Consider the following 70,397-nt stretch of genomic DNA (forward strand, 5'->3'; position numbering starts at 1 on the left):
GGACAGGAAAGGGCCCCAGCAGAGAAAGAGCCAAGGGAGGGAACTGATGAAGCCAGGAAGAAAAAAAAAACAAAACCAAAAACCAGAAGTCACCAAACTCCTGTAGTCCAGCAAGGGGTGGGTATGCAGTACATACATACATACATACATACATACATACATACATACATACATACATACAGTTGGGTTCTACTTTGAAAGAGAGATGTTCGGGGGACCACCAAAGCCATAGATGGAGATCTTTGTATTTATGCATTTCCTGTTTGGAAAAACCAAGAATGGCAGCTTGAAAAGCCTCACAGTGGGGCATTTGTACTTTGCAGGTGGTGGTTAGTGGTCCCAGAAAAGAGTTCACAGAGACGGTGTCTGGGCCCGGCACCCTGCGGGATGATGCCACGCAGTTCCAAAGGCGACTCGGGAAACCTCTTGCTCACGAGACAGGGAACACGGTGGGATGGTGTGTAACTGTAGCGCTGCACACCTGAGCCGGCACCACATTGTGCCGTGCAGACAGAAGGACATGGCGAGGTGGGGGGACCCTGTGGGAGAGGATAGGGCTATCGGAGGGACGGTGGCGGACCTCGGGCTCCTGGCTCTTGCCGACCCTTCCCTCTTCTGAAGGCTTCGGGTTAGTTAAGGCCTTCTGTAGTGGGAGAAGGATGGATTTGAGGCCCTCGGTCAGTAATTCCCACTGCCAGAGTGAATCAAGAAGCAGGTCTTAGGGCCGGAGAGACGGTTCAGTGGTTAGTAACACTTGCCGCTCTTCCAGAAGACTGGAATTTGGCTCACAACCACCTGTAACTCCGCTTCCAAGGGATCTGGCTCCCTCTTCTGGCCTCCGCCAGCACTTGCCTGCTTGTGGCGTTCACTCACATGGACACATACACTTGAGTAAAAATAAGAACAACTTTTTTTTTTAAGAAACAGATTTTAACCCATGTTGTAAACTATAGGGCTGATGGTATATAGTAGTAAGTTCAGCACTTGGAAAGGCTGAGGCAGAAAGATATCGAGTGTGAGGCTCTCCCGGGCTAGAGAATAAGGTCCTTATGGTAGTCTGAATAAAAATGGCCCCCACCAGTCCCATAGGGAGTGGCACTATTAGGAGGTGTGGCCTTGTTGGAGTAGGTGTGGCCTTGTTGGAGGAAGTGTGGCACTGTGGAGTGGGCTTTGAAGTCTCAGATCCGCAAGCCAGGCCCAGTATGGCACTCTCTTCCTGCTGTCTGCCAAACCGGATGTAGAACTCCCAACTACCTCTCCAGCACCATGTCTCTCTGTGTGCCACCATGTCCCGCCATGATGATAATGGACTAAACCTCTGAACTGTAAGCCAGCCCCAATTCAATATTTTCCTTTGTAAGAGTTGCCGTGGTCATGGCATCTTTCCACAGCAGGAGAAGACAGCCCTACCTCAAGAAAAAAGGAATACATCTGAATTACCACCCATCCACTCTTTCCTGATCAGCGTGCACCTTCTGCGCACCAGTCCTGAGGTGGACAGAGCTCGGACTTACATCTTCCCGAGTGAAGGCCCTTCCCAACATTCCTAGGGTGGTGGCCCATCACCAGCCCTATTAACAACACTGCTTGTAGCAGGAAAAGCTGCCGCTGGATTTTGAGTCGCAGACGAACGGGGAGCGTTTTTTTCTCAAGACAAAATAAATTGAACCTACAGCGTAGGAGAAAAAAGAGTGCCTGTAAACTTCAGAATGGAGGGAGACCAGGGGGATCAGTGTGCTCTGGTGAGCTTGGAGACTAAGGGGGAAGTCCGGCCTGTCTTGTCATCACGCAGCTAGCAGGGAGAGCTCTGAGCTAGAAGGCAGGAGATGTAGCTGTTGTTCCTGTTTCTAAAACCTAATTGCATAACAAAATCCATCCCTTTGTACACTAAGTTAAAAATGTTAAAGGTGGGGGCGGGGTGGGGTGGGGGGCTGGAGAGAAAACTCAGTTAAGAGCACTGACTGTTCTTCCAGAGAACCGAGGTTTGGTTTCCAGCACCCGTATGGTTCACAGTCATCCGTTAACTCCAGTTCCAAGGGAATCCATCACACTCTTCTGACCTCCATGGGCATCAGGCACACACGTAGTGCACAGGCATGCATGTAGGCAAAACACCCATACATACAAAATAAATAAACAATTTTTTTTATTTAAAAAAAATGTAACTTCTAGCCAGGAGTAGTGGTGCACACCTGTAATCCTAGCACTCTGGAGACAGAGACAGGAGGATCTTGAGTCTAAGGTAACCCTGAAGTACACAACAAGCCTACTTCAAAATAACTAATTAATTATAATAAATAAAACCCAATTGTTCCTGGCCTCTACTGAGTCTATTTTTTTTTAATTTCTGAAATGAGATTCTACATACTTATCTCTTATTAACTGGGCTATTCTCTATTTTTTTAAGGTAGCATCTTGCTATGATGTCCAAGCCAGCCTAGACATCCTCCTGCCTCAGCCCCTAGAATAGCTGAATACAGACACGGACCACCACCATACAGCTCTTACGGATTTATGAGCCATTTAAAGACTAAGGCATCATGATGGGTGTACCTGGCTGGGATATTGTCACTGGCTCCCATCAAAGTTCCTATCAGACCTGGAGACAGCTCAGTGGTAGGATGTGCCGAGCATACTTAGAGCCCTGGGCTCCATCAGAGTAAATTCCCTGTCAGAGAAGACAATATGGATGCTCTAGTAAAAGAAACTCCACGGCCTCACTTCACCAGACAGAGGGAAGGGGTGCCCACGAAAAACTCCTCCCCCCAACACTGACTCCTCCAAGGTGAATTACCATTACTACGATGTTTTCTTTTAAAATGAAATGCTCAGTTATAGTCTGATTCAGGTATTTCAGAAACTGCATGGATGGTTCAGGCAGGGTAGAAATTATTTTAAATAATTTCGAGAATCCCGAGGTTAAACCAAGGTCTGCAAACAGAATTCAGTTTTCCGTAGCCTACAGCCAGTTGCTTTCAGAGAGTGGGACTAGCTTGAGAACTAATGAGAAGCAGATAAACATCAAACCACACTGGAGACCTTTGCTCTGCGTGGGCAGCGGGCATCTCTGCCCAGTTCAGAACCTAACTTGGAGTAGTCTTGGAGCTTAAATCAGAGTCAGATTTGAGACTAGAAACGGCAGTTAGAAAGTGCTATCGCACGTTCCTCCACATCCTGTTTACTCTCCTGGCTGTGCGGATTTGTGAGCATATGTGTGTGCGTGTGTGCTATATGCAAGTGTGTGCTCAGTCCTTACAGGAAACGGCAGGACTCTGGCTTTTCCAGTAACTTTACACATATGGAACTCTAAGTCAGGCGTGTCTGGGGAAATCAGGAAGCACCACTCTGTGTTCGTCATACCATATATATTGAATCATATATATATATATTCAATATAATAAGATGCGCTGAGCGCTTGGTTCCTCCTTTTATGCATGTATCTTGGAGCTGGAACCCAGGGCCTGACATGTACTAAGCAAGTGCTCTACCCCGAGCTATATCCCCAGTCCTAGCTGCTTAATTTTTATGACAAACCACCATTTTCCTTTGGTGACAGGCTGAGATTTAAAGAGGTTAATTACCCAAGATTTCATACTTAAAGGACTGTGGAAAGTTGGGTATAGAATCACTCACCAATAGTACCAAGTACTTAGGATACTGAGGCAGGAAGATGACCATGCCAGATTCAGCAATGTGCTTCCAGCCTAGGTGACGGAACGAGACCCCCATCTCCAACGGAAACAAACAAAAAACCTGTACTCGGGCTCTTACTGTTCTCCTGACTTTAAAACACTCTGCATTTAGCTCCAGACTTTATATCTTGGGCAATCTCCAAGCTTGACGATCTGGACGCTGCTTGTCCTTCAAAAGAGGTTAGGGAGCTGTGTGTGTGCTGCGAAGTGTCTTAGACCACAATGCTGGTCAGGACGGTAGATTCGACTCAGTCCGTAAACGCGCCAAGTGACCACCACATGCCAAGTAGAACCGGCTGGGATCAAACCCAGGGTGCCACACATGCGAAGCAATGTTAAGTGAGCGCTCTACCTCCGAGGCAGACCCCACTCCCAAAATATTTTTTTTAAAAGAACTGCATGGATATTGAGCATAGATAATGACAAGGTTTGCATCTTGTCGTCATTCCTTCAACAATACAGTGTAACAACTACTTACACAGCGTGCATTCTGTTGAGTATTATGAGTAACCTACAGGTGGTGGAAAAGTTAAGGGTACCTAGATAATATGAGAATCCTGTGCCATTTTATATAAGAGACAAGCATCCGTGGATTTGGGCACATGAGGCAGGCCCTCTAACCAATCTACCTTGACACCCAGAGTGTTGGTACTATAATCTGACCTAGGATTCAACAGCTATGGAGGAACTGGCCTTATTTCAAGGAACTCATTGTTGAATGCGGTGTAGAGACACATTCTAGTTAATACACAATAGACTAATGGCTCCATCGATGATGTTTCATAGCCAGCATTAGCTAGATTCTGTGGCGACAGCAAGGTAACACCGGAATCCCAGTGCCTTTACACAGCGAAGACCTTTCTCCCTCCCTCACATTGCATATTCAATATGGACCGACAACCATTCCATCAGCCACACTCTACCCAGAGAGCAGTGGTGAGACACTTCTTCCGAGTTATTGGTCTATGCGACTGTAGTGGCCCGATAAGCCAATCAGAAGTCTGTGGGGCAGAGGGCAGGGAGGGAGGATCACAAACACTCTGGCATGAGCCACGACTTCAGGGAAGGCCTAAAACCTCTCTCAAAGGCCTCACCTGATTAGGCTTGGCTCACCCCCAGACTAGCTCCCTTAAGGTCCACTTCTTAGGAACTCTGATTATAATCTGCAAAACTGTCTCACAGAGGCGCTTAGATTGGGGTTTGATTGACTAACGGGACTGTGGCTCCATCTCATCAAGCCAACATGTCAGAAAGCACCACACTATGCTAACTAATTCATCAGACCCACTGGGACAGTGGACAACAGCAGAGGATCTCAAATGCATTGTTGCACACTTCGAGCCAAAAATGGCCCTGGTTGCCTCTTCTGCCGCTAACTGCAAGGCTAATTATGCAGATTTTCCCAGTGAGCAGAGGGGAGGTCTAGCTGTGCATCCAGTCACATGTTGAACAAGCACGTTCCATCCTGCCGTCCTCAAGCTCGTCGCTCTTAGGGAAAACCAGGCCAGTGAAGAGGTGCAGGGGTCCTGCCGCCACTGAAGGTCATACTATGGATGTAGCAGAAGTTCACCTCAGCTCACCTCCACCTGCTTCCTCAGATCTTACAGCACAAGAGGCTCTCCAAACCCTGAGTCTTGTTTCCCTGGGCAACATTGATGCTGAAGTCACAGGGAACATGAAAATTTGATCGTATGCATCTGTAATCCTAGCACCAAGAGGGTGGAAGCAGAAGAGGGTCATGAGTTTGAGGCCAGCCTGGCCTACATAAAAAGTTCCAAGACATCCCAGAGTGAGAGCCTGTCTCAAAAATAGAAGGGAAGGAGAAGGGAAAGAGGGGGGGGAGAAACTATAGGAAACACAAGCGTACACCCTCCCTCCCAGGGATGTAATGGTCCGGCAGTCTAGTCTGGCATCACTAAAGGCAAAGCAGAAGGTCAGAGCTACCCTGAGATCAAGACCTGCAGCCTCCATAGAGCTGAGGCCTCCACCTTGCAAAGAACCACAGATTGAGCACTTGAGGTGGCATAGAAGCCAGTTCTCTAGCAAAAAGGCTAGGGACCTTCGATGTGTTTAATGATGATAATGGCCTCATGGTGCAATTTACAGGAAGCTAAAGATTGACACAGGGTGACAATGATCACTGGTCACTGGCATCCACGGTCACCAATAGGTGTTGTCAATCGAATGTGCTCCAAGTTCAAGTGAAAAAGTCTGGGCCAAAGGGGCCAGACCTGAGTGAGGCCTTTTCTCCTCTAACATTAACTGAATGCTTACTGTGTATCAGGCACTAAGTTAGCATTCTGCACATGCGCCTTCGTCAACAATTCCCTCCAGTAAATCTTGACGCAGAGTCGCAAGAAGAGACAGAAGCGAGATCCTCTGATGACAGTGGTCGTGTTCCCACCACCAGAGCTACCACATACTGTTGTCAAGGTGGAGCCCCCATCAGCCGAGGCAGCAAGCGGGGCTCCACGGCTCCCATGAAGCCTCTCCTGGGCTGCATCCACAAGGGGAGCCTTGCTCACCTCCGACCCTGCACTCCAGAGACCAAGGTCAAAAAGGAGCCTTCGGGCCCTGGTCATACGTCCCCTCTTGAAGTCTGACACTAGGCATAGATTGTGTCATGCCAATCACCAGCTACAAAAGACGTGTGGAGTCCAGTGTCCAACGCCCCCAATCCCAGTCTTCAGGAAGTTGAGGCGCGAGGATCTCAAGTTCAAGGCCTGCCTGGGCACCTTAGTAAAAGCCTGTTTCAGAAAGCTTTTGGTTTGGTTTTTCCTGGAGAACTCACAGTATGTGTTACATGCTATTGGACACACCCTGCACTCCAGACTACCGATGATCCCACATGAAGAACATCACACACTTACGCTAATCATGCAAATACAATAACGGCAAACAAAAGAGGTAACCCCCCCCCCCAAAAGTGCAAGGCCTTCACAGCACCCTTAGAGTCCCCACCCACCCACCCAAGAAGAGGAAGAAGAGAGCTTGCTGAGAGGACAGCCTGAGCAATACCCAAAGCAGGACTGAGCAGAGGTACTGGGGATGCCCCCCATGCACCTGTTGACCAGCTTGTAGGGGGAACAGAAAGACACCCAAAGCCCGCAGTGGCTTCTGGGCCACCTGCAGGGGTGCAGCCACCCAGCAGGCAGACAAGAGAGGGGCCAGAGGCTCAGCTGTAGGGAAGTGGTATGACCAAGCCGCTTCAGCAGGAGGAAGCGGCAGCTCTTCACTTGGGGGGGTTGGATTTGAAGTGAGGGCTGGGCTTCCTCGGCCAACTTTCAAAGTCCCAGCTGCCCACCCCAGACTCTCATCCTCACAGGGAACCACCTCCCGGGCTCCGGCTCCGTTACAGCATCGGGGTCCAGAGAACAGTGTCTTCTTGGGGAACTTTTTCCATGGCCACACCTGCAAAACGGGACTTTCACCCACATCTCCCGACAGTCACCTGCCTCCTCCCTGTGGGACTCGGCTTCTCCCTCCCCTCCGGACTGTTGGGGATCTCTTAGCATATTGCTTTGCACCCTTGTACCTCCCTGTAACTCTCCCCCTGGCGCCCCTCCCCCCCCAGAGCCATTCCTCCCCCAAGACACACTCACATGCGTGCTCCCTCTCACCCTCACCTCCCTCACCCCCCCCCTTCCCCTCCATTTGTTTCAATGAACAGACTCTTTTATCTATTCTGTAGGTACAAATGAAGCTGTCAAATTTGATCAGGCGCTTGATATGACAGGCTGTGGGAGTCAGGACCCCTTGAACAGAGTGGGCCTTGTCTGTCACAGCCCGCCTGACACTTCCCATAATGCCCAGACTGATGAGATTCTGAGTAGGGCCCAGCACATTTTCAACTCTATTTTGGGTGAAAACCCTTCTTGAAAGGTCTTGAAAGGAGCTGGCAGTCCCGCCGCCCGGATGATTAATGAGGGTTGGCTCCACAGGATGGATTTCTTCTGGTGCCAACAGCCGTCCTCCCAACAGGCCAGAACGTGTTGCCTCTGACTCCCCCAGTGCTTCCTCTCAGGCATCACCCCCCAAAAGTCCCTTCCCATCAGCCTTCAGACTGCCCCCTCCATCCCTCACTTCTTCTACCAGCCACTCTTGCTGCCAATCCTCTTCATTCTCAGCCTCCCCTACACATGGAAAAAGTTAGCCTCACAGCTGAGGGGCCAGCTTGAGGGAGCGGGGCCTCCTGGACATCTTGTGAGGAGCGGGGGTGCTGGGGAGGGACCGCTGGGCAGGGACCGTGGAGGACTGGAACCCGTGGACTCCTTGGGTGTACGCCATGCCCCGTATGGACAGGGTGGGCCTTTCTGCTTTTTCTTTCAGGGATCTCAGGGGACAAAGGCCCCCCGAAAGATGAGACATAAATTCCTTGTTGTTTTTCTTATCTTTGGGGGTTCCTCAAATGCGATAACTACTGCAACTTCCGCCACTCAAGTCAGGAAGGCACCTGTGGAGGGCAGAAGGCTTAATATCTTGGTCATGAGACACTCCTCTAACAGCCACATGGAGATAATTGGAAGTGCCTCCCACAGCTCCAAATGCCCCTGGGGCACTACCCCAAAACCAACAACCACTGCGCTGCAGAAAGCCTTTCTGGCCCGGGTACCGAAAGAGCCAGGCTCAAGGTGCAGCTTCGTGAACTCCTGTACCCTTCAAGCCCCGCCCTCCCCGGCCCACTCTACTGCAAACTGCAGGGGCCTTCTCTCCCTGCCTGCCTTCCTCATCCCTCCCCAGTCTCTCTCTCCCTCCCTTCCCCCATCCTGTAGACCAGAAACCCAGAACCCTTCAGGAACCAGCAGGCTGGGTGGAGGTAGCTGGGATTAGGAATTTGACTTGCGCTTCATGGTTTTTTGTTTTTGTTTTTTGTTTTCCTTCCTTTCTTTCCTTTTGACAAAATATCCCTAGTTAGGCCAGGCTGGCCTCAAACGTGCAATCCCCCTGTTTCCCTGGAGCTACGATGCCCATGGGGCTTCTTTTCCCTCTGAGCCAGATCCTCGCTATGTTGTTCAAGGGTCAGCCTCATGAGTAACTGCACTTACAGGCGTACACCACTATCACCACGTGGGAATTTATTTTGGTTTGAGGTCTGAGCCCCTGTAACCAGAGGGTCCCCTTTTTATCTCTTCCTTTCCTCTGAGAAGAGAGGAAGACGCCGGAATACACCCAGGGTAAGTGCCTAACCAACTTTGAGGTCCCCCTCCACTGACACTTGAACCCGAGACCATCCACGCGCTCCGTCAGCACCGTTCATGCGTTACCAGACACTGAATTGGCTCTGGGCAGACAACAGTCAGTCAAAACGTGCAGCTGACAGGTAAGGAGACGAAGCCCACACATTTCAATACATAATTGTGAGTTGTAGGGTAGCGAGAGAAATGTGGAGCGCTGTATAAGACATACAGGAGGTACAATGAGGAGCCCTCTTTTAGAACAAAGTTCCAAGAAGGCCTCACTGGAGCACCACACTTACACGAAGACCCAGCCAGTGGCTAAATGAGGTTGGCCCGGTGAAAAATGTGCTGGAAAAAGTCACCAGTGACTGTCAGCTCACCTCCTTTGTCATGGGGGTCCTGTGATCTTGAGCTGAGACTTCATGGGAGGACCAAAACTCAGAAACCAACCACACCTCGGCAGAACCACCCAAGCAATGAGCTGGGAGGAAAGGGAAGTCCAGGAAATGCAGAAGGAGGCCACTGACCACAACAGCCTGGGCAAGGCAGGAGGACCTCTGCATCGAAGGCTGGGAGCAAGAGTGTGCAGAATGGATGTCTCTCAACATGTTGTGGGGCCCACAGGGAGGCGCTAGGCAGTCTTCTAGCTCCTGGAACTAACTATACAATAAAAGACACCGAGGGAGATGAAAATCAAGGAATAATCCCTCACATCAACACAGAATAATTACAAGCCCCTTGCCGGAAGTGAACAGCTTGAGGAAAACTTAGTCTTCTTTCTTCCAAAAGATAATTTTTTTGGGGGGTGGGGTGGGGTTTCAAAACAGGGTTTCTCTATGTAGTTTGGTGCCTGTCCTGGATCTCACTCTGTAGACCAGGCTGGCCTCGAACTCACAGAGATCTGTCTGCCTCTGCCTCCCAAGTGCTGGGATTAAAGGCATGCGCCACCACCACCCGGCCCAAAAGATAATTTTTAAAGAAATTATAGAAGAGTCTGTTTCTGACTTTTGGAAAACTCCCAGGCTCTATTTTCAGTTGGCTTTCTTACACACGACAAATGCCTGAGATAATCAACTTTCTTTTAAAGAATGAAAGGTTTGGGGCTGCAGAGGTGGCTCGGGAGTTAAGGAAATCTGCAGTTCTTGCAGAGGACCCAGCTTTTGGTTCCTAGCACTCACATGGTCACTCACAACCGTCTGTAACTCAAGTTCTGGGGAACCCGACACCCTCTTCTGGCCTCCACATGCACCAGGTACACACATGGCACACATTCATTATTACATGTAGGCAAAAGACTCAAACACACAAAATAAAAATAAGTGAAAATTTAAAAAAGCATTTAAACAGGAAGATTAAGCGGGTTGGTGGCTTATACCTGTAATCCAAGTACTCAGGGAGCTGAGGCAGAAGAATCACCGTCAGTTGAGGCCACATAGTGAGTTCTAGAGAGCCTTGGCTACAGAGTGAGGCTTTATCTAAGAAACAAACAAAGACAAAAGGTTCATTTTGGCTCCAAGTTTCGATCTACAGCTTGTGCCCTGTCCCTTTGGAGCCTGTGGCCAAGCAGCGTATCCTGGAGGGACACGCGCTAGAGAAGATCATTCTATTCGTGATCAGGAGACAGAAGGAGGTGGAGATGAAGGAGAGGAGTGAGGGCGGGGGAGGAAATGATGAAGGAGAGAAGGGGGAAAAGAGGGATGGAGCAGAATCCCACAATCTTCCTCCAAGTTACATTTCCAGTGAACTTGAACGCCCCCGTTAAGGTTCCACCAGCTCCCAATAAGGGGACCAAACCTTTAATACATGAGCCATTGAGGGAAGTTCCACCACCAAACTATTGAACAGGACTTCACTGGGCCCTACCATCTAATAAGTCAAACCTTTACTTTATTGTGCAAATCCTCACGTCTCCAGTGTGTCTACATCCCCCACCAGCACCCTTCACAAGAGCAAACAAAGAGCTCGCTGCTACACGTCAAACTCTCTGGAAACTTGGCACCTTCTTCCAAAGATGCCCACGTCCTTCAGGGCTGTCGGTTTTCCTCTGAGCCCTTATGACACCTTTTTCTTTGCTGGAAACCTTCTCAACTCCTCTTTGTCTCCTCTGTAACCCTCATGTATGTCCCCTCATCCTCACGCAATGTACCAGAAACCCCTTAAAGGTAAGAAGGATATTCTATTCATCTTCATGTCCCCTCGGCCTGCGACAGTGCCCAGCACCTGGTAGGTAGTCAATAAGCATTTACTGCGTCCCCTTAGTTGAAATCACTGCAAGGGCAAACATTTGTCAGTGTCTCTGAACTGATGTCATTAGGTGGACAGGGGAGGAGCCCCAGGGACGAAACTCAAAGGAGAGACAAGAGGCGCTATGATGAAACAGGAGAGAAAGAATGTGTGGCAGCCACCAGGGCCCGGTGATCGGTTATTCCAGGATTCCTTTCTCTAATCAGTCTCCCATGTCCTGACCAGGCAGGTGGTCACTCTGAGAGTTCCTGCTTCAGGGGCATGCTTTGGAAGCATGCAGGGGGGGCAAATTAAACAGGATCGCAAAGACCACCTTGCTCTGCCAACGTGCGATAAGGGCTAAAATGTTCCCCTCAAGTCGTTACTGGGAGAAGGAATTGAGTCATAAAGAAGCACCATGGATGCCAGATAGGATGGTACATGTCTGTAATCCCAGCCCTCAGCAGGCTGAGGAAGGATGGCCAGAGCTTCCTGGCCAGCCTGGGATACACAGCAAGTTCAGTGACCACCTGGATTACACAGTGAGACTCGGTCTCTGAAAAATAAACAGACAAATAGAAATGTGCCTGTAGGCGTGGAGAGGAAGAAGAAGGTCCTGCTGATGCACCTGTCCTGCTGATGCGCCCGTGCCCACTAAAGAGGATAAAAATCCCACCTAGGTAAACAGAATCAGGGTCTGAAAGCAAAGGCACACGAGACCATTAAAGGGTGCCAGATCAGAAACACGTTCCCAAGAACAGCAGTTCTGGGATCGATGCCCTGGGGGTGGAGGCCAGGTATTTCCTTTTTGAATTTTTTTAAATTGATTTATTGTGTGTTTATATGTGTGTGTGTGTGTGTGTGTGTGTGTGTGTGTGTGTGTGTGTGCGCGCACGCGCACGTACAAGGGACGGTGCATGTGAGGAGGTCAGAGGACAGTTGGTGGGATTTGGTTCTCTTCACCATGTGAGTCCAGGGTATTAAACTCAGGTCATCCGGCTTGGTGGCAAGCTCCTTTTAACCACTGAACCATCTCAGTGGCCCATAGATGTTTCTTGACTACAAGATGCATTTTAAAAATCCATAAATGAATGAATAAGACTGTGAAAATGTGCTAAAAATAGACCTCAAAAGGAAAACTAGTCTTTGCCCTTTGAATTCTGCAGAGGGACCTGGAGGGCAAGCTGAAATGCGGCCTGACCCACTAGAAGCAATACTTGGAATGAGTGGAGCGCATCTTCCAGCAAACCGGGTCTATCTCTGCAGCTTGGGAAAGATGCACTTCACAAATGTACCCCAATGGTCTCTAGACCGGAACCAAGCTCCCTCCCATCTTTTGGAATCTCTTCAGGGAAAAAAATAATAATAATTTTCCTGCCCATGAGGCCAGAATAGAAAAACAAGGCTTTATAAAACATACCCATGAGGGGAAGAGTTGGCCAAAAACAATATGCTCACCTCTCATGTACCTCAGCTTTCCTCCCAGTGGTGTTGGGGGGAGGGGAGGAGCGAGACCAGCCTAGCGACCCTCTGGCCCTTGCCAGACCAGAGGCCCTCACAGGCATGGAGTCAAAAAAAGAAAAAAAAAAAAAACTTTGCTGAAGCTGATTACCAAGAAGGGAACGAGGTACACGGAGCACATGTGAGCAGCTCCTCGTTCCCAATTCAGGACTGTCAGATGGGTGATTAATGACTAACAGCCACAGAGCAGCCTTGATTGCCAAGTGCCGTATTGTTAAGTCTGACATTTAATGAGGCCGGACACAACTCCAGCACAATTCCACGCCATCATCTGCAAAAAGTGCTCGACGGACTTAATTGGTTAAGTATTTGTGTGTGTGTGTGTGTGTGTGTGTGTGTGTGTGTGTGTGTGTGTGTGTGTCTTGAGCGTACTGCGTGGCGGGGGCAAGCTGTCGTAGTGTGAATTTGCCTTCTGTGGGCAGTGTGTTTCTCTGTGTTTCTGTGCAGGGCTGGGTTGTCACTATAAGGGTTGGTGTTGGATTGGCCTACCGATACACTTTCACCTCTGACCCCAGGTGGGATGAAACCTGCCCACCGTGAGCTGCTCCCCACCACACCACACCGCTCTCCCTGCCGCAGTCTCTGATGGGGGCAGCTGGAAGCTGGCATGTTTGTGAAGTCTAACACATGAAAGGAAATTGAAAGGAGTCGCCCAGAAGCAGGCCAGGATCCAGGGCTCCTGAGGAACCACTTGTCACTGGACTCAGATCAATGGTGCCTTGGCCTCCCTCACTGGGCAGTTCCTCCTTTGCCAGAAGAAAAACTATGTCACCCCCATTCCGGAACTCAGAGCTCTCTTGGGAGACGGGCTGAATCCATCTTATTGTTCTAGAAACAACATCCAGGCGGGGGGGGGGGGGGGGGGGGGGGGGGGGGGGAGACGAGCCTGGCATAGATTCTTGGGGCCAATTGAGCAAGGTGACATGGGGGCTTAGGAGAGAAGATGTTGGCTCCGAAGGGCAGATCAATTCTGGGAACCAACGCCTACAGAGTTCTGGCTCTCCCTCCAGTCTTGTGTCTTACAAGGACAGATGGAAGTGAGTGGCCCACGAGGAACTAGCCATCTTTGGGGGGAGGGATAACAAACAGACATGTGGAACAGTCTAGACAAAGAACACTAAGGAGCACAAAGATGGGTAAGAGCCACAGGGGTGTTCACAGAGGCCAGCTGGTAGGGGCTGAAAAAAAAATCCAGAAGAGCAGAGTGTGTGTAAAGGGATCTGCAGGGTTGGAGCATCAGGAGAGCATTGAGAAGGCCGTCTTCCAGGGGATGACTTGGGGAGCACTAATCCCTATTCATTCACCCCCATTCGCTACCTTCAAGGCTCGTGCGTGCCCCCGATTTTAGAAAATCTGCGGCATCCACACGGCCTGGGAGCTCCTTGCAACACGGACTCCAGGACACTACTCTAGAGCTACAGCTGTAATTTCACTTGAGCCCCTAAGTCGCCATGAGCACATTGTAGATGGGAGATGTTCTCAGAGTGCTGGCCAAGAAGCTGCATTGAAGAGCTCGCCTGGTGCAAGGACATGATACCTGGCAATCCCCTGAGAGGAACTCACTGTTCTTCTACATTGAAAAAAAAACAACAACAACACAAACACCACCTCTGTGGACCAGATGTGGTGGTGCTTGCCTGTAATCCCTGCCTTGGTGGGGCTGAGGCTAGAGGAATGCCAGTTACGGGATAGCCTGAGCTACATGGGAAAGGAAAGTGGGGAGACGAAAGGAGGTGAGTGGAAGGAAGGGAGGGTGGGAGAAAAGAGTTGGAGAGGAGGAGAGAAGACTTGGTCCCGGTCCTCTGGCTACCATGAGAATATACTGAGAAAGTTTGTAAGGCATAGTCACCCTGCACACCGAAGGGCTCAGGTCAGGAGCAGGGGCAGATGACCTTCTCCGGTGGGTGTCCCAGCTCTGGTCTTTGTTCCCGTCCAGTGGTTGGGACCTAAGGACCCCACGCTGAGGAATTCAGCTCATTACTGAGGCCTGGTGTAATTACTGCCAGCTAATGTTCAGCCTGTTAGGCATTCCTGGCCTCCCTGATTGTCCTGCTCCTGCCCTTCCAGCTGTGGGAGGGCTGTGCGCCTCGGAAAACAAGAATTAACAGTTAGCATTTCTCCAGCTGTGACTTGCCTAGGGGTGCCCCTGCGGGGGGGCTCAGCCCCGCCATGCCTTCTCACCTCAGCCTCTGCTCTCGGAAACAACCGCGTGCGCACACACTGTTAGGGCCTCTGCCCACTTGGCACCTGCTTGTCTCCCTGCAATCTAGAATGGTCCTATAACTTCCGTCCTACAGCGTGAAATCAAGAGCCCCGGGTTCTGCTTCTAACTGTGTTCCAGGTGAGCAGGCCCATTACTGGCCTCCCTCTTCCTGTTGTGATTTGATTGAAATGTCCCCCATAGACTCATGGTTCTATTGGCAGGATTTGGGGAGGCTGCCTGCCCCCTTTAGGAAGTAAACCCTAGGAGGTCACACGGTGTAGGTCCCTGAGAGATACAGCCCCGGCGCCTACTTCTGGCCAGTCTCGGTTTCTCGATCAGCTAGTATATGAACAGTTTGGCCACACACTCCTGCTGCAACACTTTCCCTGCCAAATCCTTAGCCAAAATAAGTCTCTCTTCCCTCAAGTGTTTTGGGTCACAGCTATCCAAAAGTAACTAATTGTTATATGTAGAACAAGGGATTGCATGTGATGGTTAATTTCCAACATCCTTTCAACAGTGACACCATTTTTATTAGAGAACAGTTTTCAGGACTACAGAAATGGGAGATGGCAAAATTCACTAACGCGTCTTCTCTTTTTCATGATTTCTTTTTATTTTATAAGGAGTGGTGTTTTGCCTGCATGTGTGTCTATTGGATCCCCTAGAACTGGGGATTGAACCCAGGTCCTCCGGGTGCTCTTAACTGCTGAGCCATCTCTCCAGCCCCCACTAAAGAACTTTTAAAGACTATTAGCACCTGGACCTAAGGAGACGCTGCTGGCTGGAGTCCCCGCCAGCACGTGGCTGGAAGTGTCCTGTTGTTTGTGTGGTCCTATTTTCCTCCCCAGAAGGGAGGGGACATGAGAGGGAAGATGGAAGTTTCCATGTCTTTCTGTCCTTCCAGTGACTGGAACCCAACTGGACCCAAGAGAGTTACAACATGAAAAGGAGGACACCTCCAGGAGCCACCCTCCAGCCTTTTATTCATTTAAATGGAGTTGTTAGAGGCTTAACAGAAAAGTGGTTACAAAGTAAAACCACTGTGTGTGTGTGTGTGTGTGTGTGTGTGTGTGTGTGTGTGTGTGTGTGTGTGTGTGTCGCATCTCTGGAAGAAGACAAAATTAGTTTAGCCCTCAACATTAGCTGGAGTTGAGCCAGGCTGGCGTGTGTGCACACTGGCAATCACACTACTTGGAACTGGTGCTGGAGAAATTCAAGCTCAAAGCCCACAGGAGTACAGAGTGAGAGCCTGTCTTTAAAAGGGGCTGTGTGACGGCTCGGGGCGCTAAAGGTGTTTGTCTGCCGTAAACTGGCAAGCTAAGTCTGATTCCCGCTTAGAAAGGGGGAAGGAGAGGACCACCTCCACAAAGCTGGCCTCTGACCTACACAACACGCACACCCATACACTGGTAATACACTAAAATAAATGCTTTTAGAATTATCTTTCAAACCCATAGACTGGCGATACTCACCCTTGGCCAGAGAGGGCGTCTTTCTGAAGTTGCTGAGAATTTGGTGTTGAGCGCTCAGCTCTAAAGAGGACATGTATATCAACCCCGGAAAGGCTCAGGGGACATCGTAGCAGAATGGAAGTGTGCCATGAAATGCTATCTTCTAGACATCACGTGGCCGACACTGTCATGGACCCACTGCGCTATAGTTACCTGCACGAGGTCAAGCCAGCGAGATCAGTGAACATCCCTGCACACAGAACCAACTGGACCCAAGGGAGTTACAACATGAAAAGGAGGACACCTGAAATGGGGTGAGGGGTGCGTTAGGAGGTTCCTGAAGGGGAGCTGTGAGGGAAGAGTTGGGGGGCAAATATGATCAAAATACATTTTGTGCATGCATGAGACTGTGAAATAATAAATAAAAGATATTAAAAGTATTTTGGCACGCAGAAACAATTTTAAAGCTTTATTTAGACATCCAAATGGAATTTCTAATACTGCCTTGCAAATTAACACCACACTAACATGCCCACAGTTTAATTCCACTCCCCAGGTTCTTATTGAGTGTGCTATGAGCCAAGCTCTGGCTCAGCAGTAAGGGGAACACAGAAGCGACAATGTCACCACGTGACAGTTTGTTTGCGACAAGGTCTCACTCTGAAGTCCAGCCTGGCCTCCAATACACTGTATAGCTGAGGTTGGCCTTGAACTCTCTCCACCCTCCTCCTCCCACCTCCCAAAGGCTGCCATTACAGGTGTGCACAGCAGGGCTTAGATCGAGAAATAAATATGGCCCGTTCCAAACTTTGAAGGCTGGATGTTTATTGCACTGTGCTGCCTTGCTCAAATCCATCTTTAAAAGCCTGTGGCTTTCTGTGTTGACAGCGACAAATCTTTGTGTACTGGTGTAGGTTGGGGGGGTGGGGGTTAGTCAGTTTTCAATCGCTGTGATAAAATACCTGACATAAATTAGCTTATGAAGAAGAAGGATTTGGTTCCTAGTTTCAGAAGCTCTGGTCCATGGTCACTGGGCCCTGTCGCTTGGGCCTGCAGGGCTTGGTGTATCATGGCAGGAATGTACGACAGAGACAGCCTGGTTACTCTGTGGTAGCTGTGAAACAGAGAGAAAGGGGTTAGTTTCTCAGCATCCCCTCAAAGGGCACACCCTCAGGGACCTAAGTTCTTCCTACTAGGTCCCACCTCGGTGTTTCAGCCACCTTCCAGTAGCCCCACAGGCTAAAGACCAAGGCCTCAAGACGTGGGCTTTTAGGGAGCATGTCAGGTCCAAACTATAGCAAATGGGAATAGCTGTTGAAACCAACCCTGGATGTTGAGATTTTCCTAGTCAGGCCCAATATCTAAACAAAGGGACAGAGAGATGGCTCAGTGGTTAAGAGCATCCTGTCAAGCAGCTCACAACTGCCTGTAACTCCAGGTCCAAGGGACCCAACACCCTCTTCTGAGCACCACTGGGTACCTGACTATACAAGGTGCAGATACACTCACAGAGATGTACACACACACACACACACACACACACACACACACACACACACACACACACAAAATAAACCTTTTAAAAAAATCTAAGTGACATGTATCTTATAATGGAGCCCTGATGAACATGTAGTTCATACCTGTAACCCCAATACTGAGGAGGCTGAGGCAGGAGCATTCCCAAGAGTTCTAGGCCAGCCTGTGCTACACAAGGAGCTCTAGGGAAGCATGAGCCACAAAGTAAAAACCACACCTCGAAGAAAGAGAATATGAGTGCTCCAAAAGTCAGATGTCATTGAGTTGCCTAGGTTCTGCATATTTGCAAAAAAAAAAAAAAAGATAGGGACTGGGGTGCAACTCAGCGGTAGAGCACTTGCCTAGCACGTGTGAGTCCCTAGCAACAGTTTCTAGCATGAATATGCATGCATGTACACACACACACACACACACACACACACACACACACACACACACACGCACACAGTCAGCCTCTGTCTTGGTCTTATTCTATACCTCCCAACCCCTTTTCGTCTATCCTCAATTTAATAGCCAAAGAGAGCTTTGAATACCACAAGTTAGATCATGCCACTCTCTGGTTAGAAACCTCAGAGTAAAGGCCAAGGTCCCCATAGCGGCTTCTGAGGCCACGCATGATTCAACACCCAGCCCCTTCTCTAATTTCTCTTACCATGGTCTCCTCCGGTGGCTTGGCTGCCAGCCACATGGTCTCCTTGCTGTTCCTCAAACATGCTAGACACACTCAGACTCGGGGCCTTCTCTTCTCTTCTGAGTATCCACTTGACAACTGCTTTATTTCCTTCAAGTCTTTCTCCTCAGTGAGTCCTAGGCTGACCTCCTATTTATTACCTTGAGGAACGATTGCTTCTACTTCATACATTCCATTAATTACTATGCCGCCACACACGCACGCCCTCACCTACATGCTCACATAATACTATATAATTTGCCTCTGTGTTAGCCATCTTGTGACTGTTGCCCATGTCTCCCTCCCTATAAGAATCTATGCTCAGCTTGGGGAGGCCTGCAGAGGAAGGGGAGGAAGGATCGGAGGAACCAGAGGGGTCAGGGACACCAAGAGAACATGGCCCATGGAATCAATTGACCGGGACTCATGGGGGCCTGAAGAGATCAGGGAGCCTGTAGGGGTCTGACGTGGGTCCTCTGCATGTCTGTTATGACTGCATAGCTTGGTGTGCTTGTAGGATTCCTAACAGAGAGAGCAGGGACAGTCACTGATTCTTTTGCCCATTTATGAGGCCCTTTCCCTCCTACTGAGCTGTCTCATCCAGCCTTGACGTGAGGGTATGCAACTGGTCTTATCGTAGCATATTATGCTGTGTTTGATGGATTCCCTGGGAGGGCTACTCTTTTCTGAGGGAAGATGGAGAGGGCTTGCATCTGGGGGGAGAAAGGAGATGAGGAATAACGAACGTGGAGAGAAGAGAAACTGCAGTTGGGATGTAATATATGACAGAAAAATTTTTAAAAAAGACTTTATGCTCAGAAGGGCCAATATCTTTGTCCATTTAGTGGACTCACAAAAGCCTAGAGCTGGCACACAATGGGCACTTAATAAGTATATGCCAAATTGGACTGGATTGGATTACATCAGATTGATTTGCATCGTATTGAATTGTGCAACACGGTGGATGGCCCCTGCTTTTCCCTTTTTACACAGTTGATTAAGAGACCTAGAGACACCCATTAGTTTCAAGCCCTGAAGGGGCTCCTGGACAGCCTACAGCACTTGCCTAGGGAGATTCACGGTGCCGCTGTGGGTACCTAGGAAGAATCGGTTCAGGATGAAGGAGGACAGAGGACTTAAGCTACCTCTACCTCATCAATCGTACTCCGGTCCCTCGCACATGCCCGAACATTCCGGCTCCTGCTCACTTGCCATTGCCGTTCCGTGGGCTGTGGCACCCTTGCCTCCTTTTGCCCCCTTACCCTGACCCGTCTCACCCACCAGTGCTCAGCCCCAGCTGAGTGTGATATTCCTCAGCGGTTCGCTCGTTCCTTCCTTCCTCTCTCAGCCCTGTAGCGCCTACACAGTTTCAAACCAAGCCTTAAAGTAAAAACACATGAAAAAAAAAGTATATGGGGGCTGGAAGATGGCTCAGAAATTAGGAGCACATACTACTCTTTCAGAGGACCTGAGTTCTAATCCCAGCATGCACACGGGGTGACTCACTACTGCCTGTCACTCTTGCTCCAAAAGGGTTTGGCACCTCGGGCCTCTACAGCCAATGATGCTCATCTACGCAATCCCACACCCAGACCCACATACATATACTTTATTTAAAATAATAAAATAAATCTCTTTAAGGTGTGTATGTGCATTATTTACCCAGCTAGGAATTACACGTTTTGTTGCTTCTTTTCTGTAAATAGACACAAGCATGCTGCGGGCAGTGGCTTTAATGAGTTACCAGGCAAAGAAAAAGAGGAGCTATTCCAGGTGAGGTGATCCCTAGCATGAGAGGACAGAGGGAAGCAGGGAAGGGAAGAGAGAGAAAATTAAAGTATGTATGTATGTATGTATGTATGTATGTATGTATGTATGTATGTAACAGGGAATGGAAATAAGACCCAGACATCAGTATATTTCCCAACTTCCCCAAAGTGGCTTTGATGTGCAGCTGGGGTTAAGAACAACCAAAGGATTAGAAGAAACATGAAAACGTAAGGGGCAAGAGAAATAAGAGTGTGCAAGAAATTGGGAAATGGGCCTGAAGTACTACAGTCCACCTCACCTTCCTCTCCGTTTTATTCTTGGCAGAGGAAACTCTTCGGGTCAACATTGGACAGAAGCCACCATCCTCTTGCTCATGCTCTGAGGAGTAGCAAGAAGTCCGTTCAAAACGGAGCAGACCAACTAACTAACGCACCAGGAACTCCAGGCCACAGGAAGGTGCGGGCAAGTGGAGGGCTATTTCCAGCCACTGGAAACTATGTCGCAATCTCTCTCCTCGGCAGAGGCGTTACCTATCCGCTTACTCTCCAGTGCCTGCCAGCAGAGCCCGAGCGTGGTAGCTACATGAGGCCACTGTTTCAGAACAGCTTGGCTAACCCTCGCACCCCTCTTCCCTCTACCTGCTGTGAAACTGAGCAGAAGTCCAATGTCCTCCTTCCGAGTGGCAACTTGGTCCAAGTGCCCTGAAGCTCCGGCCAGCAACCTTAAGAACCGGGCAGTCTCCTAGATGACCCACAACGAGTCTCTGCACTCCGCTTTCCTCCTCTGGTCCCTTTCTCTGTGCCTATAACCCAGAGGGGACAGAGCATGTCGCCAAGCTGCTTTCCTTGTGAGACTTCAGGGGCTCCTACACACCTCCATCTCCCCGGCTACACACACACACACACACACACACACACACACACACACACACACACACACACACACACACACACTTTCCCTCTCACACACCAGACATCACTTTTCACCATATGCCCCTACCCGGAATGAAGCTGGGAACAACAGGGGCCTCTGGGGATGGAAAAGATGGAGATGAAGGTGTTCTGAGAACAGATTCTGCTTAGTTGGGAGTGGCAGGGCCAGGAAAGGAACATCAAAGAAAGTATGCTGGCATTCAGTGGCCGAAGACCAGGAGAAGGTATGCCAGGGGACCAGGGGGGTATGGAAAGGTGGCCTAGAGAACTGCTGACAATCCTCCAGATCTCATGGCTGCCAAGGGCACAAGTCAGGCTCTGGAGGCCACCTCCTTTCTACTTCCTCATTCCCCTCTGATCCTTGTGTGCAGAGTCACTGTCCGGCTTCCAGACGCTGACCATCCTGTGGCCTCTCAGCGCTGAAAGGGACCCTGGAAAAGCCCCGGGAATAGAGACCAGGGCGTAACAGGGAACGCACATCTACCCGGAGGTAACTCTAAACTCCAGTGGGCCAGAGGAGGGGGGTAAGGGAGAGGGGGTGAAGTTTTTCCACTTCCATTCGCAACTGTCAGGCGGGTGATTAATGACCAACAGGTTTGGAATCGCCTTTATTGCCGGATCAGTATTGTTGCCCGTGACAGCTAATGAGGTTGGACAGGCTTCTCCACACCGAGCTTTATGGAGCCCGCTCCCTCCCCTGCAGAGCTCACGAGCCTTGCCAGCTTTTGTGCGCTGGAATGTTCAAGCCCTACCCCCCCCCCGCCCCCCCCCTTCATTCCTCCAACACCACCTCCCCCTCCCCCAACTCCCCAACCACCATCCAGGACCTCACCCATCTACCAAGGAAGCTGGGTGGTGGGGCGCTGGCTTGTCCTGCTGGAGATACCCATCTGTGACGCCGCCTCAATCCCCAAGGCCTCTCCCCACCCACCCTGCAGCTTGAGCAGAAGGACTAGAAGGAGGGAGAGGAATGGAGACAAGCATCATAGCCTAGGCAGGGGCGGAAAAACAAGGCAAACGATTGTCTGAAGGCTCGCTCTGGACAGCTGCATCCGGGTCCATCACCCTTGACAACCACTCCGGTCAGCTGTAAATCTCAAGACTGATTTTACATACTTACCGTGTCAGTCTGCGATGTGTTACGGGGGAGGGGTGGGGTAGGGGGGGGTGAGGATGGAAGAGCAATCCGAGAAAGAAAGCTTAAAACCATTAATAAAGATTTCTGAAGTAGGGGGCCTGCTTCAGCTAGTACGTTGGGCACTGGCTTAGTAACATGAACAAGTCCTTGGGTACCACCCCAAGAACTGATGGGGGGAAGAAAAGAAAAAAATCAAAAACTATTTTAACCTTCCCCTTATGTAGATCCACAAAGCCAAGCTTAAGTTCAGAAATCAAGATGGCCCTCGTCTGAGGGTTAAGACGTTAAGGAAACACTGGTTTTCTTTTCTTCGCTCTTACAAATAATATTTACCTTTGTGCTAGTCCACATCTTGATATGGTTAAGCACATGCTTGCCTGTGGTTTAATATCTGAAGGAGTTGGAGCAGTGTAATAAGCAAACAGCTTAAGAGGGCCAGAAAGACCCCCTCAGCTTAAAAATCTATTACTTTTCAGTGTGATATAAATGCATTTTGCTTCTGCTTACAGCAATTTCCTAGTTTGCTCTTATTAAACCAGGAGACGGCTTAGCAGAGTTCTTGATTTATGAAACACATACTAGATTCATTAAAACCTTAAAAGATTTAATACATTTTATCAGGACGTTAAATCTGTGCAGGCTTTTTAAATCAAATACCTGCCATATTTCATTCCCCACGCCCTGCACACTTACTTAAGAACACTGAAATGTGGACTGACAAACATTATGAGTATTTCAGGCCTGATTTCCAAGTGCATTAAAGTCTTCCCTCCCAGGATTTACAGCCCAACCTCTCCCCAAGCTTGATCTTCCCAAGGAGCATGTGATTCGTCTCTTTGGAATTTGGTTCAGGAGGATGGGCTGGACGTATGTATTTCCTACGTCACACAAATGTACCATCTCACCCCATCACCAATCGGCAACTAGGGCTTCTCAACCTTCCTAATGCTGTGATCCTTTAATACAGTTCCTCATGTTGTGGTGATCCCCAACCATAAAATCAGTTTTGTTGTTACTTTGTAACTGTAATTTTGCTATTGTTATGAATCATAATATAAATATTTTTGGAGATGGAGGTTTGCCAAAGGGGTCACAACTCACAGATTGAAAACTGCCACCCTAGACAGTGGGTTCTGTTCTCTTGAGTTCTATAGGAACTCACCCTTCCCATCAGCCATCTTCCTCTCGAATTCCTCATGGGCTCTGTGGATTTGGATCTTCCATATGCCCCCAAAGGCAGTCACCAGCTTGGGGCGTGGGGAAACCATTGGGGCACTGGGCCTCATGGAAGTTAGGTCACTAGAGAAGTGCTCTCAGGAGGGTTAATAGAGCCCTGGTCCCTTGCTCTCCTCTCTCCTCTCTGGCTCCTTCCCAGTCAGCACGAGGCACATTAATCTCCCACCACACATCCCTGCCATGACATATTGTACCTACCAGACCAAAAGCAGTGTGGCAGCAATCACAGATGAAACCTCTGTCGCCACAAACCAAAATAAACCTTTGCTCTTTTGAGTTCTTTACCTTAGGTATTTTTTTATCACCGTGGTGGAAAGCTGACACGTTCCTTCCACGAACCCAGGCCCACGTCTCAGCCATTCTCAACTCTTGCGATATAGCCCACGAAAAGCCACAGCAGTACAACATATCATACTTGGGAAGCCTGCAAGAGGATGGCTTCTTGTTCTTAATCTCTCACTTGTATTTTTTTTTATTTTATTTTATAATTAATTTAATTTTACATATCAGCCACAGATTCCCCTGTCCTCCCTCCTCCCACACCCCAGCCTTCCCCCCAATCCTCCCCCCATTCCCACCTCCCCCAAGGCAAGGTCTCCCCTTTAATCCCAGCAATCCCTCACTTTTAAAACCTCACACTGGTGCGTCTCAGCTGGGACACGTCTGTGACAACACACAGGGGTGGAGACGAACATTTGGCAACACCTGAAACACATTTTCTGTCACAACTGGGTGAGGCAGAATGCTACTGGCCCCTAGAGATAGACAGAGCTCCCTCTCATCATCTTACACTACACAGGAGAGTTCCTTGCTCTATACTTGTCAGGAGGAGGGGAAGGGAGGGTTCTCTGTCCAGTGTCACTAGCTTCATGGATTATCGTGGCAGGGAGCAGGTCCACAGTGGGGCAAAGCTGCTCAGCTCATCATGGTGGTCAGGAGCAGCGAGTGCAAAGCCCCTCCTCCCAAATCCATTCATCTGTGAACCTGTCCGTGAGCTGAGTCATTGATTATATCAGAGCCTCCACAGTCCATTCACCTCCCAAAGGCCCCCACCTCTTGTAACTGAAAGTCTTCCTGTGTCCCGCCCAGTCCGCAGCTGCTCAGACCCAAGTAAACACACAGAGGCTTAATATTAATTAAAACTGCTCGGTCATTAGCTCAGGCCTGGCACTGACTAGCTCTTACACTTAAACTCGGCCCATTCTGTTCATCTATATGTCACCATGTGTTTCGTGGCTTTACCTGTGTGCCATTACATCCTGCTCCCTGGGCGGTGAGCTGATGTCTCCTGACTCAGCCTTCCACTTCCCAGAATTCTCCTTGTCTGCTTATCCCAACCCATACTTCCTGCCTGGCTACTGGCCAAACAGTTCTGGAGTAGGCTAGAAATTTTACTCAATGGTCAATGGATGGAGAAGAGCCCAGGCTATAAACGCATCCCCTCCGAGGTCCAGGACTGGATTTTTACTAAGAGTAGGTTGTGAGGGGTGTGGTACCCACATTGTTCTCAGAGATTTCCATGGAGAAGAAAGGGGATTTCCAAGGGTCAGAGAACTACTTCTTTTCTTCTCCGGTTCTGGGCATGGTCATGGTCAAATCTGCTAAACCGTAGCAAAACTACAGTTTGTAGCATCACTGATATGCCACCCAAATCCGACGAAAGCATGCTGGATTCACCCGGGCAGCTAGAATGTGTGATAGCTTGCTGGTCATTGGTGGGGGTACATGGCCACCAGCGTCTGGTTTTAACTTGTTCAAGTAGACCCTACAGCTGACACAGCACCAGGGCATCAGTGGTCTCAAGGCTCAGTCTAGCGTCACAGTCAAGCTGTAGCTTATAGCTGGTGCCTGTTTCAATGAATGTTTGTTGAATTAAACCAGATTTCTATCCTGATACCGTGACACGCTTCCAAGTTACAAGCGTACAGGAGAAAGTATTGGATTTGGAACTGAGAGATTCTGCCCAAGACCCCGAAGTATGCCTTAGATGCTTTGGGCAAAGAAGAATGTTAGGAAGAGCTTCAAAGACAACTAGGAGTTGGTGTAGCGGGCTGGAGAGATGGCTCAGAGGTTAAGAGCACCGACTGATCTTCCAGAGGTCCCGAGTTCAATTCCCAGCAACCACATGGTGGCGCACAACCATCCGTAATGAGATCTGGTGCCCTCTTCTGTATACATAATAAATAAATAAATCTTTAAAAAAAAAAGAGTTGGTGTAGCAACACACACACACACACACACACACACACACACACACACACATATCAAAAAAGCTGGAGGTGTAGGGAGGGGATCACATTCAAAAGTCTGTAGGATGAGATAAAAGATTTAAAGTTTTTTTTTTTTCTGTAGAGAACCTATTATCGCACGTTTAAGTATAAAAATATACAGTCATACCAGGTGGTGGTGGCGCATGCTTTTGATCCCAGCACTTGGGAGGCAGAGGCAGGTGGATCTCTGTGAGTTTGAGACCAGCCTGGTCTACAGAGTGAGTTCCAGGACAACCAGGGCTACACAGAGAAACCCTGTCTCTAAAAACCAAACAGTAATAATAATAATAATAATAATAATAATAATAATAATATAATAATAATAATTAAGAACAGTATTTTTGCAGTGCTAGGATACAGCCAGGGTCTCGTGCACACTAAGCATACCGACACTCAACCGGTAGCATCTAGATTTTCAACCCAAATCTTGACTTCGGGACTAAACATTCTGAAAGGTGACTTCTACTCTCTCTTTCAGAGCCTACAGAAAGAAATACCTAAATTGGACAAAACCTTTTTCTAGCAATTTCTACTTTTGTGATGTAAAAGAACTAAAGCAAAGACTGTGAGGGATCCCTGGCCCTTTGGAGTTCGGCTGGTGGTGACTTTTAAAATGAGCTCTAGTTGGGAAAGAGGTTGGCTCTCTCTTAGGAGAGGCACACTCACTTTGATAAGTGGATCAGCCATGTCGTACCCCAGAGATCGGAGAGGGGGATTTCTGGGAACAGCATTATGTCCTTTTCCTGTTTCTTACTGTTTTGATCTTGAGTGTCATCCAAAGACTGGTGTGCTGTGGCGTGGTCTAACCTGTGGTATTATCAGGCAGTGGTGGAAACTTCAGTAGGTGAGGCCTAGTAAAAGGAAGTTAGGTAACTGGAGACGCACCCTTGAAAGAGATAGGCCAGTGCCTTCATGCCTCCTCGACCTCACTTTCCCCATGCTATACAGGGCCACAACAGTCCCAAGGCCACAAAGCCAAGTGACCATGAAATGAAACTAGAAGCCAGAGTAAACTCCTTAGGTTAATGATCTCAGGAATTCTGTCACGGTGATGAAGGACGAACATACGGCTGCAATCTGCAGCTACAGGACTGAACAACACCGTGTACCCCATTCATGGGCTTAACGATGTAATGCTGGCGGTGTCCAGTCAAAAGACTTGCAATTTCTGGTCACCATCTACATTCCTGAAAGACTACATGTGAAATAATCGGTGTTCTGTGCCTGAGTCTGTGTACATATGTACGTGGATGTTTTAAGCTGAAACGTTTTCCATTTCATTTACTATAAATAATAATAATAATAATAAAATAATAGAGGGCTGGTGAGATGGCTCAGTGGGTAAAGGCACCTGCTATGCAAGCCCTGGTGACCTGAGTTCAATCCTGGGAACCCATGTAAAGGTGGAAGGAGAGAAATGACTCCACCAAGTTGTCCTCTGACCTTCATACATGAACCATGGTGTGAGCACACATGCATGCATCATGCACATGCAAATAATAACAACATTATTTTAAATAAAATTTGAAAAATGAACCAGAAGTCATTTGTATTCTGCTACTGCAATTCACAAGCTTTGGGATTGTGCTGGCTAGTTTTATATCAGCTGGACACAAGCTAAAGGCATCTGAGAGGAGGGAACCTTGAGTAAGAAAATACCTCCATAAAATGGGGCTGTAGGCAAGTCCGCAGGGCATTTTTTCTAATTAGTTATTGATGGGGGAGGGCCCAGTTCATTTTGCATGGTGCCACCACTAGGTGGTGGGCCTGGATTCTATAAGAAAGCAGGCTGGCCAGGCGGTGGTGGCGCACGCCTTTAATCCCAGCACTTGGGAGGCAGAGCCAGGCGGATCTCTGTGAGTTCGAGGCCAGCCTGGGCTACCAAGTGAGTCCCAGGAAAGGCGCAAAGCTACACAGAGAAACCCTGTCTTGAAAAACCAAAAAAAAAAAAAAAAAAAAGCAGGCTGAGTTCCAGGACAGCCAGAGTGGTTACACAGAGAAACCCTGTCTCAAAAAAAACCAAGAAAGAAAGAAAGAGAGAAAGAGAGAGAAAGAGAGGAAGAAAGAAAAGAAAGAAAGAGAGAGAGAGAAAGAGAGAGAGAGAGAGAGAGAGAGAGAGAGAGAGAGAGAGAAAGGAAGGAAGGAAGCAGGCTGAGTAAGCCATGAGGAGCAAGCCAGTAAGCAGCACTCCTCCACGGCCTGTGCATCAGCTCCTGCCTCCAGGTTCCTGCCCTGTTTGAGAGCCTGTCCTGACTTCCTTCCATGATAACCGTGACATGGAAGTGTAAGCTAAATAATCCCTTTCTTCCTCATGTTGCTTTAATCATGGTGTTTCATCACAGCAATAAAAACCCTAGGACAGGAGTCTTAGTCAGTCCCCGAACTTCTTTAAGTTTGTCTCCCTCTAACATGGAGTTTTAGGATTAACTTTAGGACTATGCAAAGTAAGAAAGCCTAAGTCTTCAGGCCTTATATAGAGACAATACTCAAAAATGCTTCATGAAATCTGTTTGGTAAACAATAGTATAATTGCCACGTCCTTTATCCCTTCTTCTGATAAAACATTCCATTTTTTAAAAAAGCTTTTGCATTAGTTTATTTGGTGTGCGAATGTGGGCGTGCAATATGTCACAACACACATCAGAAGCAAGAGGAGAGCTTGCAGGGGTCAGCTCTCTCCTTTCCCCATGTGTGTTTCAGGAACTGAACTCAGGCAGGCAGGCTTGGCAGCAAGTATCCTTCCCTGCTGAGCCGTCTCTCCGGGTCCAGAGACTTTATGTGGTTATTACTCAATACCACATAACTCTAAGCTTATCCCTCTCTCATCTTCTGTCACGTGAACAGTCTGAACCCACAAACACGCAAGGACATAAGAAACCTGCCACTTAAAAACCAGTACTTTATGAATCCCTCTACAAAGCACCACGTGTTGCGTTTTTCCTTAATCCTTGCAAGGATATTAGACGGCCTGTGATGTTATTACCTCCATTTTATGGACAAAGAAAATGAGACACAGATAGGGTAAGTCATTTTCCCAAGGCTGACATGGCTACTAAAAATGGAAGCCACGGTTAAAAGTCAGATGCTAAGGGGTGCTGGGTACCCGAGCTTAACTGCTACTCAGTGCTGCTGCAAGCTTCAGGAGACTGCCTTTTAAGCGTTTCGTTGAAGAAATCATCAAGCTTACCTGCTTGGGAACTTGGACACTGAGTCTTTTAATAAAGGGCTTTTCTGATAATCACAGACTGTCTTAGTTAGGGTTTCTATTGCTGTGAAGAGACACCATGACCACAGCAGCTGTTATAAAGGAAAACATTATTGGGGCTCCCTTACAGTTTCAGGTGGCTAGTCCGTTATCCTCATGGTGGGACGTGGCAGCATGCAGGCAGACGTGGTGCTGGAAAGACAGCTGAGAGGTCTACATCTGGATCAACAGGCAACAGGAAGTGAACTGTGTCCCCCACTGGGTGTGCCTGAGCATATGAGACCTCAAAGCCTGCCCTTGCAGTGACACACTTCCTCCAACAAGGCCACACCTCCTAATAGTGCCACTCCCTATAGGCCAAGCATTTGAGCTAGGTCCTCTGAATAGACTGTGTAGCTGGGTGTTCTTGTGGGACTCCTAGCAGTAGAAGTGTGGGGGGGGGTGTCTCTGACTCTTTTGCCTGCTCTTAGGTCCCTTTTCCTCCTAATGGGTTGCCTCCTCCAGCCTTGATATGAGGGTTTGTGCCTAGTCTTATTATAACTTGTTATGCCGTGTTCAGTTGATATCCCTGGAAGGCTTGTTCTTTTTGTTTGTTTGTTTTGAAGGGAAACGGAGGAGGAATGGGTCTGGGAGAGAGGGGAAGTGTGGGGAGGAGACTGGAAGGAATGGAGGAAAGGAAAACGGCAGTTGGGATGTATGAAATAAGAATAAGCCGGGCAGTGGTGGCGCACGCCTTTAATCCCAGCACTCGGGAGGCAGAGCCAGGCAGATCTCTGTGAGTTCGAGGCCAGCCTGGACGACCAAGTGAGTTCCAGGACAGGCGCAAAGCTACACAGAGAAACCCTGTCTCGAAAAACCAAAAAAAAAAAAAAAAAAAAGAAGAAGAAGAAAAGAAAAAATTTTTAAAGAAAGAAAGGGCAGGGGTGGTGGTGGGAGGAGGCAGGACAGGGGAATCTGTGGTTGATATGTAAAAACGAATAGAAAATCTCTTAATAGAAAGAAAAAACTTTAAAAAGGGGGGGGGGCTTTTTGGAGCTACTCAGTCATCTACTGCACCCCTCCACCCCCACCTTTAGAGGGCCACTCACAGTTCATCCCAGTGTTTAACAAGAAATTCCTAAATCACAATTAAGATTTTTGCTGGGCGGTGGTGGCTCACGCCTTTAATCCCAGCACTCGGGAGGCAGAGCCAGGCAGATCTCTGTGAGTTCGAGGCCAGCCTGGGCTACCAAGCGAGTTCCAGGAAAGGCACAAAGCTACACAGAGAAACCCTGTCTCGAAAAACAAAAAACAAAAAACAAAATTAAGATTTTATGCTGTAGAGTGGGCCTGTTCATCAGGTTGATAAGCCTCAGTATTTTCATTTTTCATATATATTCACTCAACTGTATTTTTCAGATTAAGGTCCCCTATGTAGCCCAGGTTTGCCTGTGCTATCAACCCCCTGCCTCATCGTACCAAATGCTGGGATTACAGGTGTGTGTCATCGTGACAGACTCACTCAACTATTATCACCAAGCACACCTAGTATGTGAGAATGAGATAACTTGCTGCTAGGATCAACCAAGAAATTGGCCACATGTGTCTGTCTGTGTGCTGGGTCAGAGGGGCACACATCCCTGGACAACACCATGCAACCCATTCATGGGTTTGACAATATAATGCTGGCACATCCCAACATAAACTCACCCAGAGAAAACCCAGGGAAAAGAAGTTGGCCCATCCCAAAGTCATGACTGAAAAATCTACACTTTCTATAAGAATACGTAAGAATTAAGTTTGTGGGGAGAAACAAAAATGAGAATTCAGACGACCTCAAACAGCTGAAGCCAGCTTTATTTAACGCCAGAGAGGTGCCTTCTCAAGTTCTGACCACACCCCTGGACAGGGCTCAGGATCCGGTCACTCAGTGAGCAGAGTTCAGGAGACTGCAGATAACATGCTTCAAGCTGGGGATTTTGTAGCTTAGGGGCAGTAGGAAGTGGGAATTCATTTGGGGCAGAATGGGGAGTTAGCTGGTTCCCTTAGACAAGCTGTTTTGGAAACTACAGGATCTGTTGTCTCCTTTTGCGAACACTAGGTGTCTGGGGCAGGGGGCATCTGCTTTTCTTCCACAGTCCCCAAACATCTGGCTTCCTGGAACTCTGAGCTAGGTTTCATGGCCTTGACTTGGGCATGGGATTGGGGGGGGGGGGGGGGTGTGTGCGGGGGAGGATCCTTTATTCCAGATCCCTTTTTTTTTTTTTTTAAGATTTCTTTATTTATTCCGCATACAGTATCCTGACTGCATGTTTGCTTGCACGCCAGAAGAGGGCGCCAGATCTCATTATAGATGGTTGTGAGCCATCGTGTGGTTGCTGGGAATTGAACTCAGGACCTCTGGAAGAGCAGCCAGTGCCCTTAACCTCTGAGCCATCTCTCCAGCCCTCCACACCCTTTCTATATAAATGATAGAGATGTCATTTTTCTGTCTAGCTACTTCCTCCTGGTTGTGGGGAGTTGGGGGGGGGCAGTGATTCTAGGGGCTCCGAGTCTGGAATGACTCTACTCTAAAAGAAGTATTGCTTTGGTTTGGTCTTGTGGGATAGTCCAAGTGACAGCAGTGAGGTGACCCAAGAGGAGCTTCTGTGAAAGGTTTAAAAGACAAGGCGAAAGTGTGAGCATGAAGAGGGGTCGAGAGGAAGAGGCGGATGTGGGAGGAGCCAGGATGGGAGGACTCAGGAGCCAACCAGAGGATGAGACTCACAGTTGGAGTTTTAGTACCTGGTCCCTGAGCCTTTGGGCCCCCATCCCTAACGAACTTTGATTTGCTGATGTAAAAGCAGCAGCCTTGTTCCTACAGGGACAGTGTGAACCCCTCTGTGGGCTGCGTTACTGAGGTCCAGCCCTCAGCGCAGCAGCCAGAGGCAAATTGATTATGAATGGCGGTCATCTGACAGCCGAGTTAAGCAGCTTAGACTTTCAGGACCCAAGGACAAACCTGGAATGATCAGGCGGAATGGCCCCTCTGCAACAGTGGTTCTCAACCTGTGGGTTGCGACCCCTTGGGGGGGGGGGTGTCAAAAGACCCACCCACAGAGGTCGAATATCAGATATCCTGCATATCAGATATTTACATTACAATTCATAATAGTAGCAAAATTACAGGTATGAAATGGCCACAAAATAATTTTACGGTTGGAGGTCACCACAACATGAGGAACTGTTTTTAAGGGTCACAGCATTAGGAAGGTTGAGAACCTCTGATCTACAAGGATAGGCTGTTATTTGGATGTGTGGTCAGACATAAATTATTTTTTTTTAAACAAAGCAAATAGCTGGGTGGTGGATGAGACACAAACCCCGTCAGGAGTAAGTTGCATGCTGGCCTCAATGCAGGAGAAGGATGGGTGGGGAAATAAGACTTGCCAGTCTGCTGCTCCTGTTCCCAGTTGTTCAGGCTGGACCAGTGAAACCTCCTCCTTATCTACAGGGAAGATGGATCACTCCTTGTCTCTCACATGACAGAGGGATGGATTCTCTTTCCCAGTGGGGGATCTTGGAGTCTGTATCCACATTCTAAATAACTCGAGCAATGGAGAGGTAAATAACAATTACTCTGCACTCAGTGTTTCCCAAACTGACATATGATGGTGCCACCAACAGAGGCATCTTGTACCTAAGCCTACTGACTGGCATGGGACCTGCATGCTCGTTGAAATTGGCCATGCCTTTATCCCGGTCTTCACGTTTCCTCCTCTTAGCAAAGCTGATCTCAGGGCCAAGAACTCAATACCTGATTTTCTCTGAGGAATCCTCAGGGGAGTTCCACGTAAATATAACGCTCTACCAAAGGGCGAGTCGGCGCAGCAGGCTGAACCATGAACACTCATTCAAACACTAAGTCACAGTGTCATCCCGTGGATCCACCACACACACCGGGGTAAGGAGAACAACCCTGCCTGAGGAAGAAGGTATGTGGACTGCAAAACTTCACCAGCCCCTTTGAGTGTCCCTTCCAGGGGACTCAAAAGGGACATTTGGAGACAGGGCCAATAGTGCTCCTTCTTCCCTTTGGGCTCATGTTACTGTTGAGTCTAGTGCTTTCCAGAGGGCTAGCCACCACAGCTTCCTAGGAATGGATTCACAAAAATGAACTTAGCCCCCTGGCTGTCCTGGAACTTGCTCTGTAGACCAGGCTGGCCTCGAACCTGGAGATCCTCCTGCCTCTGGCTCATGAATGCTGGGATTAAAGGCGTGCACCACCACTGCTCAGTTTAAGCAAGCTCATTTTTATCATAAAGAATATAATCATACTTACCTGGCAGGGGAGATACCATGATCACGAAGGTGGTTTTCCCAGGGTGAGGCTTATCCATTGCACTCCGGATGTGCTGACCCCTGCGATTTCCCCAAATGCGGGAAACTCGACTGCATAATTTGTGGTAGTGGGAGACTGCGTTCGCGCTCTCCCCTGAGGGGGGAAAAAAAGAATATAATCATAGGGAAGAACAGACAAGATGGTTTTCATAAGGATAAAGATGGAGTGGGGGGTGTGGCTCAGCAGTTAAGAGAACCAGCTGCTCTTCAGAGGACCCAGGTTCAATTCCCAACACCCACAGAGTGACTCAAAGCTGTCTGTAGCTCCAGCTCCAAAGGATCTGGCTTCCTCCTCCGGCCTCCATGGGCACTGCATGCATATAGTGTGTAGACATTCATGCTGACAATATACCCATACACATAAAATAAAAATATTTTAAAATAAAAACATGTATAGCCAATCATTACCATAGCTACTGTTGTGACTCAGTTTCTCCAAAGGGTTAAATCTTAACGACACTAATAAAGACATAAGTGATTAGACATACATTTTAAAGTCAGTTTTTGTCAACATGGACAGAGTACCATCACTTTAAGAATTAACAAACTTGTCTCAAGACATCCTCTGCAAACCTTGTGGAACTTATTTGGACTTTTTGTGACTTGGTTTTAAACTTTTATGCTTTTGTTTTGGTCTCACAGATCCTGGGTGAAGGAGTTTACATCTTAACAAGAGCTTTAGACATATCAATGGTTTGGGATGAGGGAACATTCTTCATAAACAAGAAATGGAATGACAAGAGTCCTCTGAACTACAGATCTTTAATGCTGACCTGTAACTGTAGCCTTACATGACAAGCCATGCTGTTCATGGTTTTTAACCCTCATTCAAAGTCATTGAGGACCTCTTACTTGTTTTTTCTTTCCAGTTTTGGAAACATTCAGACATTTTAACCTTTCTTAATATTGTGAGACATGATTAACAAAATTACTATCTGTTGTGAGAAATTTTCTCTGGAGGAAAATTAGACAGTATGTATTTATGTATGATAGTTTTTCCTTACCTGCATAAGTGGGGGCCCCTTTTAAGTCGTGTGTGTGTGTGTGTGTGTGTGTGTGTGTGTGTGTGTGTATTGTTTTCCCCCCAAACCTTGAGGCCCTAATTGTATACAATTGGCTAGGATGGCCTTGTCCATTTCTTTCTTCTATGAAGAGTTAACAATATATAACAAATCCAAATATATAATAAATCATTTAAGGCAGGCACAGCTGGAGGTATGTAGATGGCAGTTGTGAAACAGAAAAGATATTGTATAACATCTTCTTAATAAGAGAAAGTTGAAGCCTGGTGATGGTGGTGCACGCCTTTAATCCCAGCACTCGGGAGGCAGAGGCAGGTGGATCTCTGTGAGTTTAAGGCCAGCCTGGTCTACAAAGTGAGTTCCAGGACAGCCAGGACTGTTACACAGAGAAACCTTGTCTCAAAAACAAACAAACAAAAACCCAGAAAGTTGAATCTAAATTATATAGGGAAATATAATAAAATTAATTTGTCTGTGAGGAAACTTTGAGGAAAATTTGTCCACCACTTTGAGGTAGACATGTTTTTGTCTGATGTGGGTGCATCAGAACCCATCTCCAGAGCCAGCTTTTTACAGCCTATGACAACTTATTGGCATCATCTAAGTCAACAAGGCATGGTTTAATAAAACTGAACCCAGTAGTTCATACTGGACAGGGTACTCAGTCTGGAGTCCCGTGACAAGTAGATGGACCCGAAGCATCCCTTGGGTCTGATGGAGATCTTGGTCACAGGAGATCTTGATAACCGCAGGGCCATCTCTTCCTTCCTACTCCTCAGATGATGTCCATTAGGGGTTCCTTGGTGAAAGGCTTGGACCTGCTGTGCAAGGGGCATGCATGGAGAAGCTGCTTCGCCAACGTCCTTTCCTTCGGGCAGGTTGAAAGGGTTAATTATGGTACATCCCTTGGTTGCTCAGGAGATGGAGGATGCTCTCACAGTTCAGACGTGATGATCACTTCCTTATACTCCTCCTGGTTCTTAGGATGTGGTTCAAGTCATTCATCCATACGGGAGCGAAAGACAACTGCCTTGGCGGGATGACCCACTATTTCTTCACAGCTTGCCTACGCCTTCTAGAGAAAGCTTCTTGAGCTGTCCATCCTTTACCCCAACCTCCACTATCCCCTGATGCGTTTTCATTCTCTTCTCCAATTCTTGCCCCTAAGTACTTCTTAAAATCTGTTGCCTTGCGGGCAGTACCCCAGGCACGGTACATGTGCCCTTGGCTTAACCACAAGTCTATATTTTCAGTATCTTCCTCAGCGTTCACATATGAAAATTTCATGAAGTCAGTGGGGACAACAAAGGAATAAGTATCTGTTTTAGGAATGAAATCCTCAGGCTCCCGTACTGCACACCAAACAGCAAGCAAGGTCTGTGATGTCCGAAAGGACAGCAAAGCAGAGGAACTGCAACAAGTTCAAAGCACCAGGCCTTGGTCCCAGAATTCTCGAAGCTGAGCTCTTCTCGCCCAAGAAACCACATCGTCAGGTTTTGATTTGCAAACTAATAAATGAATGGAGGAGTGAGCGTCAAAGAAGAAATCAGAGGATGAACACTTGGAATTTCATTCCAGATCTTGCCCTGCTGTGGAATAGTCCTTAACACTGTGTGAATATATGTCACGGTGATTGGTTTAACAAAGAAGCTGACTGGCCAATAGCTGAACAGGATAAAGTTAGGCAAGAGAGCTAGACGAGGAGAATTCTGGGAGGAAGAAGGGCAGAGTCTGGAGTTGCCAGCCAGATGCAGAGGGAGCAGGAGATGAATGTGCCATGTTAATAAAAGTACTGCCACGTGGAATATGGGTTAACTTAAAATGTAAGAGTGAGTTAGTAATAAGCCTGAGCTATTGGCCGAGCCTTTATAATTAATACAAGCCTCAGTGTGTTTATTTGAGAATGGCTTCAGGACAGGAAAACTCTGCCTGCATTGCCCTACTAAGATCTTGGGATGTGTTGTGGGTGTTACATAAAAGAAGGTACCTCAATTTGCTGTGGACAAGTCACCAGCTTTTGCACCAAAGGACAGCACATTCACCAGAGAAAATGGTGACATGCTGGCTAATGGAAACAGCAGAAAGCAGTGGCTTGCTTCAAGGCTCATCACTCATCATGTTCTTCCAGGAGCCCTTTGCTCCCTGGAAAGAGGAGGGAATAATCAGTGGCCAATCAGGACCTTTTCAGCCATCCAATGAGAAGCTGCCAAGGAGCCACAGAAGTTCCAAAAGAAACTGACTGAAATGGAAGCCGGGGAAATGCAGCATGTGTCAAAAGACAGGCAGTAGGATGAAGAGCAGAAGAAGAAGGAGCTAGCCAGGCTATGGAAAGAACCAGAGCACAAAGCAAATCCATCTATGTCTGTGCACCATGTATGTGCAGTGCTTGTGGTGGCCAGAAGAGGGCATCAAAGCTCCTAAAACAGGAAATGGAGATGTCAGCGAGTGCCGGGCAGTGGTGGTGCATGCCTTTAATCCCAGCACTCGAGAGGCAGAGGCAGAGGCAGGTGGATCTCTGAGTTCTAGGTCAGCCTGATCTACAGAGTGGGTTCCAGGACAGCCAGAGCTACATACAGAGAAACTTTGGGGGGAAAAATATGTCAGTGAGCTGCCCTGTGGGTTCCAGGAATCAAACCAGGGTCCTCTGCAAGAGCAGCTAGTGCTCCTCACTGCTGACCCATCGCTCTATCCCTCCTATTTGATGTTTTTAAGTCAAGCAAACCACCTTTCTTCGGAAATCACATCTTAAACCAGGTGGCAGTAATGGTACACGCCTTTAATCCCAGCACGCGGGAGGCAGAGGCAGGCGGATCTCTGTGAGTTCGAGGCCAGTCTGGGCTACCAAGTGAGTTCCAGGACAGGAACCAAAACTACACAGAGAAACCCTGTCTTGAAAAAACCAACAACAAGAAGAAAGGAAGGAAGGAAGGAAAAGAAACCACATCTTAGTAATTTAAGAGGGAGGTCTTTCTAAGTCAAGGCTGACTCAAAGGAAAGTGCTGTCAGCTCTGTCAGAATATCCTTCCACATTTCATTACCTTCTCCTCCAGATGCCATCCAGTCACAAATGCTGTATCTTTTCCCCCACAAGGAAGTGTTTTAATCACCTGGTAAATTTTTCCTTCCATAAGACATGGTTCACATAAAATCTTCTTCAGAGACCTTTACTTAAAGGACCAGAGAGATGGCTCAGGGGCTGGGGGGTGGGGTGGCAGGCTTACTAGACAGGCCCGACAACCTGAGTTTGATCCCCTAACCCCACAGTGGAAGGAGAGGGGACGGGAAACGCTGACTCTTTGCCAATTCATTGCAGACATTTTTGTTGAGGGCCTGCAAGGCAGTTGACTGGAACCTGACAAATTTAGGCCAGTGGTTTTTGTTGTCAAGGGGATATCAGGGCCAGATCAGCATCTAACTGGAGGCCCCATTTGTTTGGAAACTTTTTTCAAGCACGCCAAAGGACTGTCTTTGGGAACAGAGGGACTACTGCCCATGTTTGTAGGTCTAAAAATGGGTCAAGGCCAGTTGCCTGGTCTGGAATGTCCTCCAGGGACAAAAGTTTCACTGGAATGGAATTCCCAAGAGTCTCCAGCGACAAGAACGAACAGCTCCTGAAACGGAGTCAAACACGGACCGTTACCCACATGCGTGCTAAGAGGGAGAATGGCTGATGTTGGGTGTGGGTCTAGAAATAGCAAAGGGCGACCTCTGGGGTACCGGAGGTTTCCTCGGAGGGTAAGAACAAGAAAGCTTACCAATTCTGCCAACACGGACTTCAGACTAAAGCCCCTGCTCCAGTCACACAGCTATGAGGCTGGTAGGAACGATGGCCCCAGACGGGTGCCGACTCCAGGTGGGGGACCCGCTGTTTAGCCTTAGTGGGTGCTGAGAGTGGAGTGGTTCTCGGAAGAAGAAGTTGAGACTGGAGATAGGGGATAGAGGCGAAGAAAGGGTCCTGTAGGGCTGTAACACCCTGGAAGCCCTTCCTGGATTTTGGTACCACGATGTAAGAATATCTAGTAATTGCTTGTAGGGCGAAACAAAAACTGAGAATGTAGACAAACGAAAGCTCAAACAGCTGAAGCAGGGCTCTTTTTTTTGTTTTTTTTTAACGTCAGAGAGATGCTTTCCCAAACCGTGACCACACCCTGATCAGGGCACAGGACCCAGTCACTCAGTGACCAGAGTTCAGAAGAATGCAGATTACATGCCTCAACCAGGGGGATTATAGCTAAGAGCAGAGGAGCGGGGCTCATTAGGGGCAGAATTCCAGGTCAGCCAGTTCCCTTAGACAAGCTGTTTTGGAAAGGACAGGGTCTGTTGTTCGCTTTTGCCGCCACTGAGTATCTGGGGTTGGGGGCAGCTGCTTGTCTTCCGCTGTCCCCAAACATCTGGCTTCCCAGAACTTTGAATTCCGGTTTCAGTGCCTTGGCTTGCGGGAGAGGATAAAGAGATCCCTTCACTTTCCTCTTTCCGAGTCCTAAAATCGTCTAACGTTGACAAGTGACATCTACGGGATGGAAAAGTTTTCTCGTTTACTAAAAGTTAGTATTAAAGTGGGCCCTTCCTGGTCTGCAAACAAAATGACTTCAGTGGCTGGTTCAGAAATCCCCACCCCCCCTAAAAAAGCAGCTTGGGGCTAGAGTGGGGCCACAAAGCCCTTGGTTCCACCTCCAGGACAAAACCGAAGAAAAGGCTCAAAAAGAATGTCCCAATCCCACGCTGCTGCAGGGTGAGGACAGGTGGAGGAGGCCTTAGACATGGAGTCTGATTCTCTTCCTGGTCCACTATGTCCCTGGGTGTGGATGTCGGACACAAGCTCACTGTGGCACATGTTAACCAAGAGGGGAAGTGGAAGCTCCAACTATTAAGGAAATGTAAAGGAAGTTTTCAATCACTGTTGTTGGCCTCACCCTTCACAGAACTCACGTTCTGTTCATTAAAATCAGGACAATAAGCTGGGCGGTGGTGGGGCACGCCTTTGATCCCAGCACCCGGGAGGCAGAGGAGGCAGATCTGAGTTTGAGGCCAGCCTGGGCTACAGAGTGAGTTCCAGGAAAGGCTCCAAAGCTACACAGAGAAACCCTGTCTCAAAAAAACAAAAAACAAATAAGTCAGGACAATAATTCCTTGTTAATTACTTTATGTTGCTGTGGGGACCTCAAGGCTAAACAAAGCTCTCAGAAAAGTATAAAGAGCAATTCAGATTAGGGCTGTTGACTAGGGACGTCATAATCTGCACGTCTGGAAGTTTTTTCATTCGGCTGGTGCGTGCAGGAAAGCAGCGAGCCGAGGACGAGAACGCTCCATCGCGCTACTACTCCCTGCTCCGGAAGAAGAAAAAGAAAAGAAATCCAGCTCGAGTTGAATCGAAGGAGAATCTCTACCCATCTCGAAAGTCAGAACCTCGGAAGGTGATACCAGAGTCTTGGTGTCCGGGAGCCCAGTCTCCCAGCTCTGGGTCCTTGCGCGGTGGGCATCCTCGGATCCGCAATCCCAGGTCCGTCTGCAGCCGCCAGGGTCGGCTCGCGGGCGCCCCCTGGCGGCACCGCCGAACACTGCCTCGAGGGGCGGGGACGGGGCGACGAGCGGGGGCGGGGTCTTTTTTTGCGCGGATTGATGGCGTCATCGAAGCGACCGGCCCGGAAGGAAGTAGCTTGCTGAGGGGTGTGGCGGTTTCTGCGGTTGCACGGGGGGTTCAGACGTGTACGGAGCGCCTGGAGGGACAGCCTGGTACGCAGCCCCCGCCCCTCAGTGCACGATCGGCCTCGCCGCGGCTCGGGGATGGCGCTGACCCTGGCGGAGCTCCAGAGCGCTGGTCCCCCGCCGCCGCTCACCCTCCGTCCGCCCACCCGGGAGCAGAGAGAACCCCTGTCTGCCCGGTCTCCCGCCCACGGGTCCTTTGGCGGGTCCGAGCCGATGCTCTCGGACGTGCCTGCCTCGCGGAGGAGGGCGGGGAAAGGGCGCGAGGTGGGCCAGGGTGGTGGTGAGGGCGTTTGCAGAGAGGACGCGGCTGCTGCTGCTGCTGCTGCTGGGTAGCTGGAGGCCGCCACGGTAAAAATAAAAATAATAAATAAATAAGTTAGACCTGAGAGTTGGAATCCGCGCCCTGTGCCCATGGGCCGGTCCGTCACCGTAGTTTTTCCAGACGCTCGGTCGCATCTCGGTGCCTGGACGTTTGGGGGGACCCTCCAGGAGTCCAGAGTATCCCAGCCTTGAGGCACTCCCAGTTTCCGATAACCACCGGGCTTGGCGGGCAAAGGCTATGGGAGAGTGTGGTTTCGGTTTTGTTAAGAGAGCTGTCCCATTTAAGGCCAAAGGAATAACTGGAGAGATGGACGACAGGCCAGAGAATCCTACCTCGGGAACTCAACTGCCTGCTGTCTCTCTCCCCAGAGTCCCAAGGGAATGACTGATGCTTTCCTTCGAAATGGCAGGCAATTAGAAGTAGGAGGCTCTGGCCAGAAATACATAGCCACAGCTGCCTGTCATTCGACATCCTCTGTAATTTGGGCCAACACACTGCAGCTGCCTCTCTCCCCTTACGTCTAAGTGGCTTCAGTGACAACACATTAATGAGAAGTGAAGAGAAGGCTGTGATTTAAACCCTGCCCAATTGGCACCGGATCTCCCTTAGGTACGGCGGGCAGCATCTGGAGCACTTAGTGCCTCTCCGCTGCAGTGGGCGTTATACTCCCACAATTAAGGAACGGGATGTTGACCGAGAACAGGGATGAAATGAGCTGTAGATCTGGCTAGCACTGTGTTTCCCCTACCACAGGCTGCCTGTGAATCGCTTTCCATGAGCTGCAGCTTGGTGAGCTACGCTCAGTGGTGCGGCCTCTCTCCTGTATGTCAGGCCACGCATCGTCCCTTATCTTATCTCTAGGATACCGATTCACTGATGGCTCAGTTGGGAGCAGTTGTGGCTGTGGCTTCCAGTTTCTTCTGCGCGTCTCTCTTCTCAGCTGTGCACAAGATAGAAGAGGGACATATTGGAGTGTATTACAGGTAAGGCAAGAGACAGGTGTCTCCTTTCCCCGGTCGCTGGCTGGCAGATCTTGCCAACGTCTGTATATTTTGTTAAGCAGGGGAGCCCTTTTCAGGTGGAGTTTCTAAGTCAGTGGCCATGGGTAAGGGTGCGTGTGAGTGTGTGTATTTATTTAAATTTAAAATTGTCTTTAGTATGTGCTGGTGATACGTGTATTTATAGGATTAAAGGTAGAAATCTCAAGGAATCACTGCTCTTTCAAGATCATCTCTGAGATACTGTTTTCTCTTGCATCCCTTGAAGAATCTGGTCTCCACACTGCCAGGCCACCTCTCTATAAGCTGACAGAGTCCCAGTTCTTGATGGCAACTTAAAAAGTATACTCTGCTAACTTGAGAGTTTGTTTTGTGTTGTTGGGTCTGTTTATTGGGTTTGGGTTGTTTTTGTTTTTTCTTTGTAGCCCTGGCTGCCCTAGAACTCACTCTGTAGACCAGGCTGGCTTGGAACTCAGAGATCCGACTTGCCTCTGCCACCAAGTACTGGGATTAAAGGCATGCGCCACCAGGCCTGGCTTGAGAGTCTGTTTTAAAGTGAATATTTCAAGGAAGTGTGTATGTCTGATTTTTATCAGTCAAGGCAGCTTTGGGAGTGACTCTTTACATAATCTTGAGTCACTTTCTTTCCACAGGCCTCTTTGGCCAAGGTTTTCATTTGAGGTTGTAGAAGGGGGAATTTGCTTGGTTTGTGGTGTTGAGGATCAAACTCATGCATGTTGAGCTCTTGCTCTCCCACTGAACTACAGCCCTAGCCTTGCTATAAGCCTTTCTAACACTGCCCCCTTTTTGAGACAGGATCCACTGTGTAGCTCTGGCTAGTCCTGAACACTCTTATGTGGACCAGATTGACTTGAACTCACAGAGATCCACCTGCTTCTCTAGTACTAGGATTAAATGCATGCATCAACATGTTCAGCTTGACCCCTTTTTTTATATGGATCTTATTTAGTGCTTTTTTATGGAATAGCAAGCTCGAAAATGCTTGTTGAATTAGAGTTGTAGCTCAGTGGAAGTGCTTCCGACTAACATACTCAAGACCCTTAGTTAAAAAATAATAATAAAAAGGTTTAAGTTTTTGTTGAGTTCCCACGCACATCCTCTTTAGTAATTTATCTCTGCCGTCTGCTTTCATGGTCCCCCAAAGCTTTTAATTTTGTCACTCATATACAACTTGACTAGAAATATATATGTCCGAATATATATTATATATTTAATATGTGTTGAAGTGACTTTAAAATTATTCTTGAACTAAGTATGATGGCTCAACACCTGTAATTCCACCACTTGGGCGAGGGCAGAGGCAAGAGGTCTACTATGAGTTTTAGGCCATCCTGGGCTATATAGCAAGTACTACGAAATCCGGGCTGTGCAGCAAGCCCTGTCTCAGAGGTGGTGCTCTATCGTATGTGAGTCCACGGATGCTTCTGGAACATGGTCAGGTAAAGGCACGCGAATTACCCTCGTGCTCTAAGTTGGACTAAAACTTTGGTTAAGATCCTCTCCCTTCCTCTGTTATTCAGTCTCACTTCCCTCCTCTGTCGTGGAGTATACCACTTCCTATTGAAGTGTATTTAAGGAGCAGGGTGTAGCTTGTGACAATAGAGTACTTTGCTAGACTGTGTGATGCCCTGGGTTCAGCCCTAGCACTGCCAATGCCAGGGTTCTTTTAATGGCCTGTGTCACTGGACTCCCAGCCGCAATGCTGCTCGTTGATAACTAGTACCGGGTTTAACATTCTGGAGACTGCCACAGGCTCAGCAGCTGGGACAGACTCCCTCTTATCCTGGGTGTAGGCAGGGATTCTGTTGTCTTTGTTTTTTAGTCTACATACTTACTTCTCTGATGTCTTCTGTTTTCCCATCAGGCTTCCTAGAATGTTCAAATTGAGACAGAAGGAAGAAAGGGAGAAGGGATGGGCATGTCACTGGCATGTGTCACTCTACATTAAATGTTTAGGAGTGGAGAGATGGTTGGCCCATAAGTCTTGATCTGAGGCAGTGGTTCTCAACCTTCCTAGTGCTGTGACCCTTTAATATAGTTCCTTATGTTGGATGACCTCCAACCATAAAATTATTTTCATTGCTATTTCATAAATGTAATTTTGCTACCATTAGGAATCATAATTTAAATAACTGTTTTTAATGGTCTTAGGTGACCCCTGTGAAACGGTTGTTCAACCCCCCCAAAGGGTCATGTCGCACAGGTTGAGAACCACTGCTTTAAGGGATCTTGGGATATTGAACCTCCCTTTCTCCCTCCTCTACAGAGGTGGTGCCCTGCTGACCTCCACCAGTGGCCCCGGTTTCCATCTCATGCTCCCATTCATCACATCCTATAAGTCTGTACAGGTATATGATATGCGGCTTGTGTGGTGTGGTTGGATCACTGCGAAGTTGGGTTGTTGACTAATACACAATTTGAAATTAGTTAGCTGTTAGATGAATAAAATGCCTTTTCAGAGACTTACTTAAGGATCTCTCTCACACACATCTACCCAGAGAGAGACAGACAGAGGCGGGGGCTCTTATAATATTACTTGATCATTGAAATGGCTGAATGGAGCCATTGCTTTGCCTTGGCCTATCAGCCCCAAGTGGAAATCATTTCCTCACTTCTGAAGTGGGACTGAAGAAGAAAAGTCAAGTATATGTATATGTTAAATCACAGGTTACCATGACAGATGAAAATAAAACATGGAATTTGGTTGTACTTGTTTGAACCTAATTGCATGGGGAGGAAAGTTGGTTGGGTGAGGGCCAATGCCATGTCAAATGGGAGTAAGGTTAGTTGTAGCTGGCTTCCTTCTGGCTGAGGGAGACTAAGTCTCTCTAAAGTCTGTCCAACTAAGAAAACTCAGCCAACCCAGCAAGGGCTGGAGGATGTCACACAGAGCCAGGAGCTAGCATACAGGCTCTGCGCTCAGTCCCCAGCATGAAGGTGTGAGAGGGAGGGAGGAAAATGAAATTAGCCAAGCAGAATGTCCACCTTCCCTTGTGAGCATCCTCTCTTGCCTTTGCCTTGCTCTGTGGACTCACGGCACTTTGGGTACTTTTATCTGAGTCTCACAGTAATGCTGTATTCTGAAACCAGTCAGAAAGGGAGTCTGCTGCTTCAGCACTCGTAAAATACACTTTTCAGGCTCCAGACTCAGTGTCATGTTCTTTATGATCCTGCCCATCCATATGTGTTTCACATACAGCAACACCAGAGTAGGTACTTTTGCTTGATTTCAAGTCTCAGCCTGTAAAGGGGGGTTAAGTGGGACAGTCATGTTTAGCAAGGGTGAAGCTCAGTCCAAACGAGCAGTCAGCTACAAAGGCTTTGGGGCTTCCCCAAAGTAGTTGGTGTCTGTCGTTGCCCGTTTTACATTATCTGGTGTTTCCTCTGTCTCCAGACCACTCTCCAAACAGATGAAGTGAAGAACGTACCCTGTGGGACCAGGTAAGGACCAAGAGTAAAAGGCAGTGCCGAGCTGAAGTGACGGTGAAGCCAGGATGAGGACGGGCTCTGGGCACCCAGTGCGCTCCGGAGCTCTTAACCCTCTGTCCCTCCCTTGTAGTCAGTTGCTTTGATCAAAAGATACTAGTGAGCAAAAGACAGGACGTGCCCTCTCCTTCCTGACGCTGCCAAGGTCCTGCTGTCTCCTTGTGCAGGTTATAAGCTCCGCACATCTCCTCCTGCTTGGAGGTGTGAACTGCCTCACGTCCCATGAACACTGAACGCCTGTCCTCCCAGTCCTTAGGAGATGTCACCAGATCCCAGAGCTCCCTGCTAACTTGTCACTTCTCCCTCCAATAGTGGTGGTGTGATGATCTACTTTGACAGAATTGAGGTGGTGAACTTCCTGGTCCCAAATGCAGGTATGTGTTCCAGCTCGTCCATACTCGTGCACACAGCATCTGTGGGCACCACAAGGATTGAGAAATGAGGAAGCTGAGGAGGTTTGGAGGGGATTGAAGTCGTGGATTTGTCTTATGCTAAGCCCGCCCTCTCCTTCCCCACAGTGTATGATATAGTGAAGAACTATACTGCAGACTATGACAAGGCCCTCATCTTCAACAAGATCCATCATGAGCTCAACCAGTTCTGCAGCGTGCATACGCTCCAGGAAGTCTACATCGAGCTGTTTGGTAAGAACCTGGTCATGGTCGATGCCACCCCATCCCCTCCCCGAGGCACGTCAGGCTTCAGCAGTCCTATATCTGTCTGTTTCTGAGCTACCACACCATAGAATGGGGAGTACACGGGATCCAAATACCGAGAACAGCCAAGCATGGTGGTCCATACCTGTAATCCTAGCACTCAGGAGGCTGAGGCAGGAGGAAAGCAAGTTCAGGACCAGCCTGGGTTACAAACTAAGACTTTTCCTAAATAACTCCCCCAAAAGAAAAAGTAAGATGGGCAGATCCTTGGAGTAGTCAGACATAGCACTGGAGTAAGAGTGTAATAAAGGAGTCCCTGCTGGCCTGAAGAGAGGACCGGGACAGAAATGTTCTCACTGTCCCCGGAATACTGTTCTTTAATGAGAATGCAGTGGTTTCTAGAAGAATCTGGCAGGCCATGTGGCCTAACACACTCATTTTCAGTCAGTATACTGGGGCCAAGAGCAGGAAGGTGAGAGGGCTGTTGCTGGTGGAGAGCAGAGCTGCACCCAGACCCTCCTCTGCTGTCACTTAAGTGTTTTTCCCCCTGAGTGCAGGCGCCAGGGATGGTGGTGAGGATGGTCGGTCCGTGCTGCATTCTACAAGTAATGAAAGAAGTGTGGCTGTTGACACTTTCTAGAACCTTTGGGGCATCCTCCCTCCCCAGAGAGGTGACTAGGAAGCACTGAGTTAAAAGGATCCACAGGCTTAAGTGGACGTCTTGTCTTTTTCACCTGGTCAAAGGAAATGCAGCCTTGATTCTGCAACAGAAGCATCCCAGTTAGTGTCATGGTTCCCTTGTGGTACTCTGTTTGAATTCACTTCTAGACGCTTCCTAGTAGCCATTGCTAAACGCAGATGGCCTCTTCTTGACACTAGGACTGAATGATGACTCTTTCCAGGAGCACTTAGAAAACAGGTTTTTTGTCAGTGCCGGGGCTGGAAGCCATGTCCCCGCAGCGTGCTAGGCAGATAGTCTACCATTCAGCTGCATCCTCAGCCCATGAGTACTTTCTAGAAGTGAAAGGAAACACGTCAGAGTTGGCTGTGATCATAATTAACCAAGTGGCCAGGTGTGGTGACACAAGCCTGTACTCCAGGGGATCTCAGTGACTGTGAGGCCAGCCTGGTCTGTATAGTGAGTTCCAGGACAACCAAGACTACATAGTGGCTCGAAATAATAATAACAATAAAAATAATAACTCAAATGGCTAGTGTTTTATTATACTTTTACACTGAGATTGAGGAAATCTTTCAAATCACCTTCAGCTTTTCTCTAGTGGAAATGAACCTAAATTCACTTTAAGAGTTTGTACTCTTTTGTTGGTTTTTGATTCATTATATTTAAAAAAAAATTTTAAATGTACTGTATCTTTTTATGTCACACTAATAGAATTTAATGAAATATTAATTTTCTAGCCATTGTTTTAGGGCTTGTGCCATTAATGAACATTTCAAGACATATGAAACATCAAAAGACAAAGGCTCTCTAATGTTCCTGGAAGGAAATTAAAATAGATTGTTTTGTGTTTGAAAACTCTTGATGTCGAAACAGATACCCTTAACTACTTATTTACTGTTGCTTTCCTACAGTGGAGCTGGGAAAAAGTCTTCGCCTTGAAACTCTTTTCTTTTATGGGCTGGTATCCTCATTGGCTTTCTGTTGCTACGATAAAGCACCAGGACCAAAAGCAACTTGGGGAGGAACGGGTTTAAGTGCCTTACACTTCCACATCGAGGTCCATCACTGCGGGAAGTCAGGGCAGAAACTTGGAGGCAGAAACTGAAGTAGAGACCTTGGAGGAGTGCTGCTGACTGGCTTGCCTCCATGCTTCACTTAGCTTGCGTCTTTATAGAGCCCAGGAGTGCCATGGCACACAGTGACCTGGACCCTCCCACATCAGTCATTACGCAAGAACATGCCCCATAACAGGCCAGTCAGTCAGTCTGATGGAAGCAGTTCTTCTTCCCTTTTCCCAGTTGTCTCTAGTCTGTGTCATGTTGACAAAAAGAAAGCAGCATGGCATTTATTTCTTCTTGTCCTCTTAAGCCCGTATCAGATGGGAGGTGCTGTCTTTATGCCTTCTCTCCCTCAAAACTGAGAGGCATGTGAGAACGTATTCAAATATAGAAACATCACAAGTCCTTGCCTACTCATAGGACAGCTGAGAATGCAGTTTAACATAACAATCAAAGGAGATAATCAAGTGATTCTCTCCCTCTCGTGTGTGTGTGTGTGTGTGTGTGTGTGTGTGTGTGTGTGTGTGTGTGTGTGTGTGTGTGTGTGTGTATAGATGGAGTCAAGGCCTGCCTTATGCATGCCCAGCAAGTGATCTACCACTGTTCCACTCCCCACCCCACCCCACCCCCAAACCAAAAGACTCACATCTTGGTTGCTAGCTAGCTTCTATAGGCTTCAGTTTGAGAATCTATAAAAGAGAGGAGAGCCGCTGTTCCTCAGAGGCTATCCCTTGGGCACAGCTGACTAACACAGATGGCAGCTGACAGTAACAGCAGTGATCGTGCTCCGATATCCCAGCCTGGTTCTATTGACTCTCTTTCCAGGATCTCAGTGAGATCTATGGAAAAGAAGGTGCAGGCCAGAGAGGCAACTTTAGTGTTTCTGTTCATAGAGTGGGTCAGTGATAGCCTTCCCACACTTACTTCTGAAACAACTCACATTGGAATTCCAGACTAGGAACTAGAACCAAAGCAGATGTATGAAAAGACATGGCTGGACTGGGGAGATAGCTAGTAAAGTGCTCGCCTCAGAAGTATAAGGATCTGAGACTGAGCCCCAGAACCCAAAGCTTTGGAGTGTTATAGCACGGGGAGACCGACGGGAGACTCCACGGGCCTCACTGGCCAGCCAGTCTGGCCTAATTACTGAGCTCAAGACCAGTGAGAGATCCTGTCTCAAAGGAAGTAGGTAGTGTTCCTGAGGATGACACCCATGGTCCCCTGACCCCTATGCACACATACTCAAACAATGTGAACGCACAACAAACATTAGAAAAAAGACAAGCTGATTTTCAGAACGTGAAATTGCACGTTCCCCTTGTGTTGATAGAATTCACAATGAAAGCAATATGAGGCTCTCCTGAACACCAGGCCAGGGATTTTGCTTTGTTTTCTGGTGTGTGTGTCTGCATCTGTGTGAGTGAATGAGTGGGTGCCATGTGTGTTGGGCGGGGAAGTGTCTACAGAGGCCAGAGAGGATGTCAGGTCCTTTGGAGCTGGAGTTACAGGTGGTTCTGCGTGGTGTATGGGACTGGTAACTAAACTTGGATCATCTGGAAGAACAGCAAGTGGTGTTTGTTTTTGCCATGGGGCTTATGCTATAGCTCAGGCTGGCTCGGAACTCACTGTGTAACCCAGACTGGTCTCAAATTTATGACACTCATGCCTCAGCTTCCTTAATGCTACACACTCGAGCCCCTCCATACTCCAAAATTAATTCTTGATTTGAGAATACCTATACTGCTGCAGCAAGTGCTCTTAACCACTGAGCTCTCTCTCGGCCCCTTGTTTTGTTTTTTAACTAATAAAATGACTAGGTTTAAGAACTACCTGTTGGTGACAAGACCTCATAGTGCAGCCCAGGCCAGCCCTGTGGTTCTCCTCCTTCAGTCTCCCAGGTGCTGGTTGCAGGCGTGTGCTTCCATGCCCAGCTCAACTTGCTGCTTTTCTGAAAACCTGACATAGCCATTCTGCCCTCCTCCAAGGAACCATGGTTCTGCCTTCTCTTGATGCCAGTTGGGAAAGGCTGCTCAAGGAATGTTTTAAAATTGTTTTTCGTTTCTTAAGCTGAGGCCCCTGGAAGGTATGGGTGATGTTTTAAACAATGAAGGGGGCTTTGTTTTGAGGCCAAAGTGAGAGGTTACACTTAGCTCTCACTTCCATGGAGGGCTGCTCCAGGGTCTCACCTTAGGTGTCCAGCTTGTTGTGTACACTGTTTTGGAAAGACAAGTCAGTGGGCTGATGTTTTTGCTTGTCCTTTCCCCACGTTCCTCTCTCCTGACCTAGACAGCCTAACAGCTCCATTTGTGTCTCTCTTGGTTCCAGATCAAATTGATGAAAACCTCAAGTTGGCCTTGCAACAGGACCTGACCTCCATGGCTCCGGGGCTTGTTATCCAGGTGAGCATGGCCTCAGTGGGGAGTACTTGACACTGCATGCTCTCTCCCAAGGGAAGCTCCTTTAGCACAGGGACACGAGAGCCCATTGGAGCGGATGTCATTTTCATTGTTTGTGCCCTTCTCCAGGCTGTACGCGTGACAAAGCCCAATATTCCTGAGGCCATCCGCAGGAACTATGAGCTGATGTGAGTATGCCCTGAGCCTAAACTGTCCGCCGTGAGCTCCCCGCAACCCATCCCAGAGTGGCAAGCTCTGATTTTCCCTTCCTTGAACATCTGTTAGTCTGTTGTGCTATAAGGTTGGGTGGACATGTCAGCCCTCGGGGCCACAGAGGAGCCCTGGAGAGTAGCGATGCTTTTATAAGGTGAGAGACTCATAGCAGAAGTGGAGATAACAGGGGTAGACAAGTATGTTTGCTGGGAGGTCTCGTTGATTCAAGTAGACTAGTTCCTGTTTTATTTTCCTCCGACAGGGCCTTGTTAAGTGTACAGGCTAGCCTCAAGCTCCTGTGCCTCAATTCCTGAGTAGTGGGGACCACAAGCATACACCCGGGCATTGGGTTGTCTTTCTCACAAAGGAAGCCTTTTATCAGATAGTGGAGGCTGGGCCACTGAACAGCCCTGCACAGGAGAGCAGAGGCGCCCTGTGTGCCTCTCCTCGGGACTCTTCGGGAGTGCTGCTGTTCTCCAGAAACTGCCTCACTGCTCTGTGCTTTTCCTTCCAGGGAAAGCGAGAAGACGAAGCTTCTCATTGCGGCCCAGAAGCAGAAGGTGGTGGAAAAGGAAGCAGAAACAGAGAGGAAGAAGGCCCTCATTGGTCTGCACATGGTTCTCTAATCCTTTAGGGAAGAAGGGTTGGGGATGGCAGATGCTGGAAGGAAGTCCAGGACATGGTTAAATCCTCCAAAATGCTTCCGGTGTGCTGGGGTGGCATTCTTATCCCCAGGAGCCAAGTGGGAATTGTCGGACTGTGGATCCAGGTAGTGAGTCTTGAGTTTCTCTGTATCTCTGAAATGGAAGGAGCTTTTTTCTTAGTTCTTAATAGGAATAACCACCTCATTTGCTAAGAACTTCATAGTGAAGTGACTCAGTTGTCATGTCGCCACCAGAGGAAAGCACTGTCGTCTGCTTGGACTCTTGTTTGGTTGGTTTCCTAAATTTGTGTGTGTGTGTGTGTGTGTGTGTGTGTGTGTGTGCGCATGTGCGCGCGCGCGCATGTGAGAGAGAGAGAGAGGGAGAGGGAGGGAGGGAGGGAGGGAGAGGGAGGGAGGGAGGGAGGGAGGGAGAGAGCGCTGTGCAGTAAGCAGGAGCCCACATGCCATGGCACAGTTGTGGAGGTCAGAGCACAACTCTGGGAATGCTCCCCTCCTTGCACTGTGTACTCAGGTTGCCAGGCTTGTCTGGCAAGCACTTTGACCCACTCAGCCGTCTTGAGGTACTTGCTTTATTTTGCTGAACTCAGAGATTTGTAAACATGTCCCAGGTCATGTGGCAAATCAGAGGAAGCACTGGGGCTCTGCTCCAGATCTCTGGTCACAGCGATCGGCTGAGATACTTCCTCAAGTGAGTGTCAGGTGGAACTACTCTTTAAGGGCTTGGCTTGGGAGAGAAGGTAGCCTGTACCCCTGACCTCCCGGAAGCATGCTCTTCTCCCGGGTCAGCGTCTCCGCTTACTGTCCGTGTTGATGTCGTGCTCCTGTGCTCACTGGGCCGTTCATCTCTCAGGTGTACCCATTGCGGCTGCCCTCTGTGGACTTGGCTCTGTGAGCATCCCCATTCAGGTATTAGGGCACTCAGGTCAGGGGAAGGCACAGTCAGTCAAGGTTACTGTCTGTGTGTGAGTGTATGGGCACATGCATGCCATGATTGCTTAGGTGGAGGCTAGCAGACAGCCTGCGGGAACCAGCTCTCCTTCCACCATGTGGGCCCTGGGATTGAACTTGCATCGTCAGGCTTGGCAGCAGGCACCCTACCCACTGAGCCATCTCTCTGCCCTGGCCAAACTTCTGACGTGTCAGCACTAAATCGTTTCTCAATTTCGTTTACTCAGAGGCAGAAAAAGTGGCTCAGGTTGCAGAAATCACCTATGGGCAGAAGGTGATGGAAAAGGAGACGGAGAAGAAGATTTCGGAAATTGAAGGTGAGCAGACGTGCTGTCGTGCCTGATGGAGCCCAGTGACTGAGATACAGTCTGTGCTCTGTTCTGGGGGTCGTGGTGTCTCTGAAATACCAGCTCTCCTCTGCTTAGAGCCAAGGTTAGAACTTTGAACTGGCCCTGCATAGCAAGCAGATTTTCACCGAACAGTTCTCAGCAGGTGTCAGTTGTGTTGATTATTCACTGAGCATTTCATTAGGAATGAAGACGAGAAACCAAGGTGATGGGGCTCTGTGGGTAAAAGGGCTGCTGCCAACCTGAGGCCCTGAGTTCCCTACCCAGAACCCTCACGGGGAGAGAACCAGCTCCTGAAAGTTGTCATCCGACCTCTATACACTCACCATGGCATGCTTGCACATACGCACACACACAAGTAAATAAATGTCTACAAATCAGTCATTAATTAAATAGGGCTAAGAGCAAGGGTGTCAGTGAAAGGATGGTTGATGATGGGCGGAAGAGTCACGGGCCATGGTTACCAGAGTTAGAATGGCCTTTGTTAGAGAGAAGAGGGGATAGGACAGAGAAGCCAGGCCTGGCGAGGGGGGAAGCGGGGCAGAGCAGACAGCAGATAGGAAACAGAAAAGGGAGGCAGAGAGAGAGAGACAGAGTGAGTCAGTACAGGCATGGTAACATATTCCTATAGTCTGAGCACTTGGGGTAAAAGCAGAATGGTGTAGTGAGTCAGAGGATATCCTGAGCTACAGAAAAAGACCGTCTCGAAAGAAAGAGAGAGAGAGAGAAAGAGAGAATGAAGAAAAGAGACGTAACAGTCCCTGCCGTCCTGGAGCTCAGTCTAGCAGATATCTCTGAGCATTAGGAGTTAACTCTGACACTGGGCTCGAACAGCAGCTTTCCCTGCCTTTGCTACCTCCTCTTCAAAACTCCTGAGGACCAGGCGTATCAATGCACACCTCTGCCCTCCCACAAGCCTGTTAGGGGAGGAGGGAGTCAGTCGGTTGCATTATTTGCGTCTCAGAGTTTGCTCTCCAGGTCCATGCAGGTATTGCACTAGCCTTGAAGACATGTTTCAGCTCCAGCAGCTCTTGAGCTGAGAAGAAGTGTTCTTTGCTGGCCTTCTGACCACTGCTCACCTTCAGTTCCCCCTCTGGGCCCTCACTTCCCCACTACCCTCCCTTTGCTTCAGGTAGGGCTTCTGTCAAGCAACTTCCAGGACCAAAGTCGATCCTCCTGGAAGCTTCAGGCCACGGTGTTCTGTGTAATTATATAGTCATTGTGGAGCCTGCAGGATTTGCAGGGACCCACTGAAGAGCTCCTTAGGATGTCACAGATCTGTGGACTCTCACCAGGATGCTCTTAGTCCAACAGTGCTTTCATTTCCTATAAATACTTGTCATGGGGCTGAGAGAAGGCGCAGCAGAGGAACTGAGTTGAGTTGCCAATGCCTCACATTGTGCAGGTCACAACCACCTCTAAATCCCACTCCAGAAGTATTTGACACCTCTGGGATCCACAGGCATCTGTAGCTAGAGTTTTCCTGCCTGGCCCACAGTCAGGACAAATCTCTCTCACCTGCCAGTCCCACAGCCATCAGACCCAACCAAGTAAACACAGAGACTTATATTGCTTACAAACTGTATGGCCGTGGCAGGCTTCTTGCTAACTGTTCTTACAGCTTAAATTAATCCATTTCCATTAATCTATACCTTGCCACATGGCTCATGGCTTACCGGCATCTTCACATGCTGTTTCTCATCATGGCGGCTGGCAGTGTCTCTCTGACTCAGCCTTCCACTTCCCAGCTTTATTCTCCTCCTTGTCCCGCCTACACTTCCTGCCTAGCCAATGGCCAATCAGTGTTTTATTTATTGACTAATTAGCAACACATTTGCCATACAGAACATCCCACAGCACTTCCCCCTTTTTTTTAAAAAAAAAAGGAAGGTTTTAACCTTAACAAAGTAAAATTACATATAATTTGGGAATTTGGGCGTAGCTTCTCTTACTACTTCCTGCTGGAGGGGGGCGCTGTATCTTATGGGGAAACAAAGAAAATTTTAGGATTATGGAATAGTCCATGAGGCTGTATCGTCTGAGCCAGTTGCCTTGAAACCATTCTGGATGTTGGATCATCTGGACCATGGTGTCATCGGAGAACTTTCAGGGTGTCTTGGCTGGTCAAACCTGATGTATCTTAATCTGGAACAAATCCATAGCCTCTGGCTTTCTGTGAGAACAAAAGCAGAGTCTCCTTTCCAAAGCAACATAGCCTTATATTCAAATTTTGAAGTCAAGGTACCTTTAAAATATACATTTTGGCATAACTCAACAGCTTTTACAATCAAATGTTTTTCTGCAGTTAAAAGTCCCAAAGACAACACAATGCAGATTCTCTGTGTAATATCCATTTTTACGTGGCTTGTTTTTTATACTACCTTTACTGTCTCTTTAAAGACTTTATTTTTTAAAACTATGTATTTGTTTCTATAACTCTATATATCATCTTTTTTGTCTCTTTCAAGCCTACGGATCTTTTACACACATTGTAAACTATTACATCTGAATCTGTCTTATTGTGAATCTATTGCCTTAAACTGCAGCAGCTGTGCCTGCTGGCTCTGCCCACCTCAGCTTCCCAACATGACAGTGGTACTTTACCACCAGCTCTGGGAGCTATCATGGGTCTATGCTTTTATCCAAGCAGCGTGTAGCCCAGAAACCTCTTTTTTTTGTTTTGTACTAGCAAAGTCTAAATCCACCACGCAGCTTAATGTGCCACTTGCAGAAGCCTCATTCCTGCCATACGGCAGGTCGAGCGTGCACGCTAGGAACCCACCAGTAGCTCAGACCAGCAGCTGCCGCTCATTTGAGAGAGACAATTAGGAAGCTGTTTTTATCTCCGTTTTAGAATCTTTTTTCTCAGTTTTTAGGTGGAAACTCTTGCCACCACGTTGGACGCCAGGCATCAGCACTTATTTTTTCCTTTTTTGAGACAGGATTTCTCTGTGTAGCCCAGGCTGGCCTTGAACTCACAGAGATCTGCCTGGATCTGCCTCCTAAGTGCTGGGATTAAAGGCGTGCGCCACCACCGCCCAGCTACATCTGTACTTACATGCACATAATCCTACACAGATACACATAATTAAAAATAAATAAATCTTTAGTAAAACATGCCGTTCTGGGGTGCAGTAAGATACCCCAAAGTGTAGCTCAGAGGCTAACATACTTGCCTGGTGTGTTCAAAGTCCTGGGTTCAACAAACAGCACTGAAAAAAGAAAGGACTTAAATTTGCCTGTTATGGGCACACCTGTAATCCTGTGACTCCGGAGGTGGAACATGAGGATTTAGCATTCCAAGCAACACAACTGTCTCCAGAACAGCAGCAGCAGCAGCAGCAGGCCAGCCAGATGGCTCCAGAACAGCAGCAGCAGCAGCAGCAGCAGGCCAGCCAGATGTCTCAAGAACAGCAGCAGCAGCAGCAGGCCAGCCAGATGGCTCCAGAACGGCAGCGGCAGCGGCAGCAGGCCAGCCAGATGGCTCCAGAACAGCAGCGGCAGCGGCAGTAGGCCAGCCAGATGTCTCGAGAACAGCAGCAGCAGCAGCAGCAGCAGCAGGCCAGCCAGATGGCTGGGCTGCTAGAAGCCCTCACCGCCGAGCCTGACAGCCGGAGTCTGAGTGTGGCCAAAGGAAGTAATTTCCCCAAGTTGTCCTCTGGTCTTCACACATGCGCCATGGCGTGCATGCCCCACCCCCGCTCCCAGTAAATAAATATTATGTAAATAGTAAGTGTAATAATAAAAAGGTTTGAATTTGTTAAAGGGATGAAAGGAAACAGCAACAACCACAAAACAGCATCCTCAGAGCGGGACCTTTGTCTCTGAATATTCTGATACAAATGTGACTGGAATGAGGCTGGCGGTTCCCAGGGCAGGGGCTCAGTGTTGCCCAGCAGGGAGGTGCCCTGCTGCAGGATGAGATGAAGCAGGTCTGAATCTAAACAGTGCCCCTCTGAACCACCATATGTAATTCTAGAATTAGCCAGCTTCGTCACTGTTAGAAACTTTGGGGAAATGAAGTTGGAAAGGGGACTGATCTATTTTTCATTTGTGCTGTTCACGGAGACCCGTGACAGGCATGGCAGTGCATGTCTGTAATCCCAGCACTGAGGAGGCTGAGGCAGGAGGATGCCATAGTAGAGGTTTTCCTTTTTGCATTAAACTGAAACTCTTGCTACACTGTCTTAAAGATGTTAAGTTACTTTCCTTTAGAGAAATGCTTTCCCTGTGCTAACAGGAAGGCTATGTAGTCCAGCGCTAGCCTGAGCTATAAGGTGAAACCATTTCAAAAACAAAACACACAAAGCAGTCTCGTCAAGGTCATAGAGACCAGGAAATGTCTTTGTTGGATTTTGTTTTCTGCAGTGCCGGGAATGGAACCTGGGGCTTTGTGTGTGCTGGGCAAGTGCTCTCCCCGAGAGCACAGGCTTCTGCGCCTTCCCTTGGTGTTTTTCCCCTGACCCAGTTCCCTGCACCCTTCCCCCTTAGATGCTGCGTTTCTGGCCCGGGAGAAGGCGAAGGCTGACGCCGAGTGCTACACGGCTCTGAAGATAGCAGAGGCCAATAAGGTAAAGGGCGACCCTCCATACTGAGGGTGTGCGGGGTCTGCTGCTCTACCCAGAGTCCTCACAGCAGTACTGAGGGTGTGTGGGGTCTGCTGCTCGACCCAGAGTTCACAGCAGTACTGAGGGTGTGCGGGGTCTGCTGCTCTACCCAGAATCCTCACAGTGGTGCTGAGGGTGTGCGGGGTCTGCTGCCCTACCCAGAATCCTCAGTGGTGCTGAGGGTGTGCTGGGTCTGCTGCCCTACCCAGAATCCTCAGTGGTGCTGAGGGTGTGCGGGGTCTGCTGCCCTACCCAGAATCCTCAGTGGTGCTGAGGGTGTGCGGGGTCTGCTGCCCTACCCAGAATCCTCAGTGGTGCTGAGGGTGTGCGGGGTCTGCTGCTCTACCCAGAGTTCACAGCAGTACTGAGGGTGTGCGGGGTCTGCTGCTCGACCCAGAGTCCACAGCAGTACTGAGGGGGTGCGGGACCTGCTGCCCTACCCAGAGTCCTCACAGCGGTGCTGAGGAGCCTGTGCTGGGTGAGACAGGCACTTCTCAGGCAGGAAGCCTCAGTGAAAGTTTCATTTTTGTGTTAAACACGGAAACTCTTGAAACTCTTGCTAATCTGTCAAAGGACCTTGGATTCCTTTCTCTTAGAAAAATGGTTTCTGGGTAACAGGAAGACCATGAAAAGTAGAAGGAGTATGTCTGCTTGACAGAGGCCCTCTCCAGATGAAAGTTGAAAGGGCACCACCAAATTCTTCTCTAATGTCTTCGCTCCTCAGCTTCCTTTACTTTTGTGTTCCAGCTCAAACTGACCCCAGAATATCTGCAGCTGATGAAGTACAAGGCCATTGCTTCCAACAGCAAGATTTACTTTGGCAAAGACATCCCCAACATGTTTATGGACTCCGCAGGTGGTCTGGGCAAGCAGTTTGAGGGGCTGACTGACAGGCTGGGCCTCAGCTTAGAAGATGAGCCCGTAGACGCCACCACAAAGGATGATTGAAAAAAAAAATGTATACAACCTCTGATGTGACGCTTAGAGAGAGAGCTTTATTTTTTATGATGAAACAGAACGCTCCTCCTTTCCACACTACCTTCTTTGACTCTTCAAGTTACTGTGGTAAGGAAGAAGAATCTACCCCCCTTCTGAGAAGGGAGAGCAGATGGAGAATTGTTTTTTTGGTTTTATTTTTAATTCAGGTAAGTAGGTTATATGACTTCTGGTAAGGTGTGTACACCGTAGATTTGACCCTTGACCTGCAGGCACCAACTTTGTCCCTTTGAAGCTGGCTTAACTGGGGATACTATTGGGAAGGAGTTAGATGTGTGGCCGCTGCTTCCATGAAAATGTGTTCCACAGTTGTCCCCCTGGCCCCGGCGTCTGTGGAACATCGGCTGCAGAGAGCGGTGGCCTGATGCTTTCTAACAGTGGAGTGGGTCCTCCTGGAGTTAAGCTGGGTTGGGTCCTCCTTAGGAGGAACCTGGTGCTAGGTTTTTGCAAGATTTTCTATACACTGTACTCTTGCCCTCGTGTTCTCTGACAGTGTCCATCGCAGCAGGGCTCAGTCACCCCACACGCTCCTTTTTCAGAATTTTCACCTCATCTGTGATTTGATATCTTCAATAGTCTATCCATTGGTTCCACTCAGCATCAAGATGGGAACAAACAAATGTCATACTAGCTGATGAAGTAGGCTCCTCATACCCAGTAGGCACCGTGGTGCTATTTGGCTACTTACATGTATACTTTTATCATTGTGGAGATTCTTCATTGAAGAGCTCTTGACCCTGGAGGAGAAAGGGCCAGCCAGTCGACATCCAAGTAGTAGGCCTATGGCCTGTGCTGGGCATTTATCTGACACACTGATAAAGGGATCTTTTAAATCCAGAGAATAGGCGGCTGCTTGGGAGTCGGCTCCAGAGCAGCTACATAGATGGAAGTCAGAGTTGATGCCCAAGCCCATGCGCTGCACTGAATCCCCATGCTTTGTTTTTCACTGCTAGTTAGGAAAACAGTGAGTCACCCTGGGGGACTTAGGATGGGAAGAACAAACAGGAAAGAAAGGTATTTCTTAGATCCTGCAATTGGCCCGGGCGGGGGCAGGGCTGCAACTTGTATGGCCTGTGAGTGCTGCACGCTGTGGAGGGCAACTCTGCAGAGTTCACTGGCTGCCATGGTGGTACCCTGTGTAACCGTGCTTGGCCTTGTTATTAGCAGCATCCCTCACCCCATACTCGCCCCACACAAAGCACCTACTGTTATCTTTTAGGTGAATACTACAAATGATATTTGCTGGCATCAGTCCTCATTTTTGGTTTTATATGTCAGGCCAATTTTGCTCCTAAGTGGCACCAGGCTTGTCAGGTATGTGGGTATCATTTAGCCTGCCTAGAAGGAAGCACAGTGTTAGTTCCGCTTACTTCAGATGTTGCCCTTCTCTGTTCTAACTCCTCATACTGAGAGTTCTCAAGCCACTGGTCCTGGCCACACTTTGTCCAGACTACAGAATGTTCCTGGAAAGGATAGATGTTAATGTGCTCAAAAGTGGGTTCTTTTTTCCCCAAGACTAACTCATCTTCCCACTTGCTGCTGTTGATCCCTTGTTGAGAGCAACATGCTGTGCCCAGCATCCCCTCTTCCTCCTCAGGCTCAGAAACACTATTTCACTGGAGTCAAGGTAAGGGTGTGTCACCAAATAGCACCCTCTTCGTCTGAAAGTGTCTGCTACTCCATTCCGATTGCTCGTCCCTCCATCACAAAGAGCCTCAATAAAGTCCTGCTGCAAGTGCTGCTTCCCCACCCCTTGAATGTCACTTGACAGAACACATTAATGTTCCCATGTCACTAACAGAAATTCGGTAGTTGTTGGTATCTGTCCCCGCAGTGAAATCATGGAATTCAGCTGTCTTTTTAGCATGGGATACTAGTCCATCTGTCGGTATGACTTTGTTTTTTGTAATACTAGAAAATCTGATTGTAAAGCATTTAAATTCGAAACATAAAATGTGATAAGCCTGCAGTTTTGTAGGCAGTGAAGTCATGGCTGCTATTTATATAGAGAACTTCTATCAAAATAAGTAACTGTTTGTAAAATTCAGTTTTGTAGGATTTTCCCAAGGCACAACCACCTTGGTAGAGTGCGTCTCACTCGCTAAACTTGCAGAAGCAATTCATATTCAGAACAGTTTTTAATCACTTTTCAATATATGGTCAGAACGTTTGTAAGGAAACCTAAGTTTAATAACTTTTTTATAACTAAAAATAGACATAAAGGAGTGAGTATGGTTGCTGAGTTGAGGACGAGGGAACCACTGAATGAGGCTAAGTAATACAGTGATGTAAAAAAGGAAGATGTTTCATAAATGATTTGTGGTCTGTATGTGTCTTGTAAAGTAAGAGAGCCATATTACTGACCTGGACTATCGTAAGTTGGAATTTGCTAACCTGTACGTTGACAAATAGCTCCTCTGTCTGTCAGCTTCACTGATTTTGTTGTCTACAGTGGGATTCTAGCCTCTTTGTTTCCTTATAAAAGCTGAAATGGGCAATCACGTGTCTGTACTTCCCTCCCTTTCTATCTACTTCTTTGTAAACTGGTGAGCAATTGTTTCAGTGTGCCCCAAGGGTATTAGTGAGCCTTTGTAACTGAAAAATGATTCTTGTTATAGTAATCATTCCATAAATGATACTAGATTAATTACCTTGGGTTAATAGCTCCAGGAATTGTTTAGAAACACAAAAGGTCTCATGTGAATATACTTACATTCTTGGATTTAATTTCAGTCTTGCTAAATAAAATGTCTTTGTCTTTACTTTTTTTATTAAAATTTACCAGCTGGGCGGTGGTGGCGCATGCCTTTAATCCCAGCACTCGGGAGGCAGAGGCAGGCGGATTTCTGTGAGTTCGAGGCCAGCCTGGACTACAGAGTGAGTTCCAGGAAAGGCGCAAAACTACACAGAGAAACCCTGTCTCAAAAAACAACAACAACAAAAAAAAAATTTACCTAATACTAGGATCAGTGATAAAGATATAACTTCCTTGTTAGGCTTTTCCTGAGGGAGGTCTTCCCAGCAGTCAAGCAGAAGCAGGAAGACCTGTTGGAGGCCAGCCTGGTCTGCATAGTGAGACCCTGTCGAAAACAAGCAGAATGAACATATCGAGGCACTTCTCCGAAAGATAAAGGCATTCCCAGTTGACCCAAAACCCACGTGATAGTTTAAGTAGGTAACTCCGAGACTGGGCTCTAGCAAACTGCCTGGCCTAGTGTTGCCAGATAAATGTGAACGTCAGTTAATTTTACAACTCTGTCTCATCCCAAATAGTGCACAAAATCTACTTTTATAGGATATTTGCTCTTTATCTGAAATTCACATTTCACTGGGCATTTTAAATAAGTTTCAGTTTTTGATTTTTTTTTTTTTTTGGTTTTTTGAGACAGGGTTTCCTGGGTAGCTTTGGAGCCTGTCCGGAACTCACTCTGTAGACCAGGCTGGCCTCGAACTCACAGAGATCCTCCTGGCTCTGTCTCCCAAGTGCTGGGATTAAAAGGGTCTGCCACCACTGCCCAAAGTTTCAGTTTTTTTATGTGTATAGTGCAAGGTGTTTTGCCTGCATGTACATCAGTGTACCACATGTATACCTGGCCCCCATGGAGGCCAGAAGAGGGCGTGGAGTCCCTGGACCAGGGTTCAAGCAGTTGTGAGCTGCATGTGGGTCCTGGGACCCACATCAAACAGTGTCCTCCTCAAGAGCAGCCAGTGCCCTTAACCTCTGAGCCATCTCTCCAGCCCTCCGAGAGTAGTCTTATTGTAATCAAAGAAGTAATCATTTTCTTTTTGAAAATGATTGTTTCTGCTGGCAGCGGTGGCGTATGGCTTTAATCCCTGCACTCAGGAGGCAGAGGCAGGCAGATCTCTTTGAGTTCAAGGCTAACCTGGTCTACAGAGTGAGTTCCAGGACAGGCAGGACTACACAATGAAACCCTGTCTCAAAAAACAACACACACACACACACACACACACACACACACACACACACACACACACAAAAAAAGGTTCACAATTTGTACTTTGATCATATCCCCCCGCATCATCCTCTTAGTCTCTCCTGCCCCCCAAACCTTTTCTCCCCAAGTCCCCTTCCTACTTTGGGTTGCTTGTATGAGCCTGAGTGAGGAGTAACTTGAGCAAGGGCAACACCACTGAGAAATATGACCCCTTCCTCTCCCCCAGCAACACAACTGCCTAATCTCCCCAGAGACCAGTGGGGCTTCACAGGCTCCTTCCTTGTCCACAATGGAATGTTGATGGACCTGATGGACCCAGTCTTGTCCAGGTGACCACTGTTGCTGTTGTTAAGGGATGCAAGAGCCATGACATCCCCAGAAGGACAGCATTTCACAGCTCTCCTGCCTAGCCTCTGGCTCTTACATCTTTTCCCACCCCTCTCGTCCAAGATGTTCTTTGAGCCTTGGCGGGTGTGCTAGATGCTCTGTTAGTGTTCAATGGTCACTTATTTTGAGCACTTTGACCAGTTGCAACCAATCAAAGTTGTGACAGTGTTAATCATTATTCATTATAAGAAAAACAGCTTCTCTGACCAAGGCTGAAGTCAGCACTAATCTATGGATATAAATAACTTAGAAGGCAGTTTGATACCATGTCCACTAGCAAAACAATAGTAGGTTATCCATTAGGGCCTATGACCTCCCCATCATGAGCTTTTGGCCACGTTTACAGTAGTAGGCATGAATTCCACCTATGGAGTGGGCCTCACATCCAGTCAAAGAGCAGTTGATTGCTCCCGTAATAGTCATAGCACTATTGTACATCTTGCGCAGCAGGTTGATATTGTAGCTCATGAGGTTTGATGCTAAGTGCTACTGATGAGTTTTCTCCCTCAGTAGCCTGCATAACACCTTCTGGCATTACCAAAATTAACCATCAAGGAGGAAGCTTCCAGCTCAGTTTTAGCCTGATTTCTCTATGTCCTGGAAGCAAAGAGTATGGTATCTTAAGCAGGAGGGCCTCATCATCTAGTTAGGCAACCAAGAACAGTAGCAACAGCCTGTATTGTTGGTCTCCCTGACCAACAACTTTTAAAGAGCTATCCCACACTCAGGGATTTTCTTTTAATAACCTAAACGGCATTATCCATGCCTGGTGTCTCTGTTACATTTGACAACACCAGTTAGGCTTGCTCAGGGATTTTGTATTTTTTAGTGTTTGGGGACAGGGTTTCACTATAGGCCAGACTGACCTCAAACTCAAAGTAATCCTGCCTAACCTTCCCAAGTGGTAGGATTACAGGCATGAGCCACCAAAGCCCTGCTTCCTTGGGTTTTTTAATGGTGTTCCCTAATCTTGGTGTTGGTTTGAGAACATGATACACAAATAATATGAATTTACAACTTAAGAATATAGTTATCTGGAATTGGATTGCCAAGATCCACGCCCTTATCACTTGTAGATATGTGGTTTTGAGCTTACTTTCTGATTCTACCCAAAGCTTTGTGCGTGCTAGGCAAGTGCACTCGGCCAATAAACTCCAACCCCAGCCCTTAGACTTTTTTTTAAGATTTTTTAATTTATGTGTCTCTGTAAGTTTACTAAATTCTCACGGTAGTTCACTTCTGATCTTAAACTCACTATGTAGCAACCCAAACTGACCTTTAGTTCATGGCCTTCGTGGGATAATCTTTTTGTACACTATGAAGGTGTGGCTTTGCCAAGGTACTTTCTTATTGGTTTAATGAAGAGTTGAATGGCCAATAGCTAGGCAGAAGAGGATTGGTGGGACTTCTGGGGGGGAGAGAGGAACGCTGGGGAGAATCTGAGGCACAGGGAATTCACCAGCCAGACACAGAGGAAGTGGAATGTACAATATGGAGGAGAGGTAACAAGCCATGTGGCAGATGCAGATTAATGTAAACAGGTTAAGTTTTAAGAGCTAGTTGGGAACAATCCTAAGCTATAGGCCAAGCTTTCATAATAAGAAGTCTCTGCACTGGGTGGTGGGGGCAGCACACACCTTTAATCCCAGCACTGGGAGGCAGAGGCAGGCGGATCTCTGTGAGTTCAAGGCCAGCCTGCTCTACAGAGTGAGTTCCAGAAAAGGCACAAAGCTACACAGAGAAACCCTGTCTCAAAAAACCAAAAAAAAAAAAAAAAAAAAAAAAAAAAAAAAAAGTCTCCATGTCATTTGGGAGCTGGCAGTCCAAAGAAAGTCCAACTACAGACTTTCTGCCTCTCCCAAGTACTGGGGAGAATATGCACACAGTACACACAACTGTGTTCAACTTGAATTAGTGTTTTAACCTCGCTAAGCCTCAGCATCTGTGTATAAAATGGATTGAGTAAACTATATGAGATGCATAGTGTGGTGGTTTGAATGAAAATGGTTCCCATAGGCTCATAGGGAGTGGCCTTGTTGGAGGAAGTATGTCTCTAGGGGAAGACTTTGAAGTTTTGGAAGCTCAAACCAAGCCCAGTGTCATTCTCTCTTCCTGCTGCCTGCAGATCTGGATGTAGGACTCTCAGCTACCTCTCCAGCACCATGTCTGCCTGCATGCTGCCATGCTTCCTGACATGATGACAAAGGACTAAACCTTTGAACTGTGAGTTAAACCCAATCAAATGTTTTCCTTTATAAGAGTTGCCATGGGCATAGTATCTCTTCACAGCAACAAAAACCCAAACTAAGATACATAGGAACTATTTTTAGCACAGTGCCTAGCATTTATAACTTCAAAAGAAACTTATTTTGAAGCTAGAGAGAGCTCAGTAAAGTACTTGCCTCACAAAGATGAGGACCTGAATTCAAGCCTCGGAACCCATATAAAACTGCAAGACATGATAGTGTGCACTTGTAATCCCATTGCTGAAAAGGTAGAGACACTAGAATCCCAAGGGCTCAGTGACCTGCCAGTCCAGTCTCATTTGTGAGGTTCTATGGCCATACCACCCTGGTGCCAGGAAGGCTTCTAAACACACAACCAAAAATTAATGCAAAGTCAGATTTGTAATTAATTTGTGCTTGCTCATGTGGTGCTTTGCAACTTCACTGCAGCACTGGTTGTGAACACACAATGTGTACTTTGTACTACGTAGCAGTCACACCATACACTGTGAATGCTGCCTGAAGAATACACAATGTTCACTTTGTACTACATAGCAGTCACACCATACACTACGAATGCTGCCTGAACCACCTCTGCTCAGATTCAAGACTTTCGTATGTTATAAATTCCAGTGTTCTCACTGTACAGAACTCTCTTTTTTGTGTGTGTGTGTGGTTTTTCGAGACAGGGTTTCTCTGTAGCTTTGGAGTCTGTCCTCGACTAGCTCTGTAGCCCAGGCTGGCCTCGAACTCACAGAGATCCACCTGGCTCTGCCTCCCGAGTGCTGGGATTAAAGGCGTGCGCCACCACCGCCCGGTCCGAGTGCTGGGATTAAAGGCGTGTGCCACCACCGCCCGGCGAACTTTCTCTTCTTAAAAACGTAATTGCTGCCGGGCGGTGGTGGCGCACGCCTTTAATCCCAGCACTCGGGAGGCAGAGCCAGGTGGATCTCTGTGAGTTCGAGGCCAGCCTGGGCTACAGAGTGAGTTCCAGGACAGGCTCCAAAGCTACACAGAGAACCCCTCTCTCGAAAAACAAACAAAAAAAGTGGGGGCTAGAGAGATGGATCAGTGGTTAAGAGCACCTGTTGCAAAGGACCCCGCCTTCAGTTCCCAGCCACCCACATGATGGCTCCCAACCAGCTTTAACTCCAAGCCCAGGAGATACTCCAATACTCTCGTACACCATGATGGACATACGTATGAAGGCAAAACAGTCAATACGCATAAAATAAAAATTAAGAATGCTTAAAAAAAAAAAAAGTTTGTTTATAATCGGGCTCGGGACTAGCTCGGCGCTCGGGATCTCAGCCGGGATAGCCTCGGACTTCCCCAAGATGGCGCCAGCCTCTGCCGCCAGCCTCCATTGGGGGGCGGGGGCTGGATGCTGAGCAGTGATTGGGCCTGGCGGGGGGAGGGGGCGGGACCGGAAGTTACTCTCCGCGGGTCGCGGGTACTCCCCGGGGCATCCTCCGGGGAATGTGGAGAGCCGACAGCATGTCGACGGAGCTGGGAGTCGGGTTGGCGCTGCGGGCCGTGAAGGAGCGCGTCCAGCAGAGTGTGGCACGGCGGCCGCGGGTGAGGACGGGCTGCGGGGGGCTGGGGCGGGCGGAGATGGGGCGGGGGGAGACACCGGCGTGGGATCAGGTGTCACCGTGACGCAGAAGGGGCTCCCTGCCGGAGGAGCTGGGGCTGGCGGGGCTGGCGAGGTTTCCCCAGCGGCCTGGCCTTGAAGCTCGGGGCCTCCTGGAGGTTGGCTTGGTTGGAGGGAAAGAAGGTGCTCACTTAGGGAAAGGGACTCGTGCCCAGGTGTCTCTCTTCCATGTGCCGTTTCCCGTCGCCACGGTACTAGGGCCCCTCGGAGGGCCACATTCACCCACGATCACGTGCGTGGGGGCGGCGGCGGCCCTTGGACAAGGTGCGAGAGAACCGACAAGGTTTTACTCTGACCTCCACAGAGTAGGGGGGAGCTGTCAGGTGTCCAGTCACAAGCATTTTCAATTTTGGTATTGGTTGTTTTATCCCCTTTTGGACTTAGGAGACCAGGGTCAGTGTCTGCTTTTCTCCATGCAAATTAAGCTATGCTGTGTGGTGAGACAGGAGAGAAAATAAAAGCCCTCCCCGGTCTAGTGTTTATGGTCTCAGATTTCAAAATGATGCCTGAAGACACAGTCTTTTCTTAAACTGATGTCTAGATGGTACCTTGAGCAAGTCCCGTTAACTTCTCCAGCCCTCGGTTCATCAACGTGAGGCTAGGAAACACAGTCCGTGAGACACTCATCACACGGTCCCCCAGAAGGAAGTAACAGGCCACTGTGTGGTAATTGATGTGGTGGTTCTGTGAAAGCCCCAGAAATGGTGGGGTACACGCAGACAGCTCCGGGAGGATCCGGCTGCAGCTGGAAGCAGGGAATCCCTGCATTTTATGTGACAGACGTGGGTAAGAGTGTGGATGACTCTAATGCTGAGTACAGAATTGTCGGTGTGCCCGTTGTCAGCGCCGCCATTGGTTGGTTGAGTCATAGACTGAACAATACATTGTTTTTATCCCAATCGAGCTCCTTTCAGAGTGAATGGGAGCGTTATTAATAATTACATCAGGCCCAAAATGAATTTCTAAACTCTTTACTTGTGGTGTGACAACCCAGAAGTGACCTCTCTGCTCAATAGGCTGCTGCCTTCCCTTAATGAACTGATTCTGGCTGGGGCGGTGGTGGCACACGCCTTTAATCCCAGCACTGGGAGGTAGAGCCCGGTGGATCTCTGTGAGTTCGAGGCCAGCCTGGTCCACAGAGTGAGATCCAGGACAGGCAACAAAACTACACGGAGAAACCCTGTCTCGAAAAACAAACAAACAAAAATGAACTGATTCTGATGGGTTTGTTTTTTTCTTTTGTTTGTATGTTTGGGGAGCTGGAGATACAACTCAGCTCCACAGCTACCCTTTATATGGAGGTTGGGGTCTACACTCGGGCACTCATGCCACCCACTGAGCCACCTTTTCTGCCTCAGATCCTTAAACCTCCAGCACTGTTTTTTCGTGAGAATCCTCTGGAACACTTGTTCATAAGGCAGTCTTCAGGCAGGGTTGTAGCTCTGTGGTGAAAAACACTTGCTTGGTGTTCCCAAAATCCCAGGTTCTATCTATATCCAATATCACAAAAGAATGGGGAGAATGGATCTTACCAAGTGTATCTTTTTGTTTCGTTTTGTTTTTGTTTGTTTTTCTAGACAGGGTTTCTCTGCATAACAGTCCTGGCTGTCCTGGAACTCACTTTGTATCCCAGACTGGCCTTGAACTCACAGAGATCCACCTGCCTCTGCCTCCTGAGTGCTGGAATTAAAGAAGTGCGCCTCCACCACCACCCGGCACTACAAGGTGTATCTTATTGGAGCAATATTTTCACCCATTCACTCATGTGGCTCTTTCTTGGCAGGATCTCCCAGCCATCCAACCCCGGCTAGTAGCGGTCAGCAAAACGAAACCTGCAGACATGGTGATTGAAGCCTATGGTCATGGCCAGCGCACTTTTGGAGAGAACTATGTAAGATAACCTCTTACAAAGAGCCTTTGGAAGAGTTTGACTACCAGGTTTCTGACGCATTCTGTTCTTACTCCTTAGGTTCAGGAACTACTAGAAAAGGCATCCAACCCTAAGGTGCGTAGACCCGGGAAGTGTTGGTTTCCCATAGAAGTCTTAGCTCTTAGCTGAAAGTTAGACCCACGTTGGTGATGGACTTTGAGAGCGGAAAGCTGGGCTAGGCATGGGAACTGTCCACATTTCACTTGAGCCCCAAATAATTCTCAGCTACCTTTTCTGTCTTTGTTCAGACTTTAATGTTCTCTTTTGTGGCTGTTTGTGAATAGTGATTTTTGGAGCTAGCTGAATCTTTGGAGATTTGAAAGCATAAACCCAAGGGTATAGGATGCAGACCAGTGGTAGAGTACTTGCTTTGAGAACAAACCATTTCTGTCTCTAATGAGTAATATCTGAAAAATAGAGTGAGTTGATGGGAACAAGGAAGGGAAACAGTATTAGGCTTAGATGATGCTCTGAGTTTCCTTGTGTCTCATCGGGAAACTGGCTGAAGAAGTGATGGCGGTCCCTGGGTCGAGGGAGAGCGGAGGAGTAAAGGATGCTGACAGGGCCTCCATGACATCTGTATCAAATGTTTCCCTTTTTCTCTTCAGATTCTGTCTTCGTGTCCCGAGATCAAATGGCACTTCATTGGCCATTTACAGAAACAAAATGTCAACAAATTGATAGGTAAGACAAAACTCTAAATAATGCTTTCTCCTTTTCTGTGACTGTATGGCTTCTACCCCTTTCAGAGTAAGCAGCTTTGAGAACATTCCCAGCTCACCATTTGTGTTGTGGGATTTCTTCGAAAAAAATAGTAAATTAAAAATAAGAATGAGCGGGTGGTGGTGGCACACGCCTTTAATCCCAGCACTCGGAGGCAGAGGCAGCCGGATCTTTGTGAGTTCAAGGCCAGACTGGTCTACAGAGCGAGATCCAGGAAAGGCGCAAAGCTACACAGAGAAAGCCTGTCTCAAAATCAAAAAAAAAAAAAAAAAAAAGAAAATTTGGAGCCATTGTTTCTTCACACTTTAACCTTCCCAGTTACTTACTATACTATTTCAGAGTCCACAGTCTACCTGCAGAGGCTGGTAGATCTGTGTTAGAGGCCACTGGTCTACATAGAGACTTTCAGGCTAGCCTGCCTCAATAAAATAAATTAAAGGGGATGGAGAGATGGCTCGAGGGTAAGAGCACTTGCTGCTCTTCCAGAGGACCTGGGTTTGATTAGCCAGCATCCACATGGCAGACAGCTCACAACGTCTCTAACTCAAGTTTCAGGGGATCCAACACCCTCTTCTGGCCTCCTCGGAAGGTGGTGTACAGACCTTCCTGCAGGCAAAACATCCATGTGCCTAAAATAAAATAAAAAATTTAAAATTAAACATTTAAGTAAATAAAAAATCTGTTTAATTTTTAATTTTTTTTTTTTTTTTTTTTTTGGTTTTGGTTTTTCGAGACAGGGTTTCTCTATGTAGTTTTTGGTGCCTGTCCTGGATCTTGCTCTGTAGACCACAGAGATCCTCCTGGCTCTGCCTCCCGAGTGCTGGGATTAAAGGCGTGCGCCGCCACCCACCACCCCACCCCCACCCTTGAATTGTTTTATTTTGTTGAGACAAGACCTGGCTGTGTGGGATAGGATGGCCTTAAGCTCACCTTCTTCCTGCCATGCCTTCCAAATGCTGGGGTTTTAGGTATGTGCCACCAGAATCTTGAATTAATTGTTTAAGTATAATAAGCATGTAGTCTGAGGTTTAAACATGGAATATATGTGTTGACTCTGATGCTCAAGAAGTTTCAGATCTTGGATCTTCAGTTTTTATACTAGAAATTCTAAGGCCACCATAAAAGTAACACAACAAGGTGTTATGGCTAATAAAAGCATAAAATGAGAGCCATTATAGAATTAGTCCCAAAGGCAGAGAAACAGTAAGAAAAGTAAGGCTAGAGACGTTAAACAACTTGCCCAAGATTAAGCACTAAAAGGTGGCAAGGCTCTACTACCTGGCAGCCAGAATCGCACCACACCCATCAGGGCCCCGCTCACTGCACGTGTGTGGACTGGGGTCCTTGTTTGCATTTGCTACTGTAATAAAGACCATGACCAAAAGCAACTTGGGAAGAAAGGGTTTATTTGGCTTACACTTCCACATCACTGAGGGAAGTCAAGGCAGGAACTGAAGCAGATACCATGGAGGAATGTTGCTTCCTGGCTTGCTCCCCGTGGCTTTCTCAGCCCGCTGTCTTATACAACCCAGGACCTCCTGCCCAGGGGTGGCACACATCAGTGAGCTGTGCCTTCCCGCATCAGTGATCCGTCAAGAAGTGCCCACGGACTTTTGCCTAGAGGCCAGTCTTAAGGAGGCGTTTTCTCAGTTGAAGTTCTCTTCCCAGATGACCCTGGCTTGTGTCAGGTTGACAAACACAACAGCAACAACAGCTGGCTTTGCCATTCTGAGTAATTTCATTGGCTGTGCCTAATGTCCAGTTTGTCAGCTCTCAGAGTTTGGCATCTGATACATTGTAGTATGAGGGAGGGGTGTTGGTTTTGCTACAAGTTTGAGTCTCTTTAGATACATGGGAGAAATGACCTACTTTTTTTTCATTTTCTGTTTTGGACCAGTTTTAGCTTAATGTAACTTCTCATTATACACTGTCCTGAGAAAAATTGCTTTTCATATTGCTGGTTTGGTTGTCTTTGTTTGTTTTTGAGACAGAATCTGATTCTAACCCAGCCTGA

General features: G+C 48.1%; 2 protein-coding genes, 1 long non-coding RNA gene and 1 other non-coding gene across 8 annotated transcripts in view; 3 read left to right on the forward strand and 1 right to left on the reverse strand.

Moving 5' to 3' along the window:
- Positions 1-16,724: 16,724 nt before the first annotated feature.
- On the reverse strand, positions 16,725-22,266 carry LOC128118990 (uncharacterized). Its single transcript, XR_008221404.1, has 3 exons — positions 22,011-22,266; positions 20,885-21,048; positions 16,725-17,384 (listed from the first exon to the last, which is right to left on the reverse strand). It is a non-coding gene; the product is annotated as an uncharacterized LOC128118990 (long non-coding RNA).
- An 11,053-nt stretch (positions 22,267-33,319) lies between these two features.
- On the forward strand, positions 33,320-33,483 carry LOC128119498 (U1 spliceosomal RNA). Its single transcript, XR_008221536.1, has one exon. It is a non-coding gene; the product is annotated as a U1 spliceosomal RNA (small nuclear RNA).
- Positions 33,484-39,688: 6,205 nt separating this feature from the next.
- Positions 39,689-60,270, forward strand: Erlin2 (ER lipid raft associated 2). 5 transcript variants are annotated; one of them, XM_052751920.1, is made up of 12 exons: positions 39,689-39,908; positions 41,298-41,419; positions 43,722-43,803; positions 44,850-44,896; positions 45,254-45,315; positions 45,460-45,585; positions 49,663-49,736; positions 49,863-49,921; positions 50,461-50,552; positions 51,786-51,875; positions 56,397-56,476; positions 57,260-60,270. In XM_052751920.1, exons 2-12 carry the CDS (start codon positions 41,313-41,315, stop codon positions 57,458-57,460), a joined length of 1,020 nt encoding a protein of 339 aa, XP_052607880.1. In that variant the 5' UTR covers positions 39,689-39,908; positions 41,298-41,312; the 3' UTR covers positions 57,461-60,270. The 5 variants fall into 5 exon arrangements, with proteins under 5 accessions (XP_052607880.1, XP_052607882.1, XP_052607878.1 ...); XM_052751918.1 differs by lacking the exon at positions 39,689-39,908 and adding an exon at positions 40,031-40,141; XM_052751919.1 differs by lacking the exon at positions 39,689-39,908 and adding an exon at positions 40,155-40,462.
- Positions 60,271-65,460: 5,190 nt separating this feature from the next.
- The window catches only part of Plpbp (pyridoxal phosphate binding protein), a 12,967-nt gene continuing 8,030 nt past the window's right edge, over positions 65,461-70,397 (forward strand). The window contains 5 exon segments of the mRNA XM_052751923.1: positions 65,461-65,491; positions 65,494-65,654; positions 67,514-67,621; positions 67,700-67,735; positions 68,269-68,344. Of these exon segments, the coding sequence (XP_052607883.1) occupies positions 65,461-65,491; positions 65,494-65,654; positions 67,514-67,621; positions 67,700-67,735; positions 68,269-68,344 (412 nt within the window).

This window comes from Peromyscus californicus, unplaced genomic scaffold, assembly GCF_007827085.1.
Source record: "Peromyscus californicus insignis strain IS unplaced genomic scaffold, ASM782708v3 Scaffold_23__1_contigs__length_62951481, whole genome shotgun sequence".
In the NCBI taxonomy this organism is placed as follows: domain Eukaryota; kingdom Metazoa; phylum Chordata; class Mammalia; order Rodentia; family Cricetidae; genus Peromyscus; species Peromyscus californicus.

Excerpts from the sequence above, each read along its gene's own strand:
- Erlin2 (XM_052751920.1), top strand. The coding sequence starts at position 41,313 with ATGGCTCAGTTGGGAGCAGTTGTGGCTGTGGCTTCCAGTTTCTTCTGC. Across the intron at positions 45,586-49,662 it reads AGTCTACATCGAGCTGTTTG|ATCAAATTGATGAAAACCTC; the intron begins GTAAGAACCTGG and ends TCTTGGTTCCAG. Across the intron at positions 50,553-51,785 it reads GAGGAAGAAGGCCCTCATTG|AGGCAGAAAAAGTGGCTCAG; the intron begins GTCTGCACATGG and ends TCGTTTACTCAG.